Below are 72,089 nucleotides of genomic sequence, written 5' to 3'. Positions count from 1 at the left end.
TGTTTAAAAGTGATTTTCCACGTACAAATGTGAATTGTAGTTCAAAGAGGCAACATTTGAAAACGGACCATTTTTTACAGTTTTTGAAGCATGTCGTAAGGGGGGATGGTTATCTCTTTCATCAAAAATCGGGCGTTTTTGATTGAACAAGAAAGGCCTACAAATGTTATTTAATTCACTTTCTGGGGTGGAGAAAATCTTTTTAAGGCCTCAGAGTGAATAAATTGGCCATTTTCATTCACATTTACCCATTCCTCAAATCTTGTGTTTAGGGCCCCTGGAAGCTTGAAAATCACTTTAAACATCTAATTTTATCTCTAAAAGTGATTATCCACGTACAAATGTGAATTGTAGTTCAAAGACGCAACATTTGAAAATGGACCTTTTTTTTCGTTTCTGAAGCATGTCGTAAGGGGGGGTGGTTATCTCTTTCACCAAAAAACAGGCGTTTTTGATTGAACAATAAATGCCTCCAAATGTTAATTTTTTCACTTCCCGTGGAGGAGAAACACTATTTAAGGACGCGGAGTGAGTAAATTGGCCATTTTCATTCACTTTTACCCATTCCTCAAATCTGGTGTTTAAGGCCCCTGGAAGCATGAAAATCACTTTAAACATCTCATTTTATGTTTAAAAGTGATTTTCCACGTACAAATGTGAATTGTAGTTCAAAGAGGCAACATTTGAAAATGGACCATTTTTTTAGTTTCTGAAGCATGTCGTAAGGGGGGATGGTTATCTCTTTCATCAAAAATCGGGCGTTTTTGATTGAACAATAAAGGCCTACAAATGTTATTTAATTCACTTTCTGGGGTGGAGAAAAACTTTTTAAGGCTTCAGAGTGAATAAATTGGCCATTTTCATTCACATTTACCCATTCCTCAAATCTTGTGTTTAGGGCCCCTGGAAGCTTGAAAATCACTTTAAACATCTAATTTTATCTCTAAAAGTGATTATCCACGTACAAATGTGAATTGTAGTTCAAAGACGCAACATTTGAAAATGGACCTTTTTTTTCGTTTCTGAAGCATGTCGTAAGGGGGGGTGGTTATCTCTTTCACCAAAAAACAGGCGTTTTTGATTGAACAATAAATGCCTCCAAATATTAATTTTTTTCACTTCCCATGGAGGAGAAACACTATTTAAGGACGCAGAGTGAGTAAATTGGCCATTTTCATTCACTTTTACCCATTCCTCAAATCTGGTGTTTAAGGCCCCTGGAAGCATGAAAATCACTTTAAACATCTCATTTTATGTTTAAAAGTGATTTTCCACGTACAAATGTGAATTGTAGTTCAAAGAGGCAACATTTGAAAATGGACCATTTTTTTAGTTTCTGAAGCATGTCGTAAGGGGGGATGGTTATCTCTTTCATCAAAAATCGGGCATTTTTGATTGAACAATAAAGGCCTACAAATGTTATTTAATTCACTTTCTGGGGTGGAGAAAAACTTTTTAAGGCTTCAGAGTGAATAAATTGGCCATTTTCATTCACATTTACCCATTCCTCAAATCTTGTGTTTAGGGCCCCTGGAAGCTTGAAAATCACTTTAAACATCTAATTTTATCTCTAAAAGTGATTATCCACGTACAAATGTGAATTGTAGTTCAAAGACGCAACATTTGAAAATGGACCTTTTTTTTCGTTTCTGAAGCGTGTCGTAAGGGGGGGTGGTTATCTCTTTCACCAAAAAACGGCGTTTTTGGTTGAACAATAAAGGCCTCCAAATGGTATTTAATTCACTTCCCGTGGAGGAGAAACACTTTTTAAGGCCGCAGAGTGAGTAAATTGGCCATTTTCATTCACTTTTACCCATTCCTCAAATATGGTGTTTAAGGCCCCTGGAAGCATGAAATTCACTTTAAACATCTCATTTTATGTTTAAAAGTGATTTTCCACGTACAAATGTGAATTGTAGTTCAAAGAGGCAACATTTGAAAATGGACCATTTTTTTAGTTTCTGAAGCATGTCGTAAGGGGGGATGGTTATCTCTTTCATCAAAAATCGGGCGTTTTTGATTGAACAATAAAGGCCTACAAATGTTATTTAATTCACTTTCTGGGGTGGAGAAAAGCTTTTTAAGGCTTCAGAGTGAATAAATTGGCCATTTTCATTCACATTTACCCATTCCTCAAATCTTGTGTTTAGGGCCCCTGGAAGCTTGAAAATCACTTTAAACATCTAATGTTATCTCTAAAAGTGATTATCCACGTACAAATGTGAATTGTCGTTCAAAGACGCAACATTTGAAAATGGACCATTTTTTTCGTTTCTGAAGCATGTCGTAAGGGGGGGTGGTTATCTCTTTCACCAAAAAACAGGCGTTTTTGATTGAACAATAAATGCCTCCAAATGTTATTTTTTTCACTTCCCGTGGAGAAGAAACACTTTTTAAGGCCTCAGAGTGAGTAAATTGGCCATTTTCATTCACTTTTACCCATACCTCAAATCTTGTGTTTAAGGCCCCTGGAAGCATGAAAATCACTTTAAACATCTCATTTTATGTTTAAATGTGATTTTCCATGTACAAATGTGAATTGTGGTTCAAAGAGGCAACATATGAAAATTAATCATTTTTTTAGTTTCTGAAGCATGTCGTAAGGTGGGGTGGTTATCTCTTTCATCAAAAATCGGGCGTTTTTGATTGAACAATAAAGGCCTACAAATGTTATTTAATTCACTTCCCGTGGAGGAGAAACACTTTTTAAGGCCTCAGAATGAGTAAATTGGCCATTTTCATTCACTTTTACCCATACCTCAAATCTTGTGTTTAAGGCCCCTGGAAGCATGAAAATCACTTTAAACATCTCATTTTATGTTTAAAAGTGATTTTCCACGTACAAATGTGAATTGTGGTTCAAAGAGGCAACATATGAAAATGGATCATTTTTTTAGTTTCTGAAGCATGTCGTAAGGGGGGGTGGTTATCTCTTTCATCAAAAATCGGGCGTTTTTGATTGAACAATAAAGGCCTCCAAATGTTATTTTTTTCACTTCCCGTGGAGGAGAAACACTTTTTAAGGCCTCAGAATGAGTAAATTGGCCATTTTCATTCACTTTTACCCATTCCTCAAATCTTGTGTTTAAGGCCCCTGGAAGCATGAAAATCACTTTAAACATCTCATTTTATGTTTAAAAGTGATTTTCCACGTACAAATGTGAATTGTAGTTCAAAGAGGCAACATTTGAAAATGGACCATTTTTTAAAGTTTTTGAAGCATGTCGTAAGGGGGGGTGGTTATCTCTTTCATCAAAAATCGGGCGTTTTTGATTGAACAAGAAAGGCCTACAAATGTTATTTAATTCACTTTCTGGGGTGGAGAAAATCTTTTTAAGGCCTCAGAGTGAATAAATTGGCCATTTTGATTCACATTTACCCATTCCTCAAATCTTGTGTTTAGGGCCCCTGGAAGCTTGAAAATTACTTTAAACATCTAATTTTATCTCTAAAAGTGATTATCCACGTACAAATGTGAATTGTAGTTCAAAGACGCAACATTTGAAAATGGACCTTTTTTTTCGTTTCTGAAGCATGTCGTAAGGGGGGGTGGTTATCTCTTTCACCAAAAAACAGGCGTTTTTGATTGAACAATAAATGCCTCCAAATGTTAATTTTTTCACTTCCCGTGGAGGAGAAACACTATTTAAGGACGCAGAGTGAGTAAATTGGCCATTTTCATTCACTTTTACCCATTCCTCAAATCTGGTGTTTAAGGCCCCTGGAAGCATGAAAATCACTTTAAACATCTCATTTTATGTTTAAAAGTGATTTTCCACGTACAAATGTGAATTGTAGTTCAAAGAGGCAACATTTGAAAATGGACCATTTTTTTAGTTTCTGAAGCATGTCGTAAGGGGGGATGGTTATCTCTTTCATCAAAAATCGGGCGTTTTTGATTGAACAATAAAGGCCTACAAATGTTATTTAATTCACTTTCTGGGGTGGAGAAAAGCTTTTTAAGGCTTCAGAGTGAATAAATTGGCCATTTTCATTCACATTTACCCATTCCTCAAATCTTGTGTTTAGGGCCCCTGGAAGCTTGAAAATCACTTTAAACATCTAATGTTATCTCTAAAAGTGATTATCCACGTACAAATGTGAATTGTCGTTCAAAGACGCAACATTTGAAAATGGACCATTTTTTTCGTTTCTGAAGCATGTCGTAAGGGGGGGTGGTTATCTCTTTCACCAAAAAACAGGCGTTTTTGATTGAACAATAAATGCCTCCAAATGTTATTTTTTTCACTTCCCGTGGAGAAGAAACACTTTTTAAGGCCTCAGAGTGAGTAAATTGGCCATTTTCATTCACTTTTACCATACCTCAAATCTTGTGTTTAAGGCCCCTGGAAGCATGAAAATCACTTTAAACATCTCATTTTATGTTTAAAAGTGATTTTCCACGTACAAATGTGAATTGTGGTTCAAAGAGGCAACATATGAAAATTAATCATTTTTTTAGTTTCTGAAGCATGTCGTAAGGTGGGGTGGTTATCTCTTTCATCAAAAATCGGGCGTTTTTGATTGAACAATAAAGGCCTACAAATGTTATTTAATTCACTTCCCGTGGAGGAGAAACACTTTTTAAGGCCTCAGAATGAGTAAATTGGCCATTTTCATTCACTTTTACCCATACCTCAAATCTTGTGTTTAAGGCCCCTGGAAGCATGAAAATCACTTTAAACATCTCATTTTATGTTTAAAAGTGATTTTCCACGTACAAATGTGAATTGTGGTTCAAAGAGGCAACATATGAAAATGGATCATTTTTTTAGTTTCTGAAGCATGTCGTAAGGGGGGGTGGTTATCTCTTTCATCAAAAATCGGGCGTTTTTGTTAGAACATTAAAGGCCTCCAAATGTTATTTTTTTTCACTTCCCGTGGAGGAGAAACACTTTTTAAGGCCTCAGAATGAGTAAATTGGCCATTTTCATTCACTTTTACCCATTCCTCAAATCTTGTGTTTAAACCCTTCGATGCTCATGACGGAACGGTTCCGTCATGAGCATCGGTTGAGCTGTGCTCATGACGGAACCGTTCCGTCATGGCCCCGCCCGCACTAGAACCCTTCAGCACCGCGGGGGAATCCGCGCAGCGCTGAAGGGGTTAAGGCCCCTGGAAGCATGAAAATCACTTTAAACATCTCATTTTATGTTTAAAAGTGATTTTCCACGTACAAATGTGAATTGTAGTTCAAAGAGGCAACATTTGAAAATGGACCATTTTTTAAAGTTTTTGAAGCTTGTCGTAAGGGGGGGTGGTTATCTCTTTCATCAAAAATCGGGCGTTTTTGATTGAACAAGAAAGGCCTACAAATGTTATTTAATTCACTTTCTGGGGTGGAGAAAATCTTTTTAAGGCCTCAGAGTGAATAAATTGGCCATTTTGATTCACATTTACCCATTCCTCAAATCTTGTGTTTAGGGCCCCTGGAAGCTTGAAAATCACTTTAAACATCTAATTTTATCTCTAAAAGTGATTATCCACGTACAAATGTGAATTGTAGTTCAAAGACGCAACATTTGAAAATGGACCTTTTTTTTCGTTTCTGAAGCATGTCGTAAGGGGGGGTGGTTATCTCTTTCACCAAAAAACAGGCGTTTTTGATTGAACAATAAATGCCTCCAAATGTTAATTTTTTCACTTCCCGTGGAGGAGAAACACTATTTAAGGACGCAGAGTGAGTAAATTGGCCATTTTCATTCACTTTTACCCATTCCTCAAATCTGGTGTTTAAGGCCCCTGGAAGCATGAAAATCACTTTAAACATCTCATTTTATGTTTAAAAGTGATTTTCCACGTACAAATGTGAATTGTAGTTCAAAGAGGCAACATTTGAAAATGGACCATTTTTTTAGTTTCTGAAGCATGTCGTAAGGGGGGATGGTTATCTCTTTCATCAAAAATCGGGCGTTTTTGATTGAACAATAAAGGCCTACAAATGTTATTTAATTCACTTTCTGGGGTGGAGAAAAACTTTTTAAGGCTTCAGAGTGAATAAATTGGCCATTTTCATTCACATTTACCCATTCCTCAAATCTTGTGTTTAGGGCCCCTGGAAGCTTGAAAATCACTTTAAACATCTAATTTTATCTCTAAAAGTGATTATCCACGTACAAATGTGAATTGTAGTTCAAAGACGCAACATTTGAAAATGGACCTTTTTTTTCGTTTCTGAAGCATGTCGTAAGGGGGAGTGGTTATCTCTTTCACCAAAAAACAGGCGTTTTTGATTGAACAATAAATGCCTCCAAATGTTAATTTTTTCACTTCCCGTGGAGGAGAAACACTATTTAAGGACGCAGAGTGAGTAAATTGGCCATTTTCATTCACTTTTACCCATTCCTCAAATCTGGTGTTTAAGGCCCCTGGAAGCATGAAAATCACTTTAAACATCTCATTTTATGTTTAAAAGTGATTTTCCATGTACAAATGTGAATTGTGGTTCAAAGAGGCAACATATGAAAATGGATCATTTTTTTAGTTTCTGAAGCATGTCGTAAGGGGGGGTGGTTATCTCTTTCATCAAAAATCGGGCGTTTTTGATTGAACAATAAAGGCCTCCAAATGTTATTTTTTTCACTTCCCGTGGAGGAGAAACACTTTTTAAGGCCTCAGAATGAGTAAATTGGCCATTTTCATTCACTTTTACCCATTCCTCAAATCTTGTGTTTAAGGCCCCTGGAAGCATGAAAATCACTTTAAACATCTCATTTTATGTTTAAAAGTGATTTTCCACGTACAAATGTGAATTGTAGTTCAAAGAGGCAACATTTGAAAATGGACCATTTTTTAAAGTTTTTGAAGCATGTCGTAAGGGGGGGTGGTTATCTCTTTCATCAAAAATCGGGCGTTTTTGATTGAACAAGAAAGGCCTACAAATGTTATTTAATTCACTTTCTGGGGTGGAGAAAATCTTTTTAAGGCCTCAGAGTGAATAAATTGGCCATTTTCATTCACATTTACCCATTCCTCAAATCTTGTGTTTAGGGCCCCTGGAAGCTTGAAAATCACTTTAAACATCTAATGTTATCTTTAAAAGTGATTATCCACGTACAAATGTGAATTGTAGTTCAAAGACGCAACATTTGAAAATGGGCCTTTTTTTTCGTTTCTGAAGCATGTCGTAAGGGGGGGTGGTTATCTCTTTCACCAAAAAACGGGCGTTTTTGGTTGAACAATAAAGGCCTCCAAATGTTATTTAATTCACTTCCCATGGAGGAGAAACACTTTTTAAGGCCTCAGAGTGAGTAAATTGGCCATTTTCATTCACTTTTACCCATTTCTCAAATCTTGTGTTTAGGGCCCCTGGAAGCTTGAACATCACTTTAAACATCTAATTTGATCTCTAAAAGTGATTATCCACGTACAAATGTGAATTGTCGTTCAAAGACGCAACATTTGAAAATGGACCATTTTTTTCGTGTCTGAAGCATGTCGTAAGGGGGGATGGTTATCTCTTTCACCAAAAAACGGGCGTTTTTGGTTGAACAATAAAGGCCTCCAAATGTTATTTAGTTCACTTCCCGTGGAGGAGAAACACTTTTTAAGGCCTCAGAATGAGTAAATTGGCCATTTTCATTCACTTTTACCCATTCCTCAAATCTTGTGTTTAAGGCCCCTGGAAGCATGAAAATCACTTTAAACATCTCATTTCATGTTTAAAAGTGATTTTCCACATACAAATGTGAATTGTAGTTCAAAGAGGCAACATTTGAAAATGGACCATTTTTTTAGTTTCTGAAGCATGTCGTAAGGGGGGGTGGTTATCTCTTTCATCAAAAATCGGGCGTTTTTGATTGAACAATAAAGGCCTCCAAATGTTATTTAATTCACTTCCCATGGAGGAGAAACACTTTTTAAGGCCTCAGAGTGAGTATATTGGCCATTTTCATTCACATTTACCCATTCCTCAAATCTTGTGTTTAGGGCCCCTAGAAGCTTGAAAATCACTTTAAACATCTAATGTTATCTCTAAAAGTGATTATCCACGTACAAATGTGAATTGTCGTTCAAAGACACAACATTTGAAAATGGACCATTTTTTTCGTTTCTGAAGCATGTCGTAAGGGGGGTGGTTATCTCTTTCACCGAAAAACAGGCGTTTTTGATTGAACAATAAATGCCTCCAAATGTTAATTGTTTCACTTCCCGTGGAGGAGAAACACTATTTAAGGACGCAGAGTGAGTAAATTGGCCATTTTCATTCACTTTTACCCATTCCTCAAATCTGGTGTTTAAGGCCCCTGGAAGCATGAAAATCACTTTAAACATCTCATTTTATGTTTAAAAGTGATTTTCCACGTACAAATGTGAATTGTAGTTCAAAGAGGCAACATTTGAAAATGGACCATTTTTTAGTTTCTGAAGCATGTCGTAAGGGGGGATGGTTATCTCTTTCATCAAAAATCGGGCGTTTTTGATTGAACAATAAAGGCCTACAAATGTTATTTAATTCACTTTCTGGGGTGGAGAAAAACTTTTTAAGGCTTCAGAGTGAATAAATTGGCCATTTTCATTCACATTTACCCATTCCTCAAATCTTGTGTTTAGGGCCCCTGGAAGCTTGAAAATCACTTTAAACATCTAATTTTATCTCTAAAAGTGATTATCCACGTACAAATGTGAATTGTAGTTCAAAGATGCAACATTTGAAAATGGACCTTTTTTTTCGTTTCTGAAGCATGTCGTAAGGGGGGGTGGTTATCTCTTTCACCAAAAAACAGGCGTTTTTGATTGAACAATAAATGCCTCCAAATGTTAATTTTTTCACTTCCCGTGGAGGAGAAACACTATTTAAGGACGCAGAGTGAGTAAATTGGCCATTTTCATTCACTTTTACCCATTCCTCAAATCTGGTGTTTAAGGCCCCTGGAAGCATGAAAATCACTTTAAACATCTCATTTTATGTTTAAAAGTGATTTTCCACGTACAAATGTGAATTGTAGTTCAAAGAGGCAACATTTGAAAATGGACCATTTTTTTAGTTTCTGAAGCATGTCGTAAGGGGGGATGGTTATCTCTTTCATCAAAAATCGGGCGTTTTTGATTGAACAATAAAGGCCTACAAATGGTATTTAATTCACTTTCTGGGGTGGAGAAAAATTTTTTAAGGCTTCAGAGTGAATAAATTGGCCATTTTCATTCACATTTACCCATTCCTCAAATCTTGTGTTTAGGGCCCCTGGAAGCTTGAAAATCACTTTAAACATCTAATTTTATCTCTAAAAGTGATTATCCACGTACAAATGTGAATTGTAGTTCAAAGACGCAACATTTGAAAATGGACCTTTTTTTTCGTTTCTGAAGCATGTCGTAAGGGGGGGTGGTTATCTCTTTCACCAAAAAACGGCGTTTTTGGTTGAACAATAAAGGCCTCCAAATGGTATTTAATTCACTTCCCATGGAGGAGAAACACTTTTTAAGGCCTCAGAGTGAGTAAATTGGCCATTTTCATGCACTTTTACCCATTTCTCAAATCTTGTGTTTTGGGCCCCTGGAAGCTTGAAAATCACTTTAAACATCTAATGTTATCTCTAAAAGTGATTATCCACGTACAAATGTGAATTGTCGTTCAAAGACGCAACATTTGAAAATGGACCATTTTTTTCGTTTCTGAAGCATGTCGTAAGGGGGGGGTGGTTATCTCTTTCACCAAAAAACAGGCGTTTTTGATTGAACAGTAAATGCCTCCAAATGTTATTTTTTTCACTTCCCGTGGAGGAGAAACACTTTTTAAGGCCTCAGAATGAGTAAATTGGCCATTTTCATTCACTTTTACCCATTCCTCAAATCTTGTGTTTAAGGCCCCTGGAAGCATGAAAATCACTTTAAACATCTCATTTTATGTTTAAAAGTGATTTTCCATGTACAAATGTGAATTGTAGTTCAAAGAGGCAACATTTGAAAATGGACCATTTTTTTAGTTTCTGAAGCATGTCGTAAGGGGGGGTGGTTATCTCTTTCATCAAAAATCGGGCGTTTTTGATTGAACAATAAAGGCCTACAAATGTTATTTAATTCACTTTCTGGGGTGGAGAAAAACTTTTTAAGGCTTCAGAGTGAATAAATTGGCCATTTTCATTCACTTTTACCCATTTCTCAAATCTTGTGTTTAAGGCCCCTGGAAGCTTGAAAATCACTTTAAACATCTAACTTTATCTCTAAAAGTGATTATCAACGTACAAATGTGAATTGTCGTTCAAAGACGCAACATTTGAAAATGGACCTTTTTTTCGTTTCTGAAGCATGTCGTAAGGGGGGGTGGTTATCTCTTTCACCAAAAACCGGGAGTTTTTGGTTGAACAATAAAGGCCTCCAAATGTTATTTAATTCACTTCCCGTGGAGGAGAAACACTTTTTAAGGCCTCAGAATGAGTAAATTGGCCATTTTCATTCACTTTCACCCATTCCTCAAATCTTGTGTTTAAGGCCCCTGGAAGCATGAAAATCACTTTAAACATCTCATTTTATGTTTAAAAGTGATTTTCCACGTACAAATGTGAATTGTAGTTCAAAGAGGCAACATTTGAAAATGGACCATTTTTTTAGTTTCTGAAGCATGTCGTAAGGGGGGGTGGTTATCTCTTTCATCAAAAATCGGGCGTTTTTGATTGAACAATAAAGGCCTACAAATGTTATTTAATTCACTTTCTGGGGTGGAGAAAATCTTTTTAAGGCCTCAGAGTGAATAAATTGGCCATTTTCATTCACATTTACCCATTCCTCAAATCTTGTGTTTAGGGCCCCTGGAAGCTTGAAAATCACTTTAAACATCTAATTTTATCTCTAAAAGTGATTATCCACGTACAAATGTGAATTGTAGTTCAAAGACGCAACATTTGAAAATGGACCTTTTTTTCGTTTCTGAAGCATGTCGTAAGGGGGGGTCGTTATCTCTTTCACCAAAAAACAGGCGTTTTTAATTGAACAATAAATGCCTCCAAATGTTAATTTTTTCACTTCCCGTGGAGGAGAAACACTATTTAAGGACGCAGAGTGAGTAAATTGGCCATTTTCATTCACTTTTACCCATTCCTCAAACCTGGTGTTTAAGGCCCCTGAAAGCATGAAAATCACTTTAAACATCTCATTTTATGTTTAAAAGTGATTTTCCACGTACAAATGTGAATTGTAGTTCAAAGAGGCAACATTTGAAAATGGACCATTTTTTTAGTTTCTGAAGCATGTCGTAAGGGGGGATGGTTATCTCTTTCATCAAAAATCGGGCGTTTTTGATTGAACAATAAAGGCCTACAAATGTTATTTAATTCACTTCCCATGGAGGAGAAACACTTTTTAAGGCCTCAGAGTGAGTAAATTGGCCATTTTCATGCACTTTTACCCATTTCTCAAATCTTGTGTTTAGGGCCCCTGGAAGCTTGAAAATCACTTTAAACATCTAATGTTATCTCTAAAAGTGATTATCCACGTACAAATGTGAATTGTAGCTCAAAGAGGCAACATTTGAAAATGGACCATTTTTTTTAGGTTCTGAAGCATGTCGTAAGGGGGGATGGTTATCTCTTTCATCAAAAATCGGGCGTTTTTGATTGAACAATAAAGGCCTACAAATGTTATTTAATTCACTTTCTGGGGTGGAGAAAAACTTTTTAAGGCTTCAGAGTGAATAAATTGGCCATTTTCATTCACATTTACCCATTCCTCAAATCTTGTGTTTAGGGCCCCTGGAAGCTTGAAAATCACTTTAAACATCTAATTTTATCTCTAAAAGTGATTATCCACGTACAAATGTGAATTGTAGTTCAAAGACGCAACATTTGAAAATGGACCATTTTTTTAGTTTTTGAAGCATGTCTTAAGGGGGGGTGGTTATCTCTTTCATCAAAAATCGGGCATTTTTTATTGAACAATAAATGCCTCCAAATGTTATTTTTTTCACTTCCCGTGGAGGAGAAACACTTTTTAAGGCCTCAGAGTGAGTAAATTGGCCATTTTCATTCACTTTTACCCATACCTCAAATCTTGTGTTTAAGGCCCCTGGAAGCATGAAAATCACTTTAAACATCTCATTTTATGTTTAAAAGTGATTTTCCACGTACAAATGTGAATTGTGGTTCAAAGACGCAACATATGAAAATGGACCATTTTTTTAGTTTCTGAAGCATGTCGTAAGGGGGGATGGTTATCTCTTTCATCAAAAATCGGGCGTTTTTGATTGAACAATAAAGGCCTACAAATGTTATTTAATTCACTTTCTGGGGTGGAGAAAAACTTTTTAAGGCCTCAGAGTGAATAAATTGGCCATTTTCATTCACATTTACCCATTCCTCAAATCTTGTGTTTAGGGCCCCTGGAAGCTTGAAAATCACTTTAAACATCTAATTTTATCTCTAATAGTGATTATCCACGTACAAATGTGAATTGTTGTTCAAAGACGCAACATTTGAAAATGGACCTTTTTTTTCGTTTCTGAAGCATGTCGTAAGGGGGGGTTGTTATCTCTTTCACCAAAAAACGGGCGTTTTTTGTTGAACAATAAAGGCCTCCAAATGTTATTTAATTCACTTCCCGTGGAGGAGAAACACTTTTTAAGGCCTCAGAATTAGTAAATTGGCCATTTTCATTCACTTTTACCCATTCCTCAAATCTTGTATTTAAGGCCCCTGGAAGCATGAAAATCACTTTAAACATCTCATTTTATGTTTAAAAGTGATTTTCCACGTACAAATGTGAATTGTAGTTCAAAGAGGCAACATTTGAAAATGGACCATTTTTTAAAGTTTTTGAAGCATGTCGTAAGGGGGGGTGGTTATCTCTTTCATCAAAAATCGGGCGTTTTTGATTGAACAAGAAAGGCCTACAAATGTTATTTAATTCACTTTCTGGGGTGGAGAAAATCTTTTTAAGGCCTCAGAGTGAATAAATTGGCCATTTTCATTCACATTTACCCATTCCTCAAATCTTGTGTTTAGGGCCCCTGGAAGCTTGAAAATCACTTTAAACATCTAATTTTATCTCTAAAAGTGATTATCCACGTACAAATGTGAATTATAGTTCAAAGACGCAACATTTGAAAATTGACCTTTTTTTTCGTTTCTGAAGCATGTCGTAAGGGGGGGTGGTTATCTCTTTCACCAAAAAACAGGCGTTTTTGATTGAACAATAAATGCCTCCAAATGTTAATTTTTTCACTTCCCGTGGAGGAGAAACACTATTTAAGGACGCAGAGTGAGTAAATTGGCCATTTTCATTCACTTTTACCCATTCCTCAAATCTGGTGTTTAAGGCCCCTGAAAGCATGAAAATCACTTTAAACATCTCATTTTATGTTTAAAAGTGATTTTCCACGTACAAATGTGAATTGTAGTTCAAAGAGGCAACATTTGAAAATGGACCATTTTTTTAGTTTCTGAAGCATGTCGTAAGGGGGGATGGTTATCTCTTTCATCAAAAATCGGGCGTTTTTGATTGAACAATAAAGGCCTACAAATGTTATTTAATTCACTTTCTGGGGTGGAGAAAAGCTTTTTAAGGCTTCAGAGTGAATAAATTGGCCATTTTCATTCACATTTACCCATTCCTCAAATCTTGTGTTTAGGGCCCCTGGAAGCTTGAAAATCACTTTAAACATCTAATTTTATCTCTAAAAGTGATTATCCACGTACAAATGTGAATTGTAGTTCAAAGACGCAACATTTGAAAATGGACCTTTTTTTTCGTTTCTGAAGCATGTCGTAAGGGGGGGTGGTTATCTCTTTCACCAAAAAACGGCGTTTTTGGTTGAACAATAAAGGCCTACAAATGGTATTTAATTCACTTCCCATGGAGGAGAAACACTTTTTAAGGCCTCAGAGTGAGTAAATTGGCCATTTTCATGCACTTTTACCCATTTCTCAAATCTTGTGTTTAGGGCCCCTGGAAGCTTGAAAATCACTTTAAACATCTAATGTTATCTCTAAAAGTGATTATCCACGTACAAATGTGAATTGTCGTTCAAAGACGCAACATTTGAAAATAGACCATTTTTTTCGTTTCTGAAGCATGTCGTAAGGGGGGGGTGGTTATCTCTTTCACCAAAAAACGGGCGTTTTTGGTTGAACAATAAAGGCCTCCAAATGGTATTTAATTCACTTCCCGTGGAGGAGAAACACTTTTTAAGGCCGCAGAGTGAGTAAATTGGCCATTTTCATTCACTTTTACCCATTCCTCAAATATTGTGTTTAAGGCCCCTGGAAGCATGAAAATCACTTTAAACATCTCATTTTATGTTTAAAAGTGATTTTCCACGTACAAATGTGAATTGTGGTTCAAAGAGGCAACATATGAAAATGGATCATTTTTTTCGTTTCTGAAGCATGTCGTAAGGGGGGGTGGTTGTCTCTTTCATCAAAAATCGGGCGTTTTTGATTGAACAATAAAGGCCTACAAATGTTATTTAATTCACTTCCCGTGGAGGAGAAACACTTTTTAAGGCCTCAGAATGAGTAAATTGGCCATTTTCATTCACTTTTACCCATTCCTCAAATCTTGTGTTTAAGGCCCCTGGAAGCATGGAAATCACTTTGAACATCTAATGTTATCTCTAAAAGTGATTATCCACGTACAAATGTGAATTGTCGTTCAAAGACGCAACATTAGAAAATGGACCATTTTTTTCGTTTCTGAAGCATGTCGTAAGGGGGGGTGGTTATCTCTTTCACCAAAAAACAGGCATTTTTGATTGAACAATAAATGCCTCCAAATGTTTTTTTTTTCACTTCCCGTGGAGGAGAAACACTTTTTAAGGCCTCAGAGTGAGTAAATTGGCCATTTTCATTCACTTTTACCCATTCCTCAAATCTGGTGTTTAAGGCCCCTGAAAGCATGAAAATCACTTTAAACATCTCATTTTATGTTTAAAAGTGATTTTCCACGTACAAATGTGAATTGTAGTTCAAAGAGGCAACATTTGAAAATGGACCATTTTTTTAGTTTCTCAAGCATGTCGTAAGGGGGGATGGTTATCTCTTTTATCAAAAATCGGGCGTTTTTGATTGAACAATAAAGGCCTACAAATGTTATTTAATTCACTTTCTGGGGTGGAGAAAAACTTTTTAAGGCCTCAGAGTGAATAAATTGGCCATTTTCATTCACATTTACCCATTCCTCAAATCTTGTGTTTAGGACCCCTAGAAGCTTGAAAATCACTTTTAACATCTAATTTTATCCCTAAAAGTGATAATCCACGTACAAATGTGAATTGGAGTTCAAAGACGCAACATTTGGAAATGGACCTTTTTTTTCGTTTCTGAAGCATGTCGTAAGGGGGGTGGTTATCTCTTTCACCAAAAAACTGCGTTTTTGGTTGAACAATAAAGGCCTACAAATGGTATTTAATTCACTTCCCATGGAGGAGAAACACTTTTTAAGGCCTCAGAGTGAGTAAATTGGCCATTTTCATGCACTTTTACCAATTTCTCAAATCTTGTGTTTAGGGCCCCTGGAAGCTTGAAAATCACTTTAAACATCTAATGTTATCTCTAAAAGTGATTATCCACGTACAAATGTGAATTGTCGTTCAAAGACGCAACATTTGAAAATGGACCATTTTTTTCGTTTCTGAAGCATGTCGTAAGTGGCGGGTGGTTATCTCTTTCACCAAAAAACAGGCGTTTTTGATTGAACAATAAATGCCTCCAAATGTTATTTTTTTCACTTCCCGTGGAGGAGAAACACTTTTTAAGGCCTCAGAATGAGTAAATTGGCCATTTTCATTCACTTTTAACCATTCCTCAAATCTTGTGTTTAAGGCCCCTGGAAGCATGAAAATCACTTTAAACATCTCCTTTTATGTTTAAAAGTGATTTTCCACGTACAAATGTGAATTGTAGTTCAAAGAGGCAACATTTGAAAATGGACCATTTTTTTAGTTTCTGAAGCATGTCGTAAGGGGGGGTGGTTATCTCTTTACTCAAAAATAGGGCGTTTTTGATTGAACAATAAAGGCCTACAAATGTTATTTAATTCACTTTTTGGGGTGGAGAAAAACTTTTTAAGGCTTCAGAGTGAATAAATTGGCCATTTTCATTCACATTTACCCATTCCTCAAATCTTGTATTTAGGGCCCCTGAAAGCTTGAAAATCACTTTAAACATCTAATTTTATCTCTAAAAGTGATTATCCACGTACAAATGTGAATTGTAGTTCAAAGACGCAACATTTGAAAATGGACTGTTTTTTTCGTTTCTGAAGCATGTCGTAAGGGGGGGGGTGGTTATCTCTTTCACCAAAAAACAGGCGTTTTTGGTTGAACAATAAAGGCCTCCAAATGGTATTTAATTCACTTCCCATGGAGGAGAAACACTTTTTAAGGCCTCAGAGTGAGTAAATTGGCCATTTTCATGCACTTTTACCCATTTCTCAAATCTTGTGTTTAGGGCCCCTGGAAGCTTGAAAATCACTTTAAACATCTAATGTTATCTCTAAAAGTGATTATCCACGTACAAATGTGAATTGTCGTTCAAAGACGCAACATTTGAAAATGGACCATTTTTTTCGTTTCTGAAGCATGTCGTAAGGGGGGGGGGTGGTTATCTCTTTCACCAAAAAACAGGCGTTTTTGATTGAACAATAAATGCCTCCAAATGTTATTTTTTTCACTTCCCGTGGAGGAGAAACACTTTTTAAGGCCTCAGAATGAGTAAATTGGCCATTTTCATTCACTTTTACCCATTCCTCAAATCTTGTGTTTAAGGCCCCTGGAAGCATGAAAATCACTTTAAACATCTCATTTTATGTTTAAAAGTGATTTTCCACGTACAAATGTGAATTGTAGTTCAAAGAGGCAACATTTGAAAATGGACCATTTTTTTAGATTCTGAAGCATGTCGTAAGGGGGGGGGTTATCTCTTTCATCAAAAATCGGGCGTTTTTGATTGAACAATAAAGGCCTACAAATGTTATTTAATTCACTTTCTGGGGTGGAGAAAAACTTTTTAAGGCTTCAGAGTGAATAAATTGGCCATTTTCATTCACATTTACCCATTCCTCAAATCTTGTGTTTAGGGCCCCTGAAAGCTTGAAAATCACTTTAAACATCTAATTTTATCTCTAAAAGTGATTATCCACGTACAAATTTGAATTGTAGTTCAAAGACGCAACATTTGAAAATGGACCGTTTTTTTCGTTTCTGAAGCATGTCGTAAGGGGGGGTGGTTATCTCTTTCACCAAAAAACGGGCGTTTTTGGTTGAACAATAAAGGCCTCCAAATGGTATTTAATTCACTTCCCGTGGAGGAGAAACACTTTTTAAGGCCTCAGAATGAGTAAATTGGCCATTTTCATTCACTTTTACCCATTCCTCAAATCTTGTGTTTAAGGCCCCTGGAAGCATGGAAATCACTTTAAACATCTCATTTTATGTTTAAAAGTGATTTTCCACGTACAAATGTGAATTGTAGTTCAAAGAGGCAACATTTGAAAATGGACCATTTTTTTAGTTTTTGAAGCATGTCTTAAGGGGGGGTGGTTATCTCTTTCATCAAAATCGGGCGTTTTTGATTGAACAATAAAGGCCTACAAATGTTATTTAATTCACTTTCTGGGGTGGAGAAAATCTTTTTAAGGCCTCAGAGTGAATAAATTGGCCATATTTATTCACATTTACCCATTCCTCAAATCTTGTGTTTAGGGCCCCTGGAAGCTTGAAAATCACTTTAAACATCTAATTTTATCTCTAAAAGTGATTATCCACGTACAAATGTGAATTGTAGTTCAAAGACGCAACATTTGAAAATGGACCATTTTTTCATTTCTGAAGCATGTCGTAAGGGGGGGTGGTTATCTCTTTCACCAAAAAACTGTGTTTTTGGTTGAACAATAAAGGCCTCCAAATGGTATTTAATTCACTTCCCATGGAGGAGAAACACTTTTTAAGGCCTCAGAGTGAGTAAATTGGCCATTTTCATTCACTTTTACCCATTTCTCAAATCTTGTGTTTAGGGCCCCTGGAAGCTTGAAAATCACTTTGAACATCTAATGTTATCTCTAAAAGTGATTATCCACGTACAAATGTGAATTGTCGTTCAAAGACGCAACATTTGAAAATGGACCATTTTTTTCGTTTCTGAAGCATGTCGTAAGGGGGGGTGGTTATCTCTTTCATCAAAAATCGGGCGTTTTTGATTGAACAATAAATGCCTCCAAATGTTATTTTTTTCACTTCCCGTGGAGGAGAAACACTTTTTACGGCCTCAGAGTGAGTAAATTGACCATTTTCATTCACTTTTACCCATACCTCAAATCTTGTGTTTAAGGCCCCTGGAAGCATGAAAATCACTTTAAACATCTCATTTTATGTTTAAAAGTGATTTTCCACGTACAAATGTGAATTGTGGTTCAAAGAGGCAACATATGAAAATGGATAATTTTTTTAGTTTCTGAAGCATGTCGTAAGGGGGGGTGGTTATCTCTTTCATCAAAAATCGGGCGTTTTTGATTGAACAATAAAGGCCTACAAATGTTATTTAATTCACTTTCTGGGGTGGAGAAAAACTTTTTAAGGCCTCAGAGTGAATAAATTGGCTATTTTCATTCACATTTACCCATTCCTCAAATATGGTGTTTAAGGCACCTGGAAGCATGAAAATCACTTTAAACATCTCATTTTATGTTTAAAAGTGATTTTCCACGTACAAATGTGAATTGTAGTTCAAAGAGGCAACATTTGAAAATGGACCATTTTTTTAGTTTCTGAAGCATGTCGTAAGGGGGGATGGTTATCTCTTTCATCAAAAATCGGGCGTTTTTGATTGAACAATAAAGGCCTACAAATGTTATTTAATTCACTTTCTGGGGTGGAGAAAAACTTTTAAAGGCTTCAGAGTGAATAAATTGGCCATTTTCATTCACATTTACCCATTCCTCAAATCTTGTGTTTAGGGCCCCTGGAAGCATGAAAACCACTTTAAACATCTCATTTTATGTTTAAAAGTGATTTTCCACGTACAAATGTGAATTGTAGTTCAAAGAGGCAACATTTGAAAATGGACCATTTTTTTAGTTTTTGAAGCATGTCGTAAGGGGGGGTGGTTATCTCTTTCATCAAAAATCGGGCGTTTTTGATTGAACAATAAAGGCCTACAAATGGTATTTAATTGACTTTCTGGGGTGGAGAAAAACTTTTTAAGGCCTCAGAGTGAATAAATTGCCCATTTTCATTCACATTTACCCATACCTCAAATCTTGTGTTTAGGGCCCCTGGAAGCTTGAAAATCACTTTAAACATCTAATTTTATCTCTAAAAGTGATTATCCACATACAAATGTGAATTGTAGTTCAAAGACGCAACATTTGAAAATGGACCTTTTTTTCATTTCTGAAGTATGTCGTAAGGGGGGGTGGTTATCTCTTTCACTAAAAAATGGCGTTTTTGGTTGAACAATAAAGGCCGCCAAATGGTATTTAATTCACTTCCCATGGAGGAGAAACACTTTTTAAGGCCTCAGAGTGAGTAAATTGGCCATTTTCATTCACTTTTACCCATTCCTCAAATCTTGTGTTTAGGGCCCCTGGAAGCTTGAAAATCACTTTAAACATCTAATTTTATCTCTAAAAGTGATTATCCACGCACAAATGTGAATTGTAGTTCAAAGACGCAACATTTGAAAATGGACCTTTTTTTTCGTTTCTGAAGCATGTCGTAAGGGGGGGTGGTTATCTCTTTCACCAAAAAACAGGCGTTTTTGATTGAACAATAAATGCCTCCAAATGTTAATTTTTTCACTTCCCGTTGAGGAGAAACACTATTTAAGGACGCAGAGTGAGTAAATTGGCCATTTTCATTCACTTTTACCCATTCCTCAAATCTGGTGTTTAAGGCCCCTGGAGGCATGAAAATCACTTTAAACATCTCATTTTATGTTTAAAAGTGATTTTCCACGTACAAATGTGAATTGTTGTTCAAAGAGGCAACATTTGAAAATGGACCATTTTTTTAGTTTCTGAAGCATGTCGTAAGGGGGGATGGTTATCTCTTTCATCAAAAATCGGGCGTTTTTGGTTGAACAATAAAGGCCTCCAAATGTTATTTAATTCACTTCCCGTGGAGGAGAAACACTTTTTAAGGCCTCAGAATGAGTAAATTAGCCATTTTCATTCACTTTTACCCATTCCTCAAATCTTGTGTTTAAGGCCCCTGGAAGCATGAAAATCACTTTAAACATCTCATTTTATGTTTAAAAGTGATTTTCCACGTACAAATGTGAATTGTAGTTCAAAGAGGCAACATTTGAAAATGGACCATATTTTTAGTTTCTGAAGCATGTCGTAAGGGGGGATGGTTATCTCTTTCATCAAAAATCGGGCGTTTTTGATTGAACAATAAAGGCCTACACATGTTATTTAATTCACTTTCTGGGGTGGAGAAAAACTTTTTAAGGCCTCAGAGTGAATAAATTGCCCATTTTCATTCACATTTACCCATTCCTCAAATCTTGTGTTTAGGGCCCCTGGAAGCTTGAAAATCACTTTAAACATCTAATTTTATCTCTAAAAGTGATTATCCACGTACAAATGTGAATTGTAGTTCAAAGACGCAACATTTGAAAATGGACCTTTTTTTCGTTTCTGAAGCATGTCGTAAGGGGGGGTGGTTATCTCTTTCACCAAAAAACGGCGTTTTTGGTTGAACAAAAAAGGCCTCCAAATGGTATTTAATTCACTTCCCGTGGAGGAGAAACACTTTTTAAGGCCGCAGAGTGAGTAAATTGGCCATTTTCATTCACTTTTACCCATTCCTCAAATATGGTGTTTAAGGCCCCTGGAAGCATGAAATTCACTTTAAACATCTCATTTTATGTTTAAAAGTGATTTTCCACGTACAAATGTGAATTGTAGTTCAAAGAGGCAACATTTGAAAATGGACCATTTTTTTAGTTTCTGAAGCATGTCGTAAGGGGGGATGGTTATCTCTTTCATCAAAAATCGGGCGTTTTTGATTGAACAATAAAGGCCTACAAATGTTATTTAATTCACTTTCTGGGGTGGAGAAAAGCTTTTTAAGGCTTCAGAGTGAATAAATTGGCCATTTTCATTCACATTTACCCATTCCTCAAATCTTGTGTTTAGGGCCCCTGGAAGCTTGAAAATCACTTTAAACATCTAATGTTATCTCTAAAAGTGATTATCCACGTACAAATGTGAATTGTCGTTCAAAGACGCAACATTTGAAAATGGACCATTTTTTTCGTTTCTGAAGCATGTCGTAAGGGGGGGTGGTTATCTCTTTCACCAAAAAACAGGCGTTTTTGATTGAACAATAAATGCCTCCAAATGTTATTTTTTTCACTTCCCGTGGAGAAGAAACACTTTTTAAGGCCTCAGAGTGAGTAAATTGGCCATTTTCATTCACTTTTACCCATACCTCAAATCTTGTGTTTAAGGCCCCTGGAAGCATGAAAATCACTTTAAACATCTCATTTTATGTTTAAATGTGATTTTCCATGTACAAATGTGAATTGTGGTTCAAAGAGGCAACATATGAAAATTAATCATTTTTTTAGTTTCTGAAGCATGTCGTAAGGTGGGGTGGTTATCTCTTTCATCAAAAATCGGGCGTTTTTGATTGAACAATAAAGGCCTACAAATGTTATTTAATTCACTTCCCGTGGAGGAGAAACACTTTTTAAGGCCTCAGAATGAGTAAATTGGCCATTTTCATTCACTTTTACCCATACCTCAAATCTTGTGTTTAAGGCCCCTGGAAGCATGAAAATCACTTTAAACATCTCATTTTATGTTTAAAAGTGATTTTCCACGTACAAATGTGAATTGTGGTTCAAAGAGGCAACATATGAAAATGGATCATTTTTTTAGTTTCTGAAGCATGTCGTAAGGGGGGGTGGTTATCTCTTTCATCAAAAATCGGGCGTTTTTGATTGAACAATAAAGGCCTCCAAATGTTATTTTTTTCACTTCCCGTGGAGGAGAAACACTTTTTAAGGCCTCAGAATGAGTAAATTGGCCATTTTCATTCACTTTTACCCATTCCTCAAATCTTGTGTTTAAGGCCCCTGGAAGCATGAAAATCACTTTAAACATCTCATTTTATGTTTAAAAGTGATTTTCCACGTACAAATGTGAATTGTAGTTCAAAGAGGCAACATTTGAAAATGGACCATTTTTTAAAGTTTTTGAAGCATGTCGTAAGGGGGGGTGGTTATCTCTTTCATCAAAAATCGGGCGTTTTTGATTGAACAAGAAAGGCCTACAAATGTTATTTAATTCACTTTCTGGGGTGGAGAAAATCTTTTTAAGGCCTCAGAGTGAATAAATTGGCCATTTTCATTCACATTTACCCATTCCTCAAATCTTGTGTTTAGGGCCCCTGGAAGCTTGAAAATTACTTTAAACATCTAATTTTATCTCTAAAAGTGATTATCCACGTACAAATGTGAATTGTAGTTCAAAGACGCAACATTTGAAAATGGACCTTTTTTTTCGTTTCTGAAGCATGTCGTAAGGGGGGGTGGTTATCTCTTTCACCAAAAAACAGGCGTTTTTGATTGAACAATAAATGCCTCCAAATGTTAATTTTTTCACTTCCCGTGGAGGAGAAACACTATTTAAGGACGCAGAGTGAGTAAATTGGCCATTTTCATTCACTTTTACCCATTCCTCAAATCTGGTGTTTAAGGCCCCTGGAAGCATGAAAATCACTTTAAACATCTCATTTTATGTTTAAAAGTGATTTTCCACGTACAAATGTGAATTGTAGTTCAAAGAGGCAACATTTGAAAATGGACCATTTTTTTAGTTTCTGAAGCATGTCGTAAGGGGGGATGGTTATCTCTTTCATCAAAAATCGGGCGTTTTTGATTGAACAATAAAGGCCTACAAATGTTATTTAATTCACTTTCTGGGGTGGAGAAAAACTTTTTAAGGCTTCAGAGTGAATAAATTGGCCATTTTCATTCACATTTACCCATTCCTCAAATCTTGTGTTTAGGGCCCCTGGAAGCTTGAAAATCACTTTAAACATCTAATTTTATCTCTAAAAGTGATTATCCACGTACAAATGTGAATTGTAGTTCAAAGACGCAACATTTGAAAATGGACCTTTTTTTCGTTTCTGAAGCATGTCGTAAGGGGGGGTGGTTATCTCTTTCACCAAAAAACGGCGTTTTTGGTTGAACAAAAAAGGCCTCCAAATGGTATTTAATTCACTTCCCGTGGAGGAGAAACACTTTTTAAGGCCGCAGAGTGAGTAAATTGGCCATTTTCATTCACTTTTACCCATTCCTCAAATATGGTGTTTAAGGCCCCTGGAAGCATGAAATTCACTTTAAACATCTCATTTTATGTTTAAAAGTGATTTTCCACGTACAAATGTGAATTGTAGTTCAAAGAGGCAACATTTGAAAATGGACCATTTTTTTAGTTTCTGAAGCATGTCGTAAGGGGGGATGGTTATCTCTTTCATCAAAAATCGGGCGTTTTTGATTGAACAATAAAGGCCTACAAATGTTATTTAATTCACTTTCTGGGGTGGAGAAAAGCTTTTTAAGGCTTCAGAGTGAATAAATTGGCCATTTTCATTCACATTTACCCATTCCTCAAATCTTGTATTTAGGGCCCCTGGAAGCTTGAAAATCACTTTAAACATCTAATGTTATCTCTAAAAGTGATTATCCACGTACAAATGTGAATTGTCGTTCAAAGACGCAACATTTGAAAATGGACCATTTTTTTCGTTTCTGAAGCATGTCGTAAGGGGGGGTGGTTATCTCTTTCACCAAAAAACAGGCGTTTTTGATTGAACAATAAATGCCTCCAAATGTTATTTTTTTCACTTCCCGTGGAGAAGAAACACTTTTTAAGGCCTCAGAGTGAGTAAATTGGCCATTTTCATTCACTTTTACCCATACCTCAAATCTTGTGTTTAAGGCCCCTGGAAGCATGAAAATCACTTTAAACATCTCATTTTATGTTTAAAAGTGATTTTCCACGTACAAATGTGAATTGTGGTTCAAAGAGGCAACATATGAAAATTAATCATTTTTTTAGTTTCTGAAGCATGTCGTAAGGTGGGGTGGTTATCTCTTTCATCAAAAATCGGGCGTTTTTGATTGAACAATAAAGGCCTACAAATGTTATTTAATTCACTTCCCGTGGAGGAGAAACACTTTTTAAGGCCTCAGAATGAGTAAATTGGCCATTTTCATTCACTTTTACCCATACCTCAAATCTTGTGTTTAAGGCCCCTGGAAGCATGAAAATCACTTTAAACATCTCATTTTATGTTTAAAAGTGATTTTCCACGTACAAATGTGAATTGTGGTTCAAAGAGGCAACATATGAAAATGGATCATTTTTTTAGTTTCTGAAGCATGTCGTAAGGGGGGGTGGTTATCTCTTTCATCAAAAATCGGGCGTTTTTGTTAGAACATTAAAGGCCTCCAAATGTTATTTTTTTTCACTTCCCGTGGAGGAGAAACACTTTTTAAGGCCTCAGAATGAGTAAATTGGCCATTTTCATTCACTTTTACCCATTCCTCAAATCTTGTGTTTAACCCCTTCGATGCTCATGACGGAACGGTTCCGTCATGAGCATGGGTTGAGCTGTGCTCATGACGGAACCGTTCCGTCATGGCCCCGCCCGCACTAGAACCCTTCAGCACCGTGGGGGAATCCGCGCAGCGCTGAAGGGGTTAAGGCCCCTGGAAGCATGAAAATCACTTTAAACATCTCATTTTATGTTTAAAAGTGATTTTCCACGTACAAATGTGAATTGTAGTTCAAAGAGGCAACATTTGAAAATGGACCATTTTTTAAAGTTTTTGAAGCTTGTCGTAAGGGGGGGTGGTTATCTCTTTCATCAAAAATCGGGCGTTTTTGATTGAACAAGAAAGGCCTACAAATGTTATTTAATTCACTTTCTGGGGTGGAGAAAATCTTTTTAAGGCCTCAGAGTGAATAAATTGGCCATTTTGATTCACATTTACCCATTCCTCAAATCTTGTGTTTAGGGCCCCTGGAAGCTTGAAAATCACTTTAAACATCTAATTTTATCTCTAAAAGTGATTATCCACGTACAAATGTGAATTGTAGTTCAAAGACGCAACATTTGAAAATGGACCTTTTTTTTCGTTTCTGAAGCATGTCGTAAGGGGGGGTGGTTATCTCTTTCACCAAAAAACAGGCGTTTTTGATTGAACAATAAATGCCTCCAAATGTTAATTTTTTCACTTCCCGTGGAGGAGAAACACTATTTAAGGACGCAGAGTGAGTAAATTGGCCATTTTCATTCACTTTTACCCATTCCTCAAATCTGGTGTTTAAGGCCCCTGGAAGCATGAAAATCACTTTAAACATCTCATTTTATGTTTAAAAGTGATTTTCCACGTACAAATGTGAATTGTAGTTCAAAGAGGCAACATTTGAAAATGGACCATTTTTTTAGTTTCTGAAGCATGTCGTAAGGGGGGATGGTTATCTCTTTCATCAAAAATCGGGCGTTTTTGATTGAACAATAAAGGCCTACAAATGTTATTTAATTCACTTTCTGGGGTGGAGAAAAACTTTTTAAGGCTTCAGAGTGAATAAATTGGCCATTTTCATTCACATTTACCCATTCCTCAAATCTTGTGTTTAGGGCCCCTGGAAGCTTGAAAATCACTTTAAACATCTAATTTTATCTCTAAAAGTGATTATCCACGTACAAATGTGAATTGTAGTTCAAAGACGCAACATTTGAAAATGGACCTTTTTTTTCGTTTCTGAAGCATGTCGTAAGGGGGAGTGGTTATCTCTTTCACCAAAAAACAGGCGTTTTTGATTGAACAATAAATGCCTCCAAATGTTAATTTTTTCACTTCCCGTGGAGGAGAAACACTATTTAAGGACGCAGAGTGAGTAAATTGGCCATTTTCATTCACTTTTACCCATTCCTCAAATCTGGTGTTTAAGGCCCCTGGAAGCATGAAAATCACTTTAAACATCTCATTTTATGTTTAAAAGTGATTTTCCATGTACAAATGTGAATTGTGGTTCAAAGAGGCAACATATGAAAATGGATCATTTTTTTAGTTTCTGAAGCATGTCGTAAGGGGGGGTGGTTATCTCTTTCATCAAAAATCGGGCGTTTTTGATTGAACAATAAAGGCCTCCAAATGTTATTTTTTTCACTTCCCGTGGAGGAGAAACACTTTTTAAGGCCTCAGAATGAGTAAATTGGCCATTTTCATTCACTTTTACCCATTCCTCAAATCTTGTGTTTAAGGCCCCTGGAAGCATGAAAATCACTTTAAACATCTCATTTTATGTTTAAAAGTGATTTTCCACGTACAAATGTGAATTGTAGTTCAAAGAGGCAACATTTGAAAATGGACCATTTTTTAAAGTTTTTGAAGCATGTCGTAAGGGGGGGTGGTTATCTCTTTCATCAAAAATCGGGCGTTTTTGATTGAACAAGAAAGGCCTACAAATGTTATTTAATTCACTTTCTGGGGTGGAGAAAATCTTTTTAAGGCCTCAGAGTGAATAAATTGGCCATTTTCATTCACATTTACCCATTCCTCAAATCTTGTGTTTAGGGCCCCTGGAAGCTTGAAAATCACTTTAAACATCTAATTTTATCTTTAAAAGTGATTATCCACGTACAAATGTGAATTGTAGTTCAAAGACGCAACATTTGAAAATGGGCCTTTTTTTTCGTTTCTGAAGCATGTCGTAAGGGGGGGTGGTTATCTCTTTCACCAAAAAACGGGCGTTTTTGGTTGAACAATAAAGGCCTCCAAATGTTATTTAATTCACTTCCCATGGAGGAGAAACACTTTTTAAGGCCTCAGAGTGAGTAAATTGGCCATTTTCATTCACTTTTACCCATTTCTCAAATCTTGTGTTTAGGGCCCCTGGAAGCTTGAACATCACTTTAAACATCTAATTTGATCTCTAAAAGTGATTATCCACGTACAAATGTGAATTGTCGTTCAAAGACGCAACATTTGAAAATGGACCATTTTTTTCGTGTCTGAAGCATGTCGTAAGGGGGGATGGTTATCTCTTTCACCAAAAAACGAGCGTTTTTGGTTGAACAATAAAGGCCTCCAAATGTTATTTAGTTCACTTCCCGTGGAGGAGAAACACTTTTTAAGGCCTCAGAATGAGTAAATTGGCCATTTTCATTCACTTTTACCCATTCCTCAAATCTTGTGTTTAAGGCCCCTGGAAGCATGAAAATCCCTTTAAACATCTCATTTCATGTTTAAAAGTGATTTTCCACATACAAATGTGAATTGTAGTTCAAAGAGGCAACATTTGAAAATGGACCATTTTTTTAGTTTCTGAAGCATGTCGTAAGGGGGGGTGGTTATCTCTTTCATCAAAAATCGGGCGTTTTTGATTGAACAATAAAGGCCTCCAAATGTTATTTAATTCACTTCCCATGGAGGAGAAACACTTTTTAAGGCCTCAGAGTGAGTATATTGGCCATTTTCATTCACATTTACCCATTCCTCAAATCTTGTGTTTAGGGCCCCTAGAAGCTTGAAAATCACTTTAAACATCTAATGTTATCTCTAAAAGTGATTATCCACGTACAAATGTGAATTGTCGTTCAAAGACACAACATTTGAAAATGGACCATTTTTTTCGTTTCTGAAGCATGTCGTAAGGGGGGTGGTTATCTCTTTCACCGAAAAACAGGCGTTTTTGATTGAACAATAAATGCCTCCAAATGTTAATTTTTTCACTTCCCGTGGAGGAGAAACACTATTTAAGGACGCAGAGTGAGTAAATTGGCCATTTTCATTCACTTTTACCCATTCCTCAAATCTGGTGTTTAAGGCCCCTGGAAGCATGAAAATCACTTTAAACATCTCATTTTATGTTTAAAAGTGATTTTCCACGTACAAATGTGAATTGTAGTTCAAAGAGGCAACATTTGAAAATGGACCATTTTTTTAGTTTCTGAAGCATGTCGTAAGGGGGGATGGTTATCTCTTTCATCAAAAATCGGGCGTTTTTGATTGAACAATAAAGGCCTACAAATGTTATTTAATTCACTTTCTGGGGTGGAGAAAAACTTTTTAAGGCTTCAGAGTGAATAAATTGGCCATTTTCATTCACATTTACCCATTCCTCAAATCTTGTGTTTAGGGCCCCTGGAAGCTTGAAAATCACTTTAAACATCTAATTTTATCTCTAAAAGTGATTATCCACGTACAAATGTGAATTGTAGTTCAAAGATGCAACATTTGAAAATGGACCTTTTTTTTCGTTTCTGAAGCATGTCGTAAGGGGGGGTGGTTATCTCTTTCACCAAAAAACAGGCGTTTTTGATTGAACAATAAATGCCTCCAAATGTTAATTTTTTCACTTCCCGTGGAGGAGAAACACTATTTAAGGACGCAGAGTGAGTAAATTGGCCATTTTCATTCACTTTTACCCATTCCTCAAATCTGGTGTTTAAGGCCCCTGGAAGCATGAAAATCACTTTAAACATCTCATTTTATGTTTAAAAGTGATTTTCCACGTACAAATGTGAATTGTAGTTCAAAGAGGCAACATTTGAAAATGGACCATTTTTTTAGTTTCTGAAGCATGTCGTAAGGGGGGATGGTTATCTCTTTCATCAAAAATCGGGCGTTTTTGATTGAACAATAAAGGCCTACAAATGGTATTTAATTCACTTTCTGGGGTGGAGAAAAACTTTTTAAGGCTTCAGAGTGAATAAATTGGCCATTTTCATTCACATTTACCCATTCCTCAAATCTTGTGTTTAGGGCCCCTGGAAGCTTGAAAATCACTTTAAACATCTAATTTTATCTCTAAAAGTGATTATCCACGTACAAATGTGAATTGTAGTTCAAAGACGCAACATTTGAAAATGGACCTTTTTTTTCGTTTCTGAAGCATGTCGTAAGGGGGGGTGGTTATCTCTTTCACCAAAAAACGGCGTTTTTGGTTGAACAATAAAGGCCTCCAAATGGTATTTAATTCACTTCCCATGGAGGAGAAACACTTTTTAAGGCCTCAGAGTGAGTAAATTGGCCATTTTCATGCACTTTTACCCATTTCTCAAATCTTGTGTTTTGGGCCCCTGGAAGCTTGAAAATCACTTTAAACATCTAATGTTATCTCTAAAAGTGATTATCCACGTACAAATGTGAATTGTCGTTCAAAGACGCAACATTTGAAAATGGACCATTTTTTTCGTTTCTGAAGCATGTCGTAAGGGGGGGGTGGTTATCTCTTTCACCAAAAAACAGGCGTTTTTGATTGAACAGTAAATGCCTCCAAATGTTATTTATTTCACTTCCCGTGGAGGAGAAACACTTTTTAAGGCCTCAGAATGAGTAAATTGGCCATTTTCATTCACTTTTACCCATTCCTCAAATCTTGTGTTTAAGGCCCCTGGAAGCATGAAAATCACTTTAAACATCTCATTTTATGTTTAAAAGTGATTTTCCATGTACAAATGTGAATTGTAGTTCAAAGAGGCAACATTTGAAAATGGACCATTTTTTTAGTTTCTGAAGCATGTCGTAAGGGGGGGTGGTTATCTCTTTCATCAAAAATCGGGCGTTTTTGATTGAACAATAAAGGCCTACAAATGTTATTTAATTCACTTTCTGGGGTGGAGAAAAACTTTTTAAGGCTTCAGAGTGAATAAATTGGCCATTTTCATTCACATTTACCCATTCCTCAAATCTTGTGTTTAGGGCCCCTGAAAGCTTGAAAATCACTTTAAACATCTAATTTTATCTCTAAAAGTGATTATCCACGTACAAATGTGAATTGTAGTTCAAAGACGCAATATTTGAAAATGGACCGTTTTTTTCGTTTCTGAAGCATGTCGTAAGGGGGGGTGGTTATCTCTTTCACCAAAAAACGGGCGTTTTTGGTTGAACAATAAAGGCCTCCAAATGTTATTTAATTCACTTCCCGTGGAGGAGAAACACTTTTTAAGGCCGCAGAGTGAGTAAATTGGCCATTTTCATTCACTTTTACCCATTCCTCAAATATGGTGTTTAAGGCCCCTGGAAGCATGAAATTCACTTTAAACATCTCATTTTATGTTTAAAAGTGATTTATCACGTACAAATGTGAATTGTAGTTCAAAGAGGCAACATTTGAAAATGGACCATTTTTTTAGTTTCTGAAGCATGTCGTAAGGGGGGATGGTTATCTCTTTCATCAAAAATCGGGCGTTTTTGATTGAACAATAAAGGCCTACAAATGTTATTTAATTCACTCTCTGGGGTGGAGAAAAGCTTTTTAAGGCTTCAGAGTGAATAAATTGGCCATTTTCATTCACATTTACCCATTCCTCAAATCTTGTGTTTAGGGCCCCTGGAAGCTTGAAAATCACTTTAAACATCTAATGTTATCTCTAAAAGTGATTATCCACGTACAAATGTGAATTGTCGTTCAAAGACGCAACATTTGAAAATGGACCATTTTTTTCGTTTCTGAAGCATGTCGTAAGGGGGGGTGGTTATCTCTTTCACCAAAAAACAGGCGTTTTTGATTGAACAATAAATGCCTCCAAATGTTATTTTTTTCACTTCCCGTGGAGGAGAAACACTTTTTAAGGCCTCAGAGTGAGTAAATTGGCCATTTTCATTCACTTTTACCCATACCTCAAATCTTGTGTTTAGGGCCCCTGGAAGCTTGAAAATCACGTTAAACATCTAATTTTATCTCTAAAAGTGATTATCCACGTACAAATGTGAATTGTAGTTCAAAGACGCAACATTTGAAAATGGACCTTTTTTTTCGTTTCTGAAGCATGTCGTAAGGGGGGGTGGTTATCTCTTTCACCAAAAACCGGGAGTTTTTGGTTGAACAATAAAGGCCTCCAAATGTTATTTAATTCACTTCCCGTGGAGGAGAAACACTTTTTAAGGCCTCAGAATGAGTAAATTGGCCATTTTCATTCACTTTTACCCATTCCTCAAATCTTGTGTTTAAGGCCCCTGGAAGCATGAAAATCACTTTAAACATCTCATTTTATGTTTAAAAGTGATTTTCCACGTACAAATGTGAATTGTAGTTCAAAGAGGCAACATTTGAAAATGGACCATTTTTTTAGTTTCTGAAGCATGTCGTAAGGGGGGGTGGTTATCTCTTTCATCAAAAATCGGGCGTTTTTGATTGAACAATAAAGGCCTACAAATGTTATTTAATTCACTTTCTGGGGTGGAGAAAATCTTTTTAAGGCCTCAGAGTGAATAAATTGGCCATTTTCATTCACATTTACCCATGCCTCAAATCTTGTGTTTAGGGCCCCTGGAAGCTTGAAAATCACTTTAAACATCTAATTTTATCTCTAAAAGTGATTATCCACGTACAAATGTGAATTGTAGTTCAAAGACGCAACATTTGAAAATGGACCTTTTTTTTCGTTTCTGAAGCATGTCGTAAGGGGGGGTCGTTATCTCTTTCACCAAAAAACAGGCGTTTTTAATTGAACAATAAATGCCTCCAAATGTTAATTTTTTCACTTCCCGTGGAGGAGAAACACTATTTAAGGACGCAGAGTGAGTAAATTGGCCATTTTCATTCACTTTTACCCATTCCTCAAACCTGGTGTTTAAGGCCCCTGAAAGCATGAAAATCACTTTAAACATCTCATTTTATGTTTAAAAGTGATTTTCCACGTACAAATGTGAATTGTAGTTCAAAGAGGCAACATTTGAAAATGGACCATTTTTTTAGTTTCTGAAGCATGTCGTAAGGGGGGATGGTTATCTCTTTCATCAAAAATCGGGCGTTTTTGATTGAACAATAAAGGCCTACAAATGTTATTTAATTCACTTCCCATGGAGGAGAAACACTTTTTAAGGCCTCAGAGTGAGTAAATTGGCCATTTTCATGCACTTTTACCCATTTCTCAAATCTTGTGTTTAGGGCCCCTGGAAGCTTGAAAATCACTTTAAACATCTAATGTTATCTCTAAAAGTGATTATCCACGTACAAATGTGAATTGTCGTTCAAAGACGCAACATTTGAAAATGGACCATTTTTTTCGTTTCTGAAGCATGTCGTAAGGGGGGATGGTTATCTCTTTCACCAAAAAACAGGCGTTTTTGATTGAACAATAAATGCCTCCAAATGTTATTTTTTTCACTTCCCATGGAGGAGAAACACTTTTTAAGGCCTCAGAATGAGTAAATTGGCCATTTTCATTCACTTTTACCCATTCCTCAAATCTTGTGTTTAAGGCCCCTGGAAGCATGAAAATCACTTTAAACATCTCATTTTATGTTTAAAAGTGATTTTCCACGTACAAATGTGAATTGTAGTTCAAAGAGGCAACATTTGAAAATGGACCATTTTTTTAGTTTCTGAAGCATGTCGTAAGGGGGGGTGGTTATCTCTTTCATCAAAAATCGGGCGTTTTTGATTGAACAATAAAGGCCTACAAATGTTATTTAATTCACTTTCTGGGGTGGAGAAAAACTTTTTAAGGCTTCAGAGTGAATAAATTAGCCATTTTCATTCACATTTACCCATTCCTCAAATCTTGTGTTTAGGGCCCCTGAAAGCTTGAAAATCACTTTAAACATCTCATTTTATGTTTAAAAGTGATTTTCCACGTACAAATGTGAATTGTAGCTCAAAGAGGCAACATTTGAAAATGGACCATTTTTTTTAGGTTCTGAAGCATGTCGTAAGGGGGGATGGTTATCTCTTTCATCAAAAATCGGGCGTTTTTGATTGAACAATAAAGGCCTACAAATGTTATTTAATTCACTTTCTGGGGTGGAGAAAAACTTTTTAAGGCTTCAGAGTGAATAAATTGGCCATTTTCATTCACATTTACCCATTCCTCAAATCTTGTGTTTAGGGCCCCTGGAAGCTTGAAAATCACTTTAAACATCTAATTTTATCTCTAAAAGTGATTATCCACGTACAAATGTGAATTGTAGTTCAAAGACGCAACATTTGAAAATGGACCATTTTTTTAGTTTTTGAAGCATGTCTTAAGGGGGGGTGGTTATCTCTTTCATCAAAAATCGGGCATTTTTTATTGAACAATAAATGCCTCCAAATGTTATTTTTTTCACTTCCCGTGGAGGAGAAACACTTTTTAAGGCCTCAGAGTGAGTAAATTGGCCATTTTCATTCACTTTTACCCATACCTCAAATCTTGTGTTTAAGGCCCCTGGAAGCATGAAAATCACTTTAAACATCTCATTTTATGTTTAAAAGTGATTTTCCACGTACAAATGTGAATTGTGGTTCAAAGAGGCAACATATGAAAATGGACCATTTTTTTAGTTTCTGAAGCATGTCGTAAGGGGGGATGGTTATCTCTTTCATCAAAAATCGGGCGTTTTTGATTGAACAATAAAGGCCTACAAATGTTATTTAATTCACTTTCTGGGGTGGAGAAAAACTTTTTAAGGCCTCAGAGTGAATAAATTGGCCATTTTCATTCACATTTACCCATTCCTCAAATCTTGTGTTTAGGGCCCCTGGAAGCTTGAAAATCACTTTAAACATCTAATTTTATCTCTAATAGTGATTATCCACGTACAAATGTGAATTGTAGTTCAAAGACGCAATATTTGAAAATGGACCTTTTTTTTCGTTTCTGAAGCATGTCGTAAGGGGGGGTTGTTATCTCTTTCACCAAAAAACGGGCGTTTTTGGTTGAACAATAAAGGCCTCCAAATGTTATTTAATTCACTTCCCGTGGAGGAGAAACACTTTTTAAGGCCTCAGAATTAGTAAATTGGCCATTTTCATTCACTTTTACCCATTCCTCAAATCTTGTATTTAAGGCCCCTGGAAGCATGAAAATCACTTTAAACATCTCATTTTATGTTTAAAAGTGATTTTCCACGTACAAATGTGAATTGTAGTTCAAAGAGGCAACATTTGAAAATGGACCATTTTTTTAAGTTTTTGAAGCATGTCGTAAGGGGGGGTGGTTATCTCTTTCATCAAAAATCGGGCGTTTTTGGTTGAACAATAAAGGCCTCCAAATGGTATTTAATTCACTTCCCGTGGAGGAGAAACACTTTTTAAGGCCGCAGAGTGAGTAAATTGGCCATTTTCATTCACTTTTACCCATTCCTCAAATATTGTGTTTAAGGCCCCTGGAAGCATGAAAATCACTTTAAACATCTCATTTTATGTTTAAAAGTGATTTTCCACGTACAAATGTGAATTGTGGTTCAAAGAGGCAACATATGACAATGGATCATTTTTTTCGTTTCTGAAGCATGTGGTAAGGGGGGGTGGTTGTCTCTTTCATCAAAAATCGGGCGTTTTTGATTGAACAATAAAGGCCTACAAATGTTATTTAATTCACTTCCCGTGGAGGAGAAACACTTTTTAAGGCCTCAGAATGAGTAAATTGGCCATTTTCATTCACTTTTACCCATTCCTCAAATCTTGTGTTTAAGGCCCCTGGAAGCATGGAAATCACTTTGAACATCTAATGTTATCTCTAAAAGTGATTATCCACGTACAAATGTGAATTGTCGTTCAAAGACGCAACATTAGAAAATGGACCATTTTTTTCGTTTCTGAAGCATGTCGTAAGGGGGGGTGGTTATCTCTTTCAACAAAAAACAGGCATTTTTGATTGAACAATAAATGCCTCCAAATGTTTTTTTTTTCACTTCCCGTGGAGGAGAAACACTTTTTAAGGCCTCAGAGTGAGTAAATTGGCCATTTTCATTCACTTTTACCCATTCCTCAAATCTGGTGTTTAAGGCCCCTGAAAGCATGAAAATCACTTTAAACATCTCATTTTATGTTTAAAAGTGATTTTCCACGTACAAATGTGAATTGTAGTTCAAAGAGGCAACATTTGAAAATGGACCATTTTTTTAGTTTCTGAAGCATGTCGTAAGGGGGGATGGTTATCTCTTTCATCAAAAATCGGGCGTTTTTGATTGAACAATAAAGGCCTACAAATGTTATTTAATTCACTTTCTGGGGTGGAGAAAAACTTTTTAAGGCTTCAGAGTGAATAAATTGGCCATTTTCATTCACATTTACCCATTCCTCAAATCTTGTGTTTAGGGCCCCCGGAAGCTTGAAAATCACTTTAAACATCTAATTTTATCTCTAAAAGTGATTATCCACGTACAAATGTGAATTGTAGTTCAAAGACGCAACATTTGAAAATGGACCTTTTTTTTCGTTTCTGAAGCATGTCGTAAGGGGGAGTGGTTATCTCTTTCACCAAAAAACAGGCGTTTTTGATTGAACAATAAATGCCTCCAAATGTTAATTTTTTCACTTCCCGTGGAGGAGAAACACTATTTAAGGACGCAGAGTGAGTAAATTGGCCATTTTCATTCACTTTTACCCATTCCTCAAATCTGGTGTTTAAGGCCCCTGGAAGCATGAAAATCACTTTAAACATCTCATTTTATGTTTAAAAGTGATTTTCCATGTACAAATGTGAATTGTGGTTCAAAGAGGCAACATATGAAAATGGATCATTTTTTTAGTTTCTGAAGCATGTCGTAAGGGGGGGTGGTTATCTCTTTCATCAAAAATCGGGCGTTTTTGATTGAACAATAAAGGCCTCCAAATGTTATTTTTTTCACTTCCCGTGGAGGAGAAACACTTTTTAAGGCCTCAGAATGAGTAAATTGGCCATTTTCATTCACTTTTACCCATTCCTCAAATCTTGTGTTTAAGGCCCCTGGAAGCATGAAAATCACTTTAAACATCTCATTTTATGTTTAAAAGTGATTTTCCACGTACAAATGTGAATTGTAGTTCAAAGAGGCAACATTTGAAAATGGACCATTTTTTAAAGTTTTTGAAGCATGTCGTAAGGGGGGGTGGTTATCTCTTTCATCAAAAATCGGGCGTTTTTTATTGAACAAGAAAGGCCTACAAATGTTATTTAATTCACTTTCTGGGGTGGAGAAAATCTTTTTAAGGCCTCAGAGTGAATAAATTGGCCATTTTCATTCACATTTACCCATTCCTCAAATCTTGTGTTTAGGGCCCCTGGAAGCTTGAAAATCACTTTAAACATCTAATTTTATCTTTAAAAGTGATTATCCACGTACAAATGTGAATTGTAGTTCAAAGACGCAACATTTGAAAATGGGCCTTTTTTTCGTTTCTGAAGCATGTCGTAAGGGGGGGTGGTTATCTCTTTCACCAAAAAACGGGCGTTTTTGGTTGAACAATAAAGGCCTCCAAATGTTATTTAATTCACTTCCCATGGAGGAGAAACACTTTTTAAGGCCTCAGAGTGAGTAAATTGGCCATTTTCATTCACTTTTACCCATTTCTCAAATCTTGTGTTTAGGGCCCCTGGAAGCTTGAACATCACTTTAAACATCTAATTTGATCTCTAAAAGTGATTATCCACGTACAAATGTGAATTGTCGTTCAAAGACGCAACATTTGAAAATGGACCATTTTTTTCGTGTCTGAAGCATGTCGTAAGGGGGGATGGTTATCTCTTTCACCAAAAAACGAGCGTTTTTGGTTGAACAATAAAGGCCTCCAAATGTTATTTAGTTCACTTCCCGTGGAGGAGAAACACTTTTTAAGGCCTCAGAATGAGTAAATTGGCCATTTTCATTCACTTTTACCCATTCCTCAAATCTTGTGTTTAAGGCCCCTGGAAGCATGAAAATCACTTTAAACATCTCATTTCATGTTTAAAAGTGATTTTCCACATACAAATGTGAATTGTAGTTCAAAGAGGCAACATTTGAAAATGGACCATTTTTTTAGTTTCTGAAGCATGTCGTAAGGGGGGTGGTTATCTCTTTCATCAAAAATCGGGCGTTTTTGATTGAACAATAAAGGCCTCCAAATGTTATTTAATTCACTTCCCATGGAGGAGAAACACTTTTTAAGGCCTCAGAGTGAGTATATTGGCCATTTTCATTCACATTTACCCATTCCTCAAATCTTGTGTTTAGGGCCCCTAGAAGCTTGAAAATCACTTTAAACATCTAATGTTATCTCTAAAAGTGATTATCCACGTACAAATGTGAATTGTCGTTCAAAGACACAACATTTGAAAATGGACCATTTTTTTCGTTTCTGAAGCATGTCGTAAGGGGGGTGGTTATCTCTTTCACCGAAAAACAGGCGTTTTTGATTGAACAATAAATGCCTCCAAATGTTAATTTTTTCACTTCCCGTGGAGGAGAAACACTATTTAAGGACGCAGAGTGAGTAAATTGGCCATTTTCATTCACTTTTACCCATTCCTCAAATCTGGTGTTTAAGGCCCCTGGAAGCATGAAAATCACTTTAAACATCTCATTTTATGTTTAAAAGTGATTTTCCACGTACAAATGTGAATTGTAGTTCAAAGAGGCAACATTTGAAAATGGACCATTTTTTTAGTTTCTGAAGCATGTCGTAAGGGGGGATGGTTATCTCTTTCATCAAAAATCGGGCGTTTTTGATTGAACAATAAAGGCCTACAAATGTTATTTAATTCACTTTCTGGGGTGGAGAAAAACTTTTTAAGGCTTCAGAGTGAATAAATTGGCCATTTTCATTCACATTTACCCATTCCTCAAATCTTGTGTTTAGGGCCCCTGGAAGCTTGAAAATCACTTTAAACATCTAATTTTATCTCTAAAAGTGATTATCCACGTACAAATGTGAATTGTAGTTCAAAGATGCAACATTTGAAAATGGACCTTTTTTTTCGTTTCTGAAGCATGTCGTAAGGGGGGGTGGTTATCTCTTTCACCAAAAAACAGGCGTTTTTGATTGAACAATAAATGCCTCCAAATGTTAATTTTTTCACTTCCCGTGGAGGAGAAACACTATTTAAGGACGCAGAGTGAGTAAATTGGCCATTTTCATTCACTTTTACCCATTCCTCAAATCTGGTGTTTAAGGCCCCTAGAAGCATGAAAATCACTTTAAACATCTCATTTTATGTTTAAAAGTGATTTTCCACGTACAAATGTGAATTGTAGTTCAAAGAGGCAACATTTGAAAATGGACCATTTTTTTAGTTTCTGAAGCATGTCGTAAGGGGGGATGGTTATCTCTTTCATCAAAAATCGGGCGTTTTTTATTGAACAAGAAAGGCCTACAAATGTTATTTAATTCACTTTCTGGGGTGGAGAAAATCTTTTTAAGGCCTCAGAGTGAATAAATTGGCCATTTTCATTCACATTTACCCATTCCTCAAATCTTGTGTTTAGGGCCCCTGGAAGCTTGAAAATCACTTTAAACATCTAATTTTATCTTTAAAAGTGATTATCCACGTACAAATGTGAATTGTAGTTCAAAGACGCAACATTTGAAAATGGGCCTTTTTTTTCGTTTCTGAAGCATGTCGTAAGGGGGGGTGGTTATCTCTTTCACCAAAAAACGGGCGTTTTTGGTTGAACAATAAAGGCCTCCAAATGTTATTTAATTCACTTCCCATGGAGGAGAAACACTTTTTAAGGCCTCAGAGTGAGTAAATTGGCCATTTTCATTCACTTTTACCCATTTCTCAAATCTTGTGTTTAGGGCCCCTGGAAGCTTGAACATCACTTTAAACATCTAATTTGATCTCTAAAAGTGATTATCCACGTACAAATGTGAATTGTCGTTCAAAGACGCAACATTTGAAAATGGACCATTTTTTTCGTGTCTGAAGCATGTCGTAAGGGGGGATGGTTATCTCTTTCACCAAAAAACGAGCGTTTTTGGTTGAACAATAAAGGCCTCCAAATGTTATTTAGTTCACTTCCCGTGGAGGAGAAACACTTTTTAAGGCCTCAGAATGAGTAAATTGGCCATTTTCATTCACTTTTACCCATTCCTCAAATCTTGTGTTTAAGGCCCCTGGAAGCATGAAAATCACTTTAAACATCTCATTTCATGTTTAAAAGTGATTTTCCACATACAAATGTGAATTGTAGTTCAAAGAGGCAACATTTGAAAATGGACCATTTTTTTAGTTTCTGAAGCATGTCGTAAGGGGGGTGGTTATCTCTTTCATCAAAAATCGGGCGTTTTTGATTGAACAATAAAGGCCTCCAAATGTTATTTAATTCACTTCCCATGGAGGAGAAACACTTTTTAAGGCCTCAGAGTGAGTATATTGGCCATTTTCATTCACATTTACCCATTCCTCAAATCTTGTGTTTAGGGCCCCTAGAAGCTTGAAAATCACTTTAAACATCTAATGTTATCTCTAAAAGTGATTATCCACGTACAAATGTGAATTGTCGTTCAAAGACACAACATTTGAAAATGGACCATTTTTTTCGTTTCTGAAGCATGTCGTAAGGGGGGTGGTTATCTCTTTCACCGAAAAACAGGCGTTTTTGATTGAATAATAAATGCCTCCAAATGTTAATTTTTTCACTTCCCGTGGAGGAGAAACACTATTTAAGGACGCAGAGTGAGTAAATTGGCCATTTTCATTCACTTTTACCCATTCCTCAAATCTGGTGTTTAAGGCCCCTGGAAGCATGAAAATCACTTTAAACATCTCATTTTATGTTTAAAAGTGATTTTCCACGTACAAATGTGAATTGTAGTTCAAAGAGGCAACATTTGAAAATGGACCATTTTTTTAGTTTCTGAAGCATGTCGTAAGGGGGGATGGTTATCTCTTTCATCAAAAATCGGGCGTTTTTGATTGAACAATAAAGGCCTACAAATGTTATTTAATTCACTTTCTGGGGTGGAGAAAAACTTTTTAAGGCTTCAGAGTGAATAAATTGGCCATTTTCATTCACATTTACCCATTCCTCAAATCTTGTGTTTAGGGCCCCTGGAAGCTTGAAAATCACTTTAAACATCTAATTTTATCTCTAAAAGTGATTATCCACGTACAAATGTGAATTGTAGTTCAAAGATGCAACATTTGAAAATGGACCTTTTTTTTCGTTTCTGAAGCATGTCGTAAGGGGGGGTGGTTATCTCTTTCACCAAAAAACAGGCGTTTTTGATTGAACAATAAATGCCTCCAAATGTTAATTTTTTCACTTCCCGTGGAGGAGAAACACTATTTAAGGACGCAGAGTGAGTAAATTGGCCATTTTCATTCACTTTTACCCATTCCTCAAATCTGGTGTTTAAGGCCCCTAGAAGCATGAAAATCACTTTAAACATCTCATTTTATGTTTAAAAGTGATTTTCCACGTACAAATGTGAATTGTAGTTCAAAGAGGCAACATTTGAAAATGGACCATTTTTTTAGTTTCTGAAGCATGTCGTAAGGGGGGATGGTTATCTCTTTCATCAAAAATCGGGCGTTTTTGATTGAACAATAAAGGCCTACAAATGGTATTTAATTCACTTTCTGGGGTGGAGAAAAACTTTTTAAGGCTTCAGAGTGAATAAATTGGCCATTTTCATTCACATTTACCCATTCCTCAAATCTTGTGTTTAGGGCCCCTGGAAGCTTGAAAATCACTTTAAACATCTAATTTTATCTCTAAAAGTGATTATCCACGTACAAATGTGAATTGTAGTTCAAAGACGCAACATTTGAAAATTGACCTTTTTTTTCGTTTCTGAAGCATGTCGTAAGGGGGGGTGGTTATCTCTTTCACCAAAAAACGGCGTTTTTGGTTGAACAATAAAGGCCTCCAAATGGTATTTAATTCACTTCCCATGGAGGAGAAACACTTTTTAAGGCCTCAGAGTGAGTAAATTGGCCATTTTCATGCACTTTTACCCATTTCTCAAATCTTGTGTTTTGGGCCCCTGGAAGCTTGAAAATCACTTTAAACATCTAATGTTATCTCTAAAAGTGATTATCCACGTACAAATGTGAATTGTCGTTCAAAGACGCAACATTTGAAAATGGACCATTTTTTTCGTTTCTGAAGCATGTCGTAAGGGGGGGGTGGTTATCTCTTTCACCAAAAAACAGGCGTTTTTGATTGAACAGTAAATGCCTCCAAATGTTATTTTTTTCACTTCCCGTGGAGGAGAAACACTTTTTAAGGCCTCAGAATGAGTAAATTGGCCATTTTCATTCACTTTTACCCATTCCTCAAATCTTGTGTTTAAGGCCCCTGGAAGCATGAAAATCACTTTAAACATCTCATTTTATGTTTAAAAGTGATTTTCCATGTACAAATGTGAATTGTAGTTCAAAGAGGCAACATTTGAAAATGGACCATTTTTTTAGTTTCTGAAGCATGTCGTAAGGGGGGGTGGTTATCTCTTTCATCAAAAATCGGGCGTTTTTGATTGAACAATAAAGGCCTACAAATGTTATTTAATTCACTTTCTGGGGTGGAGAAAAACTTTTTAAGGCTTCAGAGTGAATAAATTGGCCATTTTCATTCACATTTACCCATTCCTCAAATCTTGTGTTTAGGGCCCCTGAAAGCTTGAAAATCACTTTAAACATCTAATTTTATCTCTAAAAGTGATTATCCACGTACAAATGTGAATTGTAGTTCAAAGACGCAATATTTGAAAATGGACCGTTTTTTACGTTTCTGAAGCATGTCGTAAGGGGGGGTGGTTATCTCTTTCACCAAAAAACGGGCGTTTTTGGTTGAACAATAAAGGCCTCCAAATGTTATTTAATTCACTTCCCGTGGAGGAGAAACACTTTTTAAGGCCGCAGAGTGAGTAAATTGGCCATTTTCATTCACTTTTACCCATTCCTCAAATATGGTGTTTAAGGCCCCTGGAAGCATGAAATTCACTTTAAACATCTCATTTTATGTTTAAAAGTGATTTATCACGTACAAATGTGAATTGTAGTTCAAAGAGGCAACATTTGAAAATGGACCATTTTTTTAGTTTCTGAAGCATGTCGTAAGGGGGGATGGTTATCTCTTTCATCAAAAATCGGGCGTTTTTGATTGAACAATAAAGGCCTACAAATGTTATTTAATTCACTCTCTGGGGTGGAGAAAAGCTTTTTAAGGCTTCAGAGTGAATAAATTGGCCATTTTCATTCACATTTACCCATTCCTCAAATCTTGTGTTTAGGGCCCCTGGAAGCTTGAAAATCACTTTAAACATCTAATGTTATCTCTAAAAGTGATTATCCACGTACAAATGTGAATTGTCGTTCAAAGACGCAACATTTGAAAATGGACCATTTTTTTCGTTTCTGAAGCATGTCGTAAGGGGGGGTGGTTATCTCTTTCACCAAAAAACAGGCGTTTTTGATTGAACAATAAATGCCTCCAAATGTTATTTTTTTCACTTCCCGTGGAGGAGAAACACTTTTTAAGGCCTCAGAGTGAGTAAATTGGCCATTTTCATTCACTTTTACCCATACCTCAAATCTTGTGTTTAGGGCCCCTGGAAGCTTGAAAATCACGTTAAACATCTAATTTTATCTCTAAAAGTGATTATCCACGTACAAATGTGAATTGTAGTTCAAAGACGCAACATTTGAAAATGGACCTTTTTTTTCGTTTCTGAAGCATGTCGTAAGGGGGGGTGGTTATCTCTTTCACCAAAAACCGGGAGTTTTTGGTTGAACAATAAAGGCCTCCAAATGTTATTTAATTCACTTCCCGTGGAGGAGAAACACTTTTTAAGGCCTCAGAATGAGTAAATTGGCCATTTTCATTCACTTTTACCCATTCCTCAAATCTTGTGTTTAAGGCCCCTGGAAGCATGAAAATCACTTTAAACATCTCATTTTATGTTTAAAAGTGATTTTCCACGTACAAATGTGAATTGTAGTTCAAAGAGGCAACATTTGAAAATGGACCATTTTTTTAGTTTCTGAAGCATGTCGTAAGGGGGGGTGGTTATCTCTTTCATCAAAAATCGGGCGTTTTTGATTGAACAATAAAGGCCTACAAATGTTATTTAATTCACTTTCTGGGGTGGAGAAAATCTTTTTAAGGCCTCAGAGTGAATAAATTGGCCATTTTCATTCACATTTACCCATTCCTCAAATCTTGTGTTTAGGGCCCCTGGAAGCTTGAAAATCACTTTAAACATCTAATTTTATCTCTAAAAGTGATTATCCACGTACAAATGTGAATTGTAGTTCAAAGACGCAACATTTGAAAATGGACCTTTTTTTTCGTTTCTGAAGCATGTCGTAAGGGGGGGTCGTTATCTCTTTCACCAAAAAACAGGCGTTTTTAATTGAACAATAAATGCCTCCAAATGTTAATTTTTTCACTTCCCGTGGAGGAGAAACACTATTTAAGGACGCAGAGTGAGTAAATTGGCCATTTTCATTCACTTTTACCCATTCCTCAAACCTGGTGTTTAAGGCCCCTGAAAGCATGAAAATCACTTTAAACATCTCATTTTATGTTTAAAAGTGATTTTCCACGTACAAATGTGAATTGTAGTTCAAAGAGGCAACATTTGAAAATGGACCATTTTTTTAGTTTCTGAAGCATGTCGTAAGGGGGGATGGTTATCTCTTTCATCAAAAATCGGGCGTTTTTGATTGAACAATAAAGGCCTACAAATGTTATTTAATTCACTTCCCATGGAGGAGAAACACTTTTTAAGGCCTCAGAGTGAGTAAATTGGCCATTTTCATGCACTTTTACCCATTTCTCAAATCTTGTGTTTAGGGCCCCTGGAAGCTTGAAAATCACTTTAAACATCTAATGTTATCTCTAAAAGTGATTATCCACGTACAAATGTGAATTGTCGTTCAAAGACGCAACATTTGAAAATGGACCATTTTTTTCGTTTCTGAAGCATGTCGTAAGGGGGGGGGTGGTTATCTCTTTCACCAAAAAACAGGCGTTTTTGATTGAACAATAAATGCCTCCAAATGTTATTTTTTTCACTTCCCGTGGAGGAGAAACAATTTTTAAGGCCTCAGAATGAGTAAATTGGCCATTTTCATTCACTTTTACCCATTCCTCAAATCTTGTGTTTAAGGCCCCTGGAAGCATGAAAATCACTTTAAACATCTCATTTTATGTTTAAAAGTGATTTTCCACGTACAAATGTGAATTGTAGTTCAAAGAGGCAACATTTGAAAATGGACCATTTTTTTAGTTTCTGAAGCATGTCGTAAGGGGGGGTGGTTATCTCTTTCATCAAAAATCGGGCGTTTTTGATTGAACAATAAAGGCCTACAAATGTTATTTAATTCACTTTCTGGGGTGGAGAAAAACTTTTTAAGGCTTCAGAGTGAATAAATTAGCCATTTTCATTCACATTTACCCATTCCTCAAATCTTGTGTTTAGGGCCCCTGAAAGCTTGAAAATCACTTTAAACATCTCATTTTATGTTTAAAAGTGATTTTCCACGTACAAATGTGAATTGTAGCTCAAAGAGGCAACATTTGAAAATGGACCATTTTTTTTAGGTTCTGAAGCATGTCGTAAGGGGGGATGGTTATCTCTTTCATCAAAAATCGGGCGTTTTTGATTGAACAATAAAGGCCTACAAATGTTATTTAATTCACTTTCTGGGGTGGAGAAAAACTTTTTAAGGCTTCAGAGTGAATAAATTGGCCATTTTCATTCACATTTACCCATTCCTCAAATCTTGTGTTTAGGGCCCCTGGAAGCTTGAAAATCACTTTAAACATCTAATTTTATCTCTAAAAGTGATTATCCACGTACAAATGTGAATTGTAGTTCAAAGACGCAACATTTGAAAATGGACCATTTTTTTAGTTTTTGAAGCATGTCTTAAGGGGGGGTGGTTATCTCTTTCATCAAAAATCGGGCATTTTTTATTGAACAATAAATGCCTCCAAATGTTATTTTTTTCACTTCCCGTGGAGGAGAAACACTTTTTAAGGCCTCAGAGTGAGTAAATTGGCCATTTTCATTCACTTTTACCCATACCTCAAATCTTGTGTTTAAGGCCCCTGGAAGCATGAAAATCACTTTAAACATCTCATTTTATGTTTAAAAGTGATTTTCCACGTACAAATGTGAATTCTGGTTCAAAGAGGCAACATATGAAAATGGACCATTTTTTTAGTTTCTGAAGCATGTCGTAAGGGGGGATGGTTATCTCTTTCATCAAAAATCGGGCGTTTTTGATTGAACAATAAAGGCCTACAAATGTTATTTAATTCACTTTCTGGGGTGGAGAAAAACTTTTTAAGGCCTCAGAGTGAATAAATTGGCCATTTTCATTCACATTTACCCATTCCTCAAATCTTGTGTTTAGGGCCCCTGGAAGCTTGAAAATCACTTTAAACATCTAATTTTATCTCTAATAGTGATTATCCACGTACAAATGTGAATTGTAGTTCAAAGACGCAACATTTGAAAATGGACCTTTTTTTTCGTTTCTGAAGCATGTCGTAAGGGGGGGTTGTTATCTCTTTCACCAAAAAACGGGCGTTTTTGGTTGAACAATAAAGGCCTCCAAATGTTATTTAATTCACTTCCCGTGGAGGAGAAACACTTTTTAAGGCCTCAGAATTAGTAAATTGGCCATTTTCATTCACTTTTACCCATTCCTCAAATCTTGTATTTAAGGCCCCTGGAAGCATGAAAATCACTTTAAACATCTCATTTTATGTTTAAAAGTGATTTTCCACGTACAAATGTGAATTGTAGTTCAAAGAGGCCACATTTGAAAATGGACCATTTTTTTAAGTTTTTGAAGCATGTCGTAAGGGGGGGTGGTTATCTCTTTCATCAAAAATCGGGCGTTTTTGATTGAACAAGAAAGGCCTACAAATGTTATTTAATTCACTTTCTGGGGTGGAGAAAATCTTTTTAAGGCCTCAGAGTGAATAAATTGGCCATTTTCATTCACATTTACCCATTCCTCAAATCTTGTGTTTAGGGCCCCTGGAAGCTTGAAAATCACTTTAAACATCTAATTTTATCTCTAAAAGTGATTATCCACGTACAAATGTGAATTATAGTTCAAAGACGCAACATTTGAAAATTGACCTTTTTTTTCGTTTCTGAAGCATGTCGTAAGGGGGGGTGGTTATCTCTTTCACCAAAAAACAGGCGTTTTTGATTGAACAATAAATGCCTCCAAATGTTAATTTTTTCACTTCCCGTGGAGGAGAAACACTATTTAAGGACGCAGAGTGAGTAAATTGGCCATTTTCATTCACTTTTACCCATTCCTCAAATCTGGTGTTTAAGGCCCCTGAAAGCATGAAAATCACTTTAAACATCTCATTTTATGTTTAAAAGTGATTTTCCACGTACAAATGTGAATTGTAGTTCAAAGAGGCAACATTTGAAAATGGACCATTTTTTTAGTTTCTGAAGCATGTCGTAAGGGGGGATGGTTATCTCTTTCATCAAAAATCGGGCGTTTTTGATTGAACAATAAAGGCCTACAAATGTTATTTAATTCACTTTCTGGGGTGGAGAAAAGCTTTTTAAGGCTTCAGAGTGAATAAATTGGCCATTTTCATTCACATTTACCCATTCCTCAAATCTTGTGTTTAGGGCCCCTGGAAGCTTGAAAATCACTTTAAACATCTAATTTTATCTCTAAAAGTGATTATCCACGTACAAATGTGAATTGTAGTTCAAAGACGCAACATTTGAAAATGGACCTTTTTTTTCGTTTCTGAAGCATGTCGTAAGGGGGGGTGGTTATCTCTTTCACCAAAAAACGGCGTTTTTGGTTGAACAATAAAGGCCTACAAATGGTATTTAATTCACTTCCCATGGAGGAGAAACACTTTTTAAGGCCTCAGAGTGAGTAAATTGGCCATTTTCATGCACTTTTACCCATTTCTCAAATCTTGTGTTTAGGGCCCCTGGAAGCTTGAAAATCACTTTAAACATCTAATGTTATCTCTAAAAGTGATTATCCACGTACAAATGTGAATTGTCGTTCAAAGACGCAACATTTGAAAATAGACCATTTTTTTCGTTTCTGAAGCATGTCGTAAGGGGGGGGGTGGTTATCTCTTTCACCAAAAAACGGGCGTTTTTGGTTGAACAATAAAGGCCTCCAAATGGTATTTAATTCACTTCCCGTGGAGGAGAAACACTTTTTAAGGCCGCAGAGTGAGTAAATTGGCCATTTTCATTCACTTTTACCCATTCCTCAAATATTGTGTTTAAGGCCCCTGGAAGCATGAAAATCACTTTAAACATCTCATTTTATGTTTAAAAGTGATTTTCCACGTACAAATGTGAATTGTGGTTCAAAGAGGCAACATATGACAATGGATCATTTTTTTCGTTTCTGAAGCATGTCGTAAGGGGGGGTGGTTGTCTCTTTCATCAAAAATCGGGCGTTTTTGATTGAACAATAAAGGCCTACAAATTTTATTTAATTCACTTCCCGTGGAGGAGAAACACTTTTTAAGGCCTCAGAATGAGTAAATTGGCCATTTTCATTCACTTTTACCCATTCCTCAAATCTTGTGTTTAAGGCCCCTGGAAGCATGGAAATCACTTTGAACATCTAATGTTATCTCTAAAAGTGATTATCCACGTACAAATGTGAATTGTCGTTCAAAGACGCAACATTAGAAAATGGACCATTTTTTTCGTTTCTGAAGCATGTCGTAAGGGGGGGTGGTTATCTCTTTCACCAAAAAACAGGCATTTTTGATTGAACAATAAATGCCTCCAAATGTTTTTTTTTTCACTTCCCGTGGAGGAGAAACACTTTTTAAGGCCTCAGAGTGAGTAAATTGGCCATTTTCATTCACTTTTACCCATTCCTCAAATCTGGTGTTTAAGGCCCCTGAAAGCATGAAAATCACTTTAAACATCTCATTTTATGTTTAAAAGTGATTTTCCACGTACAAATGTGAATTGTAGTTCAAAGAGGCAACATTTGAAAATGGACCATTTTTTTAGTTTCTGAAGCATGTCGTAAGGGGGGATGGTTATCTCTTTTATCAAAAATCGGGCGTTTTTGATTGAACAATAAAGGCCTACAAATGTTATTTAATTCACTTTCTGGGGTGGAGAAAAACTTTTTAAGGCCTCAGAGTGAATAAATTGGCCATTTTCATTCACATTTACCCATTCCTCAAATCTTGTGTTTAGGGCCCCTAGAAGCTTGAAAATCACTTTTAACATCTAATTTTATCCCTAAAAGTGATAATCCACGTACAAATGTGAATTGGAGTTCAAAGACGCAACATTTGGAAATGGACCTTTTTTTTCGTTTCTGAAGCATGTCGTAAGGGGGGTGGTTATCTCTTTCACCAAAAAACTGCGTTTTTGGTTGAACAATAAAGGCCTACAAATTGTATTTAATTCACTTCCCATGGAGGAGAAACACTTTTTAAGGCCTCAGAGTGAGTAAATTGGCCATTTTCATGCACTTTTACCAATTTCTCAAATCTTGTGTTTAGGGCCCCTGGAAGCTTGAAAATCACTTTAAACATCTAATGTTATCTCTAAAAGTGATTATCCACGTACAAATGTGAATTGTCGTTCAAAGACGCAACATTTGAAAATGGACCATTTTTTTCGTTTCTGAAGCATGTCGTAAGTGGCGGGTGGTTATCTCTTTCACCAAAAAACAGGCGTTTTTGATTGAACAATAAATGCCTCCAAATGTTATTTTTTTCACTTCCCGTGGAGGAGAAACACTTTTTAAGGCCTCAGAATGAGTAAATTGGCCATTTTCATTCACTTTTACCCATTCCTCAAATCTTGTGTTTAAGGCCCCTGGAAGCATGAAAATCACTTTAAACATCTCCTTTTATGTTTAAAAGTGATTTTCCACGTACAAATGTGAATTGTAGTTCAAAGAGGCAACATTTGAAAATGGACCATTTTTTTAGTTTCTGAAGCATGTCGTAAGGGGGGGTGGTTATCTCTTTACTCAAAAATAGGGCGTTTTTGATTGAACAATAAAGGCCTACAAATGTTATTTAATTCACTTTTTGGGGTGGAGAAAAACTTTTTAAGGCTTCAGAGTGAATAAATTGGCCATTTTCATTCACATTTACCCATTCCTCAAATCTTGTGTTTAGGGCCCCTGAAAGCTTGAAAATCACTTTAAACATCTAATTTTATCTCTAAAAGTGATTATCCACGTACAAATGTGAATTGTAGTTCAAAGACGCAACATTTGAAAATGGACTGTTTTTTTCGTTTCTGAAGCATGTCGTAAGGGGGGGGGTGGTTATCTCTTTCACCAAAAAACAGGCGTTTTTGGTTGAACAATAAAGGCCTCCAAATGGTATTTAATTCACTTCCCATGGAGGAGAAACACTTTTTAAGGCCTCAGAGTGAGTAAATTGGCCATTTTCATGCACTTTTACCCATTTCTCAAATCTTGTGTTTAGGGCCCCTGGAAGCTTGAAAATCACTTTAAACATCTAATGTTATCTCTAAAAGTGATTATCCACGTACAAATGTGAATTGTCGTTCAAAGACGCAACATTTGAAAATGGACCATTTTTTTCGTTTCTGAAGCATGTCGTAAGGGGGGGGGGGTGGTTATCTCTTTCACCAAAAAACAGGCGTTTTTGATTGAACAATAAATGCCTCCAAATGTTATTTTTTTCACTTCCCGTGGAGGAGAAACACTTTTTAAGGCCTCAGAATGAGTAAATTGGCCATTTTCATTCACTTTTACCCATTCCTCAAATCTTGTGTTTAAGGCCCCTGGAAGCATGAAAATCACTTTAAACATCTCATTTTATGTTTAAAAGTGATTTTCCACGTACAAATGTGAATTGTAGTTCAAAGAGGCAACATTTGAAAATGGACCATTTTTTTAGTTTCTGAAGCATGTCGTAAGGGGGGGTGGTTATCTCTTTCATCAAAAATCGGGCGTTTTTGATTGAACAATAAAGGCCTACAAATGTTATTTAATTCACTTTCTGGGGTGGAGAAAAACTTTTTAAGGCTTCAGAGTGAATAAATTGGCCATTTTCATTCACATTTACCCATTCCTCAAATCTTGTGTTTAGGGCCCCTGAAAGCTTGAAAATCACTTTAAACATCTAATTTTATCTCTAAAAGTGATTATCCACGTACAAATGTGAATTGTAGTTCAAAGACGCAACATTTGAAAATGGACCGTTTTTTTCGTTTCTGAAGCATGTCGTAAGGGGGGGTGGTTATCTCTTTCACCAAAAAACGGGCGTTTTTGGTTGAACAATAAAGGCCTCCAAATGGTATTTAATTCACTTCCCGTGGAGGAGAAACACTTTTTAAGGCCTCAGAATGAGTAAATTGGCCATTTTCATTCACTTTTACCCATTCCTCAAATCTTGTGTTTAAGGCCCCTGGAAGCATGGAAATCACTTTAAACATCTCATTTTATGTTTAAAAGTGATTTTCCACGTACAAATGTGAATTGTAGTTCAAAGAGGCAACATTTGAAAATGGACCATTTTTTTAGTTTTTGAAGCATGTCTTAAGGGGGGGTGGTTATCTCTTTCACCAAAAAACTGTGTTTTTGGTTGAACAATAAAGGCCTCCAAATGGTATTTAATTCACTTCCCATGGAGGAGAAACACTTTTTAAGGCCTCAGAGTGAGTAAATTGGCCATTTTCATTCACTTTTACCCATTTCTCAAATCTTGTGTTTAGGGCCCCTGGAAGCTTGAAAATCACTTTGAACATCTAATGTTATCTCTAAAAGTGATTATCCACGTACAAATGTGAATTGTCGTTCAAAGACGCAACATTTGAAAATGGACCATTTTTTTCGTTTCTGAAGCATGTCGTAAGGGGGGGTGGTTATCTCTTTCATCAAAAATCGGGCGTTTTTGATTGAACAATAAATGCCTCCAAATGTTATTTTTTTCACTTCCCGTGGAGGAGAAACACTTTTTACGGCCTCAGAGTGAGTAAATTGACCATTTTCATTCACTTTTACCCATACCTCAAATCTTGTGTTTAAGGCCCCTGGAAGCATGAAAATCACTTTAAACATCTCATTTTATGTTTAAAAGTGATTTTCCACGTACAAATGTGAATTGTGGTTCAAAGAGGCAACATATGAAAATGGATAATTTTTTTAGTTTCTGAAGCATGTCGTAAGGGGGGGTGGTTATCTCTTTCATCAAAAATCGGGCGTTTTTTGATTGAACAATAAAGGCCTACAAATGTTATTTAATTCACTTTCTGGGGTGGAGAAAAACTTTTTAAGGCCTCAGAGTGAATAAATTGGCTATTTTCATTCACATTTACCCATTCCTCAAATATGGTGTTTAAGGCACCTGGAAGCATGAAAATCACTTTAAACATCTCATTTTATGTTTAAAAGTGATTTTCCACGTACAAATGTGAATTGTAGTTCAAAGAGGCAACATTTGAAAATGGACCATTTTTTTAGTTTCTGAAGCATGTCGTAAGGGGGGATGGTTATCTCTTTCATCAAAAATCGGGCGTTTTTGATTGAACAATAAAGGCCTACAAATGTTATTTAATTCACTTTCTGGGGTGGAGAAAAACTTTTAAAGGCTTCAGAGTGAATAAATTGGCCATTTTCATTCACATTTACCCATTCCTCAAATCTTGTGTTTAGGGCCCCTGGAAGCTTGAAAATCACTTTAAACATCTAATTTATCTCTAAAAGTGATTATCCACGTACAAATGTGAATTGTAGTTCAAAGACGCAACATTTGAAAATGGACCTTTTTTTTCGTTTCTGAAGCATGTTGTAAGGGGGGGTGGTTATCTTTTTCACCAAAAAACAGGCGTTTTTGATTGAACAATAAATGCCTCCAAATGTTATTTTTTTCACTTCCCGTGGAGGAGAAACACTTTTTAAGGCCGCAGAGTGAGTAAATTGGCCATTTTCATTCACTTTTACCCATTCCTCAAATATGGTGTTTAAGGCCCCTGGAAGCATGAAAATCACTTTAAACATCTCATTTTATGTTTAAAAGTGATTTTCCACGTACAAATGTGAATTGTAGTTCAAAGAGGCAACATTTGAAAATGGACCATTTTTTTTGTTTCTGAAGCATGTCGTAAGGGGGGATGGTTATCTCTTTCATCAAAAATCGGGCGTTTTTGATTGAACAATAAAGGCCTACAAATGTTATTTAATTCACTTTCTGGGGTGGAGAAAAACTTTTAAAGGCTTCAGAGTGAATAAATTGGCCATTTTCATTCACATTTACCCATTCCTCAAATCTTGTGTTTAGGGCCCCTGGAAGCTTGAAAATCACTTTAAACATCTAATTTATCTCTAAAAGTGATTATCCACGTACAAACGTGAATTGTAGTTCAAAGACGCAACATTTGAAAATGGACCTTTTTTTTCGTTTCTGAAGCATGTCGTAAGGGGGGTGGTTATCTCTTTCACCAAAAAACAGGCGTTTTTGGTTGAACAATAAAGGCCTACAAATGTTATTTAATTCACTTTCTGGGGAGGAGAAAAACTTTTCAAGGCCTCAGAATGAGTAAATTGGCCATTTTCATTCACTTTTACCCATTCCTCAAATCTTGTGTTTAAGGCCCCTGGAAGCATGAAAACCACTTTAAACATCTCATTTTATGTTTAAAAGTGATTTTCCACGTACAAATGTGAATTGTAGTTCAAAGAGGCAACATTTGAAAATGGACCATTTTTTTAGTTTTTGAAGCATGTCGTAAGGGGGGGTGGTTATCTCTTTCATCAAAAATCGGGCGTTTTTGATTGAACAATAAAGGCCTACAAATGGTATTTAATTGACTTTCTGGGGTGGAGAAAAACTTTTTAAGGCCTCAGAGTGAATAAATTGCCCATTTTCATTCACATTTACCCATTCCTCAAATCTTGTGTTTAGGGCCCCTGGAAGCTTGAAAATCACTTTAAACATCTAATTTTATCTCTAAAAGTGATTATCCACATACAAATGTGAATTGTAGTTCAAAGACGCAACATTTGAAAATGGACCTTTTTTTTCATTTCTGAAGTATGTCGTAAGGGGGGGTGGTTATCTCTTTCACCAAAAAACAGGCGTTTTTGATTGAACAATAAATGCCTCCAAATGTTATTTTTTTCACTTCCCGTGGAGGAGAAACACTTTTTAAGGCCTCAGAGTGAGTAAATTGGCCATTTTCATTCACTTTTACCCATTCCTCAAATCTTGTGTTTAGGGCCCCTGGAAGCTTGAAAATCACTTTAAACATCTAATGTTATCTCTAAAAGTGATTATCCACGTACAAATGTGAATTGTCAATCAAAGACGCAACATTTGAAAATGGACCATTTTTTTCGTTTCTGAAGCAAGTCGTAAGGGGGGGTGGTTATCTCTTTCACCAAAAAACAGGCGTTTTTGATTGAACAATAAATGCCTCCAAATGTTAATTTTTTCACTTCCCGTTGAGGAGAAACACTATTTAAGGACGCAGAGTGAGTAAATTGGCCATTTTCATTCACTTTTACCCATTCCTCAAATCTGGTGTTTAAGGCCCCTGGAGGCATGAAAATCACTTTAAACATCTCATTTTATGTTTAAAAGTGATTTTCCACGTACAAATGTGAATTGTTGTTCAAAGAGGCAACATTTGAAAATGGACCATTTTTTTAGTTTCTGAAGCATGTCGTAAGGGGGGATGGTTATCTCTTTCATCAAAAATCGGGCGTTTTTGGTTGAACAATAAAGGCCTCCAAATGTTATTTAATTCACTTCCCGTGGAGGAGAAACACTTTTTAAGGCCTCAGAATGAGTAAATTAGCCATTTTCATTCACTTTTACCCATTCCTCAAATCTTGTGTTTAAGGCCCCTGGAAGCATGAAAATCACTTTAAACATCTCATTTTATGTTTAAAAGTGATTTTCCACGTACAAATGTGAATTGTAGTTCAAAGAGGCAACATTTGAAAATGGACCATATTTTTTGTTTCTGAAGCATGTCGTAAGGGGGGATGGTTATCTCTTTCATCAAAAATCGGGCGTTTTTGATTGAACAATAAAGGCCTACACATGTTATTTAATTCACTTTCTGGGGTGGAGAAAAACTTTTTAAGGCCTCAGAGTGAATAAATTGCCCATTTTCATTCACATTTACCCATTCCTCAAATCTTGTGTTTAGGGCCCCTGGAAGCTTGAAAATCACTTTAAACATCTAATTTTATCTCTAAAAGTGATTATCCACGTACAAATGTGAATTGTAGTTCAAAGACGCAACATTTGAAAATGGACCTTTTTTTTCATTTCTGAAGCATGTCGTAAGGGGGGGTGGTTATCTCTTTCACCAAAAAATGGCGTTTTTGGTTGAACAATAAAGGCCGCCAAATGGTATTTAATTCACTTCCCATGGAGGAGAAACACTTTTTAAGGCCTCAGAGTGAGTAAATTGTCCATTTTCATTCACTTTTACCAATTTCTCAAATCTTGTGTTTAGGGCCCCTGGAAGCTTGAAAATCACTTTAAACATCTAATGTTATCTCTAAAAGTGATTATCCACGTACAAATGTGAATTGTCAATCAAAGACGCAACATTTGAAAATGGACCATTTTTTTCGTTTCTGAAGCATGTCGTAAGGGGGGGTGGTTATCACTTTCACCAAAAAACAGGCGTTTTTGATTGAACAATAAATGCCTCCAAATGTTATTTTTTTCACTTCCCGTGGAGGAGAAACACTTTTAAAGGCCTCAGAGTGAGTAAATTGGCCATTTTCATTCACTTTTACCCATTCCTCAAATCTTGTGTTTAGGGCCCCTGGAAGCTTGAAAATCACTTTAAACATCTAATTTTATCTCTAAAAGTGATTATCCACGTACAAATGTGAATTGTAGTTCAAAGACGCAACATTTGAAAATGGAACTTTTTTTTCGTTTCTGAAGCATGTCGTAAGGGGGGGTGGTTATCTCTTGCACCAAAAAACAGGCGTTTCTGATTGAACAATAAATGCCTCCAAATGTTAATTTTTTCACTTCCCGTGGAGGAGAAACACTATTTAAGGACGCAGAGTGAGTAAATTGGCCATTTTCATTCATGTTGGACTTGGCCCTTCTGGCAGGTTCACCCCTGAACTTTTGGCTTTCTATTGGTGACTTGGTGTAGTGATTTTTGGTTTCTGCGCACTTTCCCTGTGTCCCAGGGTAAAGTGCGTGCGCGCTCTGAGTGTATGTGGTGAGATAGGCCTGCCCTCCCATAGGAATGCATGGGGAATGTATGTGTCCCTAGTAGTTCCTGATGCGTGGGGTGTGCAGGCCCGAGTTTGGTATGTGTAGACTCGTGGGAGTGAATGCTGCGCGATGATGTGTGCGGCGTGCATGTACCTAGTGTGGAAGTGCCACTTCTAGAGGTGGGCACTTCTGTGTGCAGTGTGTCTGTCGCGTGATTGGCTGGTCATGTCATGTGACGGGCTAGGGATTCCCCAGAGTCAGGATGATTTACCCAGTGGTGAATGGGGAGATCAGCAGCTAGATGGGTGGGAGGAGTACACCTGGGTCCTGAATAGGGCAGGGTTTTCCCCACACAATGCTGGCGCCGCCCCCTGTGGTGCGACTGATGACCCTAGCCCTGCCAGTGAATAGAGTGAGGGGCTGAGCACATCAAGGGTGCTCCCCAACCAGCTGCGACTGGTTTGCCCCCTCACCCTGAACCCAGAACAAAGAGATTTGGTGTATAAAAAGGGGCTGTGTCCCCTTACAAAATGTTCTTGTTCTAACTCGAATCTACCAGGGGCGTGCTGCTGCTGGGGCCCAGGGGAAGGCTTGCCTCCCTGGGCCCTGCCCAGCCCCTGGATGCCCTGGGCGCTGGAGGACTTCTTGGACCATTCTTGCTATTGCCCCTTCCTTTCTGAAGACCTCTTTGCTGGGAGCTTTTTGCTCCATTTCTTTATGCCTCCAGGACTTTATTGACCTAGCGCCTGGAAAGCGCTAGCTTTTCCCCCAGGAAGGAGGAACATGTGGGCCTTGGCAGCGCTGGGCTGCGATCTCCGCCGAGGGAATCCCGACGTAGGGATTCCCCCGTAATGCTGGTCTCGCGGGTGCCCACCCCGCTGCCTGTGCGTTAATTGTATGCAGGTGCCCACCCTGCGTCTTCGTTTCCATATTGTAACTAATGCGGGTGCCCACCCCACTAATGGTATTCTAATCGCGGGTGCCCACCCCGCTATCAATTTAACTAACCGAGGGAGCCTACCCCTCACATGCCGGGGTGAAAATCACCACAGCGGCCCAGGACGCGGACAGGGCGGAAGTCAGGCAAGTAAGGAGCCTGACGGTGGGCGGGACTTCCGGTTTTGCGAAGGAAGTCCCGCCGCCGCCGACGGAGAAGCCGTCCAGAGGGAAAATGCTGGCACCTGCCTGTGCGGGGCTCCCATGGCTGAGGGAGAGCCCTGCGGGTGCCAGCAAGTGGATACGAGAGGCGGAGGGGGCTCGAGGCACATTGCCGGTGCCTGCCCCCGCCGCGGAATGAGCGCAGAGACGAGCCCTGCCGCTGGAGAGCCCAGGTGAGTGGGGCTCACATTCAATGGTGCCCGGCAGAGGCACCCGGTCGAAGCGGCCCCGTTTGTGGGGGGGGGGGCGCTCCCACGTGGCAATATTTGTTTCACGAGCCCCGTGAGGCTCCAACGACTTGGGCAGCATTTGTCTTTAGAGCCTAGAGGCTCCAACGCTACGGGGGTGTAATGCCTTTCTGAGCCTGCGTGGCTCCCACGAAGGGCACATGTTTGTTTGTTTTGAGCGCCAGGGCACTCCAACGGGGGCTCCATATTGATCTAAACCCCCAGTGCGCTCCACAGTACTTTGGGGCCAGTTCCCTTGCTATATTGGCGCACAATGATTTCAGGAGCCAGTGTGCTCCAGGGGGACATGTGGTTCTAGAGCCAGGAGAGGCTCCAACTTGGGGACATGGTGTGTGTCAAGCCTAGAGGGCTCCAACGTTGGATATTGTTTCAGGGGTTAGTGAGAGCCCCTGCCTACTATGTGCCTTCCCCAGCTGCGCAGCACTTAGTGCCAGCTGCAGCGTTTAGGCCCTGTGCTTGTCCCCAGCTGCCCAGCAAGTAGTGGGCAGCTGCTACGTTTAGGTTCTGGTGCGACCTGGACCCTAATGTGATTGAGGTATTATGGCGATTCATGCTGATGTGATTTTGGTGCTAGGAAATGTACAGTGTAGTATGTTTTGGGCACCCTGTGTTCATGCTTTTGGTACTAGGAAATGTACTGTATATAGCATGTTTTGCGCACCCTGTGTCTTATACCTCTAAATGTGGTTAGTTCTGCCTAGGAGGTCGTTTTACCTACTTAGGTTGATGGTAGGGAGAAGGTACTTCCCTGTGCGATGTGCGCCCCTAGTATAGCTATACATAGGTGGTTAGGTCTAATGCGTTAGACTAATGATAATTGCATAATGTGTTTATGCCCCTGTTAGACCTGGCATCTTTGGCGTGGTTACCCCTGACGTTTTGCCTCTACCTCCCGTATTTTTGATGCTATGCTGGATTTCGTTTTTGCTGGTTTAGATGCTTTGGGCACTTTGCCACTGCTGATCAGTGTCAAAGTGCAAGTGCTCCCTTGGTAAATTGTTATATTGATTGGTCATCCATGATTGGTATATTTGTTTCACCTGTTAGCCCCTAGTAAAGTGCACTGAGTGTGCCAGGGCTGGTGATTCAAATGCTACTAGTGGGCTGCAGCACTGATTGTGCCACCCACAGGAGTAGCGCTAAAATGATGTCTTAGGCCTGCTTGCAGTGCCTATGTGCAGTCCAGGACTGCCATGTCGACCTGGCCAGTGCACCCACTGACCAGGCCTTATCCTCCCCTGTCTGTACATGTCAGGCATCCCTATGGTGGCCCTAGGTACCCCCCTGGGCTGGGTGCAGTGTATCTGAAAGGTAGGGCATGTACTGAGGTGTGTAACATGCCCTGGTAGTGAATTACAGCCATTTTCGTTTTTCACTGCTGAGAGGCTATCTTGCCCATAGGATAGAATGGGGAAGGCTGTTTACATGCCTATCTTCCCATAAGGGCAAGATAGAAAATCCAAGTTTGGTATCTCTGTGTTCAGAATTTAATTATACATCTTTTTAGCAAGATGGTTTTTAAATTCACTGTGTGAGAATAGCACTTTTTAGAAAGTAGCTATTCTCCTGTTTAACCTTCCTGTGTGCCTGTGTGCTGGTTGGCTGAAGGGTGTCATGTGATGGGCCAGGTGGCTCCAGGAGCCTGGATGAGTCAGCAGCAGGGTGAATAGGGAGATCTGCTTTAGATGGGTGGGAGGAGTAGTCCCTGGGTCTGAATAGGGCTGTCCCTGCCAAACACAAAGCTGGCTCCACCCCCTGCTGGCCAGGCTGAGGACTCTGCCTCTGCTGGCACAAAGAAGGCTCCACCTCCTGCTGAGCGTCTAACGACCCTGCCCCTCACTCTGAAAGGAACCAGGTGCTCCAGAGCAGAGCACACCCAGGAACCGGTTTGAGCAGGGGAATCCCCCCACTGGAACAAAGAGAGACAAAGGCTTGGAGGGGTATAAGAAGAGGACCCCAGACACCTAAAACTTTAGATCACTTTGGAACTAAGAAGAAACCTCTGCCAAGGAGAAAGCTGGAAGAAACTGAAGAGGAGAAGACTGCCTGCTTGCTGTTTTGCTTTGCTGCCAAGGAGAGGGGAAGGACTTTGCTGTGTCCCCTTCTTTTGATTCTGATCTCCAAGGGCCTGAGAAGAGCTGGCTCCCTGTTAAGAAGTCCCAGGAACAAAAGGACTTCACCACCAGCTCCCCTGGAACTCTGCTGAGAGAGTTCTGACCTGCCTTGGAGTGCTTGCCCAGTCTTGGGGCCTCAGGAGGTCGTTTTTGCTGTGTTTGGGAGCTGGGAAGCAGAAGTGTGAACAAGAGTGACTGGTACCCAACGCATCATCCGATTGCGTGTCGCAAGACGAGAGTGCGGGGAAAATTTCATCGCGGCACCATCGCAACACGCAGAGTCTCCGCATCGCCGAGTGCGTCGAGCATCGTCCCGAAGCGTGAAGCTTCCTGCCATTGCGAGGGTTGTCGCAGAACCAGTTTGCGGGCCGCACCACTGCCGGTGCGTGAAAAGTCTCCAATCGCTGCGTGCGTCGACGCAGAGTCCCGTTCCGTGGCGCATCGAGAGTTGCGGCGCCGGAAGGCAGCGCTGCGCCACGCATCGCACCACATCGAAGAGTGTCGCATCGAACCTGTGCGTGAAGCTTCCCCCCAAGAAACCTACACAACGAAAGCCAAAGGTACCGCATCCTCCCCCTACAGATCAGAGCCGGCGCATCCACCTCTGCTGCGTGAAGCAGGGCTGCTGCAAAGCCTCCCCAGGATCTCAGGAGTATCGCATCGCCTTTGCCATCTTCCTTGTTATAGCTTTTGGGAACCTTATCGCAACTACAGGTACTGTTGGGCACCAGAGTGTCGCATTTTGTGCATTGAGAGTCGCATTGTGCAGGACACTGATTTTGACATCCTGGAGTACTTTCTGCAAACTCTTGAACTATTCTTAAAGTAACCTTTTTAATTGTATGTTGGTTTGTCTGTAGTATTTGGTCTTGTGAAGTTTTTAGTAAAGATACCTTATTTTTCTAAAACTGGTGTGGAGTAAATCTGTGGTGTTTTCACTGTGTTACTGTGAGTGTTGGTACAAATACTTTACACATTGCCTTTGATAGCCTAGACTGCTCAGGCCAAGCTACCTAGAGGGTGAGCAGGGGTTATCTTAACAGTGTATCCCCCTTTCCCTGACTAGAAGCAAGGGTCCCTACTTGGACAGTGGTACCTACCCTGCCAACTAGAGACCCCCAGATCTAACATTGGTGGTCAGCGGTGAGGATTGAACTTGTATTTGTACTTGACCCACAGTGATTGGTGTACATCACTAGGAGTGCAGACCAATAGACAACCACATACTGTATTTCCATTTTTGAATAACTCTTCAAGAGCATCATGGCTCAAAGTGAGAAAGCAGCCAGTGAGAAGGCAGAATTGGAGTTTTCCATTGCGGATTTATATTCATACAAAGTTGAAGATCTCAAGCAATTCTGCAAAGACCGTGGTTGCTCTTTTAAGAGCGGAGCTAGAAAAGATGTGCTACAAAGAGTCCTGAAGGCCTGGTGGGAGGCCCAAGAGGAAAGTGATGCAAATGAAGAGGATGGTTTTGTTCCCCAAGATCTGCCTGTGAGCAGACCAGTCTCAAGGGCTAGCAGCTCCCATTCCAGTAGGGGGCTCACTCCAGAGGAGCTGGAGGAGAATCAAAGGGTGAGAAACCATGAAATGGAAATGATGAAAATGAAAATGAAGCAATTGGAAGTAGAGAAGGACAAGGCGGCGGAGGAGAGCAAGAATGCCCGTGCCTTGGAAGAGAAGAAATTGCTTCTGGCTCATGAAGTGAGCATGAGAGAACTGGACATCAAGGCCAAGCAGGTGGAGTCCGGTTCAAATGGTGGCAGCGCACAGCAAGTGCAGGGGGGTAAAGTATATATCCCCAAAGATTTAGTACAGAATTACAATAGGAGTGAGGATATCTATGCCTGGTTCACATCGTATGAAATTGCATTGAGGATGAATGGGGTGCCTGAACAACATTGGGGGGCGGGCCTGTGGAAACATTTTGAGGCTTCTGGGAGGAGTGCTCTAGAGCCCTTAGAATTAGCAGGTACCATGACCTATCCCAATATGAAGGAGGCCCTATGTCTCAGGTATGGACTTACTCCAGAGCAGTATAGACTGCAGTTTAGGAATTCCAAGAAGAAAGAGTCTGAGACTTGGATGGAGTGTGTGAATCTGTACTCGCGGGCACTGGAAGGTTGGATGAAGGGCAGCAAGGTAACTGATTATAAGGGGTTGTTACATTTAATTAGTTGGGAGCACTTGAGTAGTCTATGTGTTCCAGAGCTGCGCCAGCATCTTTTAGATAGCAAGTTGACGGACCCCATTGAGCTTGCTAAGGAGGCGGACCGCTGGACCAGTACCAGGGTCCACAGAGGAATTGTGGGTACCATTGCCAAAGGTGGGCAGGGTCCCCAGCAGAAGAGTGGGGGGGACAAGGGTAACCAAAAGGAGTTCTCACAAGGGCCCCAAAATAGTTCCCAGGGTAACCAGTCCCAGCCCCCCAAGTCAAAACCCAAACCGACCTGGCCCCCTAAGGGCAGGTCGGATAACAAGGGTCCCATTAAGTGTTATCACTGTCAGGAATTGGGTCACAAGTCTCCTGTGTGTCCCAAGAAATCCCAGGCACCCACTGGTGCTCCAACACCGGGTATAGCTAGTGTAGCTTTTGGGGGGGATTTAATTTCTAGTGATTTGGAGGGTTTAGCAGTTATGTCCCTTGTCTCTTTAACACAGAGATGGTCCAGGAAACCCCTGTCCCTGATAACACTAAGAAGTACAGGCAGTGGGTGACCATCAATGGGAGGAGGGTGGAGGCTCTCAGGGACACTGGAGCCAGTGTGACTACGGTCAGGTGTCAGTGGGTCCCTGAGGAGCTGATCATTCCAGACGTACTTCACCCAGTAGTGTCAGCTGACAACTCTGTGCGCCTTTGCAAGGTAGCACATGTTCCCTTTGAGTGGGGGGGGGGTCTCAGGTCCTCTCAGAGTTGTTGTGAGTCCATCCATGCCAGTAGACTGTCTGCTAGGTAATGACCTGGAGAGTTCCCCGTGGAAGGAGGTGGAACGCCAGGCTCATTTGGAGATGTTGGGTTTGCCTGAGTGGGTCTGTGTGACCACTCGGTCCATGGCAGCCAGACAGGGTTGTGAAGCAGACCTGGAGCCTGAAACAGTGGCCCAGGTCCCTGCCAGAAAGAGGAAGGGCAAGGTGCGTGGTGCGTCCACCCCCACTATTCCCACGGTCCAGGAAGGAGCAGAACCTGCGGGGGATGCCCTGGAGCCTACAGGGGAACAGGTCGCTGAGCTGGGAGACATACCTGAGCTGACCCATTGGCAGCAAGAGGGTGGTCCCTCCAGAGAGGAGTTCTGCCGTGCGCAGAAGACATGCCCTACTCTTGAAGGTCTGCCGCACCAGGCTGCAGACCAGGCAGCAGGTGCTGATCCGAAGAACTTTTTTCTCTACTGGGAGAATGACTTGTTGTACAGTGAGCCTAGGTTTGCTGAGCCCAGTGGATCCCGTACCCTGGTGGTACCCGCAGGATTCAGAGACTTCCTACTGGGTCTGGCTCACGACGTGCCGCTTGCAGGACATCTCGGGCAGGACAAGACCCGACAAAGGCTTGCCACCCACTTTTACTGGCCCGGGATGAAGACGGACGTCACTTCCTTTTGTAAATCATGCCAGACTTGCCAGGCAAGTGGCAAAGCTGGAGGAAAATGCAAAGGCCCTCTCCATCCCTTTCCGGTAGTGAGCACCCCTTTCGAGCGGGTGGGGATAGATATTGTGGGGCCACTGGACCCCAGGACCGCCTTAGGCAACAGGTTCATCCTGGTCCTGGTGGATCATGCCACCCGGTACCCGGAAGCTATCCCTCTCAGGACAACCACAGCCCCGGTGGTGGGCCGTGCGTTGATGGGGATCTTTTCCCGTGTGGGTTTCCCCAAAGAGGTGGTATCTGACCGGGGTACCAACTTCATCTCCAGGTATATGAAGTCTCTGTGGGAGGAGTGTGGGGTAACTTATAAGTTCACCACTCCTTACCACCCTCAAGGAAATGGGTTGGTTGAAAGGTTCAACCGGACCCTGAAAGGCATGATCATGGGGCTGACGGAGCCCATGAGACGGAAGTGGGACGTCTTTTTGCCATGCCTATTATTTGCCTACAGGGAGGTACCACAAAAGTCTCTGGGGTTCAGTCCCTTTGAGCTTTTGTACGGGCACCCTGTTAGAGGACCTCTCAGTCTGGTGAAGGAGGGTTGGGAGGAATCCCCGGGGAAAACCCCTCAGGATGTGTTCAGCTATGTGCTGGCCATCCGCAACCAGACACAGCGCTTCCGGGCCCTCGCTCAGGCGAACCTGGAAGCCAGCCAGGATGAGATGAACAGGTGGTATGACCAGCATACCACTCTGATGGAATTTCAACCTGGGCAGATGGTGTGGGTGATGGCGCCAGTGGAGCCTTGCGCGCTCCAGGACAAGTGGACTGGGCCATATGAGGTGGTGGAGCGCAAGAGTGAGGTGACCTACCTGGTCAACTTGCGATCTCCCAGGAACCCCATGAGGGTCCTACACGTGAACCGCCTCAAACCCCATTTTGAGAGGTCTGAAATAACAATGCTACTTGCTACGGATGCAGGGATGGAGGAGGATAGCGATCCTCTTCCTGACCTCCTGGAAGCTAAGGAGCAAGATGGGTCAGTGGATGGAGTGGTCCTCTCGCCCACCCTGACCCCAGAACAGCAGAGGGACTGTCGCCATGTGCTGGGTCAGTTTGCATCTCTGTTCTCCCTGACCCCCGGTATCACCAACTGGTGTGTCCATGACGTGGACACGGGAGATAGCATGCCTGTGAAACAGAAGTTTTACCGGGTGGCTGACAAGGTCAGGGCCAGCATCAAGAAGGAGGTTTCTAAGATGTTGGAGCTAGGGGTGATTGAGCCCTCCAGCAGCCCCTGGGCTAGCTGAGTGGTACTTGTACCGAAAGCTGCTGCGCCAGGTGCCACTCCAGAACTTAGGTTTTGTGTGGACTACCGTGGGCTCAATGCTGTCACGAAGACTGACGCGCACCCCATCCCCAGAGCTGATGAGCTCGTGGATCGGTTGGGAGCTGCCAACTACCTCAGTACGTTTGATTTAACTTCTGGGTACTGGCAGATTGCCTTAACTGATGGGGCCAAGGAGAGGTCTGCGTTTTCAACGCCAGAGGGGCACTTCCAGTTCCGTGTCATGCCCTTTGGGTTGAAGAACGCCCCTGCCACATTCCAGAGACTGGTCAACCAGGTACTGTCCGGGCTGGAGCAATTCAGCGCCGCATATCTGGATGACATTGCTGTGTTCAGCTCCACTTGGGAAGAACACTTGCAACACCTCTGCGCAGTGTTGAAGGCTCTGCATAGTGCAGGCCTCACTATCAAGGCCAGTAAGTGCCAGATAGGGCAGGGTTCGGTGGTGTATTTGGGACACCAGGTAGGAAGCGGCCAGGTGGCGCCCCTACAAGCCAAGATAGATACCATCCGGGCTTGGGAACCCCCCAAAACCCAGACAGCGGTGAGAGCCTTCTTAGGACTCACCGGGTACTATCGCCGTTTTGTCAAGGGGTATGGCACCATTGTGGCTCCCTTGACAGAACTAACTTCCAAGAAGTTACCGAAGAAAGTGATTTGGACCAGTGCCTGCCAAGAAGCTTTTGATGCCCTGAAGGAGGCCATGTGTACAGCACCTGTACTCAAGGCGCCTGACTTCTCCAAGGAATTCATAGTGCAGACAGACACTTCTGAGCATGGAGTGGGAGCGGTGCTCTCACAACTAAATGATGAGGACTTGGACCAACCTGTAGCTTTCATTAGTAGGAGGCTACTTCCCAGGGAACAGAGGTGGAGTGCGATTGAAAGGGAAGCTTTTGCTGTGGTCTGGGCGCTGAAGAAGCTGAGACCCTACTTGTTTGGGACTCACTTCCGGGTTCAGACGGACCACAGGCCCCTCAGATGGTTGATGCAGATGAGGGGTGAGAATCCTAAGCTGTTGAGGTGGTCCATTTCCCTACAGGGGATGGACTTTACGGTGGAACACCGCCCCGGTACAGAACACGCCAAAGCTGATGGTCTGTCCAGGTTTTTCCGCCTTAGCGATGAGAACTCCAAAGAGGGTGGGTAGTTCTCCCCACTTTCAGCTGGAGGGGACACGTGTTAGACCTGGCATCTTTGGCGTGGTTACCCCTGACTTTTTGCCTCTACCTCCTGTATTTTTGATGCTATGCTGGATTTCGTTTTTGCTGGTTTAGATGCTTTGGGCACTTTGCCACTGCTGATCAGTGTCAAAGTGCAAGTGCTCCCTTGGTAAATTGTTATATTGATTGGTCATCCATGATTGGTATATTTGTTTCACCTGTTAGCCCCTAGTAAAGTGCACTGAGTGTGCCAGGGCTGGTGATTCAAATGCTACTAGTGGGCTGCAGCACTGATTGTGCCACCCACAGGAGTAGCGCTAAAATGATGTCTTAGGCCTGCTTGCAGTGCCTATGTGCAGTCCAGGACTGCCATGTCGACCTGGCCAGTGCACCCACTGACCAGGCCTTATCCTTCCCTTTCTGTACATGTCAGGCATCCCTATGGTGGCCCTAGGTACCCCCCTGGGCTGGGTGCAGTGTATCTGAAAGGTAGGGCATGTACTGAGGTGTGTAACATGCCCTGGTAGTGAATTACAGCCATTTTCGTTTTTCACTGCTGAGAGGCTATCTTGCCCATAGGATAGAATGGGGAAGGCTGTTTACATGCCTATCTTCCCATAAGGGCAAGATAGAAAATCCAAGTTTGGTATCTCTGTGTTCAGAATTTAATTATACATCTTTTTAGCAAGATGGTTTTCAAATTCACTGTGTGAGAATAGCACTTTTTAGAAAGTAGCTATTCTCCTGTTTAACCTTCCTGTGTGCCTGTGTGCTGGTTGGCTGAAGGGTGTCATGTGATGGGCCAGGTGGCTCCAGGAGCCTGGATGAGTCAGCAGCAGGGTGAATAGGGAGATCTGCTTTAGATGGGTGGGAGGAGTAGTCCCTGGGTCTGAATAGGGCTGTCCCTGCCAAACACAAAGCTGGCTCCACCCCCTGCTGGCCAGGCTGAGGACTCTGCCTCTGCTGGCACAAAGAAGGCTCCACCTCCTGCTGAGCGTCTAACGACCCTGCCCCTCACTCTGAAAGGAACCAGGTGCTCCAGAGCAGAGCACACCCAGGAACCGGTTTGAGCAGGGGAATCCCCCCACTGGAACAAAGAGAGACAAAGGCTTGGAGGGGTATAAGAAGAGGACCCCAGACACCTAAAACTTTAGATCACTTTGGAACTAAGAAGAAACCTCTGCCAAGGAGAAAGCTGGAAGAAACTGAAGAGGAGAAGACTGCCTGCTTGCTGTTTTGCTTTGCTGCCAAGGAGAGGGGAAGGACTTTGCTGTGTCCCCTTCTTTTGATTCTGATCTCCAAGGGCCTGAGAAGAGCTGGCTCCCTGTTAAGAAGTCCCAGGAACAAAAGGACTTCACCACCAGCTCCCCTGGAACTCTGCTGAGAGAGTTCTGACCTGCCTTGGAGTGCTTGCCCAGTCTTGGGGCCTCAGGAGGTCGTTTTTGCTGTGTTTGGGAGCTGGGAAGCAGAAGCGTGAACAAGAGTGACTGGTACCCAACGCATCATCCGATTGCGTGTCGCAAGACGAGAGTGCGGGGAAAATTTCATCGCGGCACCATCGCAACACGCAGAGACTCCGCATCGCCGAGTGCGTCGAGCATCGTCCCGAAGCGTGAAGCTTCCTGCCATTGCGAGGGTTGTCGCAGAACCAGTTTGCGGGCCGCACCACTGCCGGTGCGTGAAAAGTCTCCAATCGCTGCGTGCGTCGACGCAGAGTCCCGTTCCGTGGCGCATCGAGAGTTGCGGCGCCGGAAGGCAGCGCTGCGCCACGCATCGCACCACATCGAAGAGTGTCGCATCGAACCTGTGCGTGAAGCTTCCCCCCAAGAAACCTACGCAACGAAAGCCAAAGGTACCGCATCCTCCCCCTACAGATCGGAGCCGGCGCATCCACCTCTGCTGCGTGAAGCAGGGCTGCTGCAAAGCCTCCCCAGGATCTCAGGAGTATCGCATCGCCTTTGCCATCTTCCTTGTTATAGCTTTTGGGAACCTTATCGCAACTACAGGTACTGTTGGGCACCAGAGTGTCGCATTTTGTGCATTGAGAGTCGCATTGTGCAGGACACTGATTTTGACATCCTGGAGTACTTTCTGCAAACTCTTGAACTATTCTTAAAGTAACCTTTTTAATTGTATGTTGGTTTGTCTGTAGTATTTGGTCTTGTGAAGTTTTTAGTAAAGATACCTTATTTTTCTAAAACTGGTGTGGAGTAAATCTGTGGTGTTTTCACTGTGTTACTGTGAGTGTTGGTACAAATACTTTACACATTGCCTTTGATAGCCTAGACTGCTCAGGCCAAGCTACCTAGAGGGTGAGCAGGGGTTATCTTAACAGTGTATCCCCCTTTCCCTGACTAGAAGCAAGGGTCCCTACTTGGACAGTGGTACCTACCCTGCCAACTAGAGACCCCCAGATCTAACAGCCCCTGTGATAGATGCAGGATAGGTTTTATACCTGATGCTAGTGTGATGACGCTGAGGTCATTATTGCGCCAGTAGTTACTGGTTGTGCTCTACAGTTACTTTGTGTTATGTTCTACATTTACTATTGGTGATGTGTGCTCAGTTCTAAAAGTGCTAATTCCTGACAGTGGTCCATGTGGCCCTGTCCCCTGTATATATAATCCCTTGTAAATTCTGCCCGTGCCTGTTGGCACATTGTAAAGTGTGTGTTTTTATCTAATGTGTTTGGTATAATACAAAGGCTATTTTTATAGAATACCTTGTGTGGAGTTTCCTTTGTGGTGGGCCTTGGGTGTTGTTGCTGGGTGCGCGCGCAAACGCTTTACACATCGCCTCAGAGATAAGCCTGACTGCTCGTGCCAAGCTACCAAGGGGGTGAGCAGGGGTTATCTTTGGCGTGTAACTTCCTTGCCCTGACTAGAGTGGTGGTTTCTGCCTGACTTTGGCGCAAGCCTTAGCCAACCAGAAATCCCATTTCTAACAATTCACTTTTACCCATTCCTCAAATCTGGTGTTTAAGGCCCCTGGAGGCATGAAAATCACTTTAAACATCTCATTTTATGTTTAAAAGTGATTTTCCACGTACAAATGTGAATTGTAGTTCAAAGAGGCAACATTTGAAAATGGACCATTTTGTTAGTTTCTGAAGCATGTCGTAAGGGGGGATGGTTATCTCTTTCATCAAAAATCGGGCGTTTTTGATTGAACAATAAAGGCCTACAAATGTTATTTAATTCACTTTCTGGGGTGGAGAAAAACTTTTTAAGGCTTCAGAGTGAATAAATTGGCCATTTTCATTCACATTTACCCATTCCTCAAATCTTGTGTTTAGGGCCCCTGGAAGCTTGAAAATCACTTTAAACATCTAATTTTATCTCTAAAAGTGATTATCCACGTACAAATGTGAATTGTAGTTCAAAGACGCAACATTTGAAAATGGACCTTTTTTTTCGTTTCTGAAGCATGTCGTAAGGGGGGGTGGTTATCTCTTTCACCAAAAAACGGGCGTTTTTGGTTGAACAATAAAGGCCTCCAAATGTTATTTAATTCACTTCCCGTGGAGGAGAAACACTTTTTAAGGCCTCAGAATGAGTAAATTGGCCATTTTCATTCACTTTTACCCATTCCTCAAATCTTGTGTTTAAGGCCCCTGGAAGCATGAAAATCACTTTAAACATCTAATTTTATCTCTAAAAGTGATTATCCACGTACAAATGTGAATTGTAGTTCAAAGACGCAACATTTGAAAATGGACCTTTTTTTTTCGTTTTTGAAGCATGTCGTAAGGGGGGGTGGTTATCTCTTTCATCAAAAATCGGGCGTTTTTGATTGAACAAGAAAGGCGTACAAATGTTATTTAATTCACTTTCTGGGGTGGAGAAAATCTTTTTAAGGCCTCAGAGTGAATAAATTGGCCATTTTCATTCACATTTACCCATTCCTCAAATCTTGTGTTTAGGGCCCCTGGAAGCTTGAAAATCACTTTAAACATCTAATTTTATCTCTAAAAGTGATTATCCACGTACAAATGTGAATTGTAGTTCAGACGCAACATTTGAAAATGGACCTTTTTTTTCGTTTCTGAAGCATGTCGTAAGGGGGGGTGGTTATCTCTTTCACCAAAAAACAGGCGTTTTTGATTGAACAATAAATGTCTCCAAATGTTATTTTTTTCACTTCCCATGGAGGAGAAACACTTTTTAAGGCCGCAGAGTGAGTAAATTGGCCATTTTCATTCACTTTTACCCATTCCTCAAATCTTGTGTTTAAGGCCCCTGGAAGCATGAAAATCACTTTAAACATCTCATTTTATGTTTAAAAGTGATTTTCAACGTACAAATGTGAATTGTAGTTCAAAGAGGCAACATTTGAAAATGGACCATTTTTTTAGTTTCTGAAGCATGTCGTAAGGGGGGGTGGTTATCTCTTTCATCAAAAATCAGGCGTTTTTGATTGAACAATAAAGGCCTCCAAATGTTATTTAATTCACTTCCCGTGGAGGAGAAACACTTTTTAAGGCCTCAGAATGAATAAATTGGCCATTTTCATTCACTTTTACCCATTCCTCAAATCTTGTGTTTAAGGACCCTGGAAGCATGAAAATCACTTTAAACATCTCATTTTATCTCTAAAAGTGATTATCCACGTACAAATGTGAATTGTAGTTCAAAGACGCAACATTTGAAAACGGACCATTTTTTTAAGTTTTTGAAGCATGTCGTAAGGGGGGGTGGTTATCTCTTTCATCAAAAATCGGGCGTTTTTGATTGAACAAGAAAGGCCTACAAATGTTATTTAATTCACTTTCTGGGGTGGAGAAAATCTTTTTAAGGCCTCAGAGTGAATAAATTGGCCATTTTCATTCACATTTACCCATTCCTCAAATCTTGTGTTTAGGGCCCCTGGAAGCTTGAAAATCACTTTAAACATCTAATTTTATCTCTAAAAGTGATTATCCACATACAAATGTGAATTGTAGTTCAAAGACGCAACATTTGAAAATTGACCTTTTTTTTTCGTTTCTGAAGCATGTCGTAAGGGGGGGTGGTTATCTCTTTCACCAAAAAACAGGCGTTTTTGATTGAACAATAAATGCCTCAAAATGTTATTTTTTTCACTTCCCGTGGAGGAGAAACACTTTTTAAGGCCGCAGAGTGAGTAAATTGGCCATTTTCATTCACTTTTACCCATTCCTCAAATATGGTGTTTAAGGCCCCTGGAAGCATGAAAATCACTTTAAACATCTCATTTTATGTTTAAAAGTGATTTTCCACGTACAAATGTGAATTGTAGTTTAAAGAGGCAACATTTGAAAATGGACCATTTTTTTAAGTTTTGAAGCATGTCGTAAGGGGGGGTGGTTATCTCTTTCATCAAAAATCGGGCGTTTTTGATTGAACAAGAAAGGCCTACAAATGTTATTTAATTCACTTTCTGGGGTGGAGAAAAACTTTTTAATGCTTCAGAGTGAATAAATTGGCCATTTTCATTCACATTTACCCATTCCTCAAATCTTGTGTTTAGGGCCCCTGGAAGCTTGAAAATCACTTTAAACATCTAATTTTATCTCTAAAAGTGATTATCCACGTACAAATGTGAATTGTAGTTCAAAGACGCAACATTTGAAAATGGACCTTTTTTTTCGTTTCTGAAGCATGTCGTAAGGGGGGTGGTTATCTCTTTCACCAAAAAACAGGCGTTTTTGGTTGAACAATAAAGGCCTACAAATGTTATTTAATTCACTTTCTGGGGTGGAGAAAAACTTTTTAAGGCCTCAGAATGAGTAAATTGGCCATTTTCATTCACTTTTACCCATTCCTCAAATCTTGTGTTTAAGGCCCCTGGAAGCATGAAAATCACTTTAAACATCTCATTTTATGTTTAAAAGTGATTTTCCACGTACAAATGTGAATTGTAGTTCAAAGAGGCAACATTTGAAAATGGACCATTTTTTTAGTTTTTGAAGCATGTCGTAAGGGGGGGTGGTTATCTCTTTCATCAAAAATCCGGCGTTTTTGATTGAACAATAAAGGCCTACAAATGTTATTTAATTCACTTTCTGGGGTGGAGAAAAACTTTTTAAGGCCTCAGAGTGAATAAATTGCCCATTTTCATTCACATTTACCCATTCCTCAAATCTTGTGTTTAGGGCCCCTGGAAGCTTGAAAATCACTTTAAACATCTAATTTTATCTCTAAAAGTGATTATCCACGTACAAATGTGAATTGTAGTTCAAAGACGCAACATTTGAAAATTGACCTTTTTTTTCATTTCTGAAGCATGTCGTAAGGGGGGGTGGTTATCTCTTTCACCAAAAAATGGCGTTTTTGGTTGAACATAAAGGCCGCCAAATGGTATTTAATTCACTTCCCATGGAGGAGAAACACTTTTTAAGGCCTCAGAGTGAGTAAATTGGCCATTTTCATTCACTTTTACCAATTTCTCAAATCTTGTGTTTAGGGCCCCTGGAAGCTTGAAAATCACTTTAAACATCTAATGTTATCTCTAAAAGTGATTATCCACGTACAAATGTGAATTGTCAATCAAAGACGCAACATTTGAAAATGGACCATTTTTTTTAGTTTCTGAAGCATGTCGTAAGGGGGGGTGGTTATCTCTTTCACCAAAAAACAGGCGTTTGGGGGGCGTGGCCAAGATGGCGGGGTGAGCGGACGCTTCCTCCCGTAGCTCCTCCGGCCCGGCCAAGCTAAAGCCCTTTTCTTATGCTTCTCTCCCCCCGCTGAGGCTCAGCGCGGGAGAGGAGCGTGGCGGAACATCAGGGGCACACATCGGTGCTGTTTTGGTCCGGATCGCCCCGGGGGAACCCCCCCAAAAAGCTCGCCCGAGATCAAGGGACGACGGCGGCGAGCCCGAGGGGCGGAGCGTATTGGAGAGCTGTCCGGGCGCCTCGGATGGGCCTGGTGCTGAAAGTTGCGGTCTGGAGGGGATCTGGTCCGCCGCTCGACGGTGACTGAAGGAGCCTGGCGGGAAGGGGCCCGACGGTGTGGAGGGCTTGGGACGGGTGCCCCGGCACTCGGACTGGTGACGGTGACACCTTGCACTGCGGAGGCCCTGACCCCTAGCCGAGGTACGGCGGACTCTCTGATGGGGTCGGATCATCTGGCCCCCTGTGTGTGACAATCGGGGGCCGGTGGTGGAACTCATTTTACTGCGGGGTGCCTCGGAGGCCCCGGGGGTGTCGCCGGGCCTAGTCGTTTTGGCTTGCTCCGCCCGGCCGCCATTTTGTCACCGAAGGAGCAGTGGTGGCGGCCTCCGCTGGAGTCCTGGCTGCTGGCCGCGGGCGACCTCCCGCTATTGCTGGATTGACTACCGGAGGGATGAGCTGTTGGGACCCCTCCGCTGCGGCCCCCTTGGCTGTCCCACGCTAGCTCTTGCGGCTGACGGTGACCGGACTAGGCCGCCATTTTGTCACCTGTGACGCAGCGACCTCACTTGTGGGGGGTACCCGGGCCGAGTGCTTGCCGGCGGCTGAGCATCCCTGGGGCGCCTGGATCGGTGCCCGACTGCGGAGCTGGCGATGTCTGGAAAAGGAGGCCCGAAGAAAGGGGACCGTACTCTGCCGGACATGCTTGGCAGGGCCCAGCACTTGCGGGACAGGACACAGCCCTCACCGGGGCCCTCCCGGGCTCCGGCGGATGTGACTGGAGGGGAGCCACCCGTCACGAGGGCCTTTATGGAGGAACTG

This window comes from Triturus cristatus, chromosome 6 (genome assembly GCF_964204655.1).
Source record: "Triturus cristatus chromosome 6, aTriCri1.1, whole genome shotgun sequence".
NCBI lineage: Eukaryota > Metazoa > Chordata > Amphibia > Caudata > Salamandridae > Triturus > Triturus cristatus.
The sequence above is the reverse complement of the archived record's forward strand: the minus strand, read 5'-3'. Positions refer to the sequence as shown.